The sequence below is a fragment of the Camelus dromedarius genome, chromosome 1, assembly GCF_036321535.1.
Source record: "Camelus dromedarius isolate mCamDro1 chromosome 1, mCamDro1.pat, whole genome shotgun sequence".
In the NCBI taxonomy this organism is placed as follows: Eukaryota; Metazoa; Chordata; class Mammalia; order Artiodactyla; family Camelidae; genus Camelus; species Camelus dromedarius.
Genome location: NC_087436.1, coordinates 82,482,496 through 82,540,432, shown reverse-complemented (window position 1 = coordinate 82,540,432; position 57,937 = coordinate 82,482,496). Strand labels below are relative to the sequence as shown.

At 35.9% G+C, this 57,937-nt stretch overlaps 1 protein-coding gene and 1 long non-coding RNA gene across 2 annotated transcripts; one reads left to right on the top strand and one right to left on the bottom strand.

Annotated features, from left to right (window-relative positions):
- Nucleotides 1-2,370: 2,370 nt before the first annotated feature.
- NUDT9 (nudix hydrolase 9) lies at nt 2,371-34,813 on the bottom strand. Its single transcript, XM_010983115.3, has 8 exons — nt 34,480-34,813; nt 25,987-26,226; nt 24,309-24,404; nt 21,368-21,454; nt 16,222-16,333; nt 13,200-13,346; nt 11,971-12,055; nt 2,371-8,239 (listed from the first exon to the last, which is right to left on the bottom strand). Exons 1-8 carry the CDS (start codon nt 34,584-34,586, stop codon nt 8,061-8,063), a joined length of 1,053 nt encoding a protein of 350 aa, XP_010981417.1. The 5' UTR covers nt 34,587-34,813; the 3' UTR covers nt 2,371-8,060.
- Nucleotides 34,814-34,881: 68 nt separating this feature from the next.
- LOC116147363 (uncharacterized) lies at nt 34,882-54,003 on the top strand. The gene is made up of 5 exons (XR_004130880.2): nt 34,882-35,767; nt 41,417-41,534; nt 44,855-44,925; nt 45,651-45,713; nt 51,102-54,003. It is a non-coding gene; the product is annotated as an uncharacterized LOC116147363 (long non-coding RNA).
- Nucleotides 54,004-57,937: the final 3,934 nt, after the last annotated feature.

Sequence of the window (57,937 nt, the reverse complement as noted above, 5' to 3'; positions counted from 1 at the left end):
CTTGGGGAAAGAAAGACTAGGGTAATGAGGCTGCAACACAGGTTGGGATATCTTAAATAAACAGTATTTAGGCAATGATGTTTTGAAAAGTTCATACACGGTTTAAAATAGCATTTTGTTTGACTCCTTGTCTATTACCTAAATATTTTTAAAATATAAGCACAATTTTGCATAATTTTGCTTTTATATCTAAATGTAACAAACATCTTCCCTTGGCTGATATTTAATTTCAAACTGTTTATTTTTTAACTTTAAGTAGGCTTTTGGAAATTGTCCCTAAAGTTATAGTCCTCAATGGAACACTCTTTCCCTTTTATGCTTTCATATGGCCTATTTGAATCTTAGACACTAAATTTCTAAGTTCTTACATTTAATGCAAAATCCTGGAGTCTTGGTTTATAATTAAAATTTAGGAATCACTATTAACATCTTATTTTTAAATTATGTAAATCTGTGTGGCAATACAATCACTAGTATTTGAAATGGAAGCTCTTCTTTCCACCAGATGGCAGAATAGTATTAAAAATCCAGGCAAAGAATGATTTACCGTACAGAAACTGATGGATTTGCAAGAACTATCAACACAAAAGACAGATTCCTAGGCTTTAGGTTTGATTAATTAAGCATAATACGCATACTTCTTGAAAGAAAAAATGATTTGAAATCTACTAAAATCTAATCTCTCCCATAGAAGGAGGACTCCCTGAGAGCATGCAATTGCTCAATAAATACTGGATGAATGGATGGATGGATGGATGGATGGATGGATGGACAAGTAAATGGATGAATAATTGAGAAAAAAAGCTAAAACAAAATGTGAACATCACATAATTCACTCTTTTTTCCTTTTTTGTAGATTCCAATTCCTCTTCCTTTTCCATTTCTTAATAATCCAAATCAGGTAATTATACTTTAAGTTTCTTTTATGAAAGTATTTAAAAGAATACAAAACAAAACCTTGAAAATTCTTTACATTTATTGGGAAAGGAACTTGACACCAAAAATAATGGCTATCATTCTCCTTTGGGGATCACTAGTGATTGATTATTTTGTCTTATTTGAGCCATTTAATGTATAAATCTCACATATCTTTGAAAACTGAACTACCTAAAACCTGAAACTTTCCTTGACCATGTGGATGGAACCCAGGAGACTAGCACAAAAAGAATTTGAAGTCAAATAATCTGAGGATGCAAGCTCTGTCATTTAATACTTGGGAGTAATCTCAAACTCCTTCATGCCTTACTTTCTCTTAAAATATAAAATAGTGAAAATGAATGATATATAAAGTCCATTACATCTCTAAAATTTTATGCTTACAGTGGGGGAAAATGCATTCTTACTGAAATGGATTCTGTCTCAGAAGCCTCTGAACTAGATTTAAGATTATGATCATGGTATAAAGGGATTATTTAAATTTTACTTTTGACAGGATCTTACTGAATGAAGGAAAATCACATAGGATGAGACTGACTCAGTCACAAGCAAAAAACAAATTATGTATAATATAGCATGTTAATTCCAAATTTTTTTATGTTACTTCTATTACAATTATAGGAAATGATATTATTAAAGCTTCTTTTCATAAAGAGGTGATCCCCAAATATAGTCTTTTTTCCAACCTCATAAATGTAAGTTTAACGATCATTCCAAGAAGTTCCTGCTACTTTTGGAGTCCACAAAAGAAAATGTGGACTACATGTTTCCAGAGATAGTAGGTTTGGGGCTGGGTGCGGGGACAGTACTATGGGGTAGAAGTACTTAAAATACTAGTGAATGTGAATCCTACTGACATAATTTTATAAATGCTTAGAATTCTAAAAAGCACGTTTTCATTAATCAAACTAATATAAAATGTATAACATAGAAAAGATAGATAAAATGCTGAATTATAACCCCTTGATTATTTGATTATGTTTCTTTATTCTAGGTCCTGACACTTGATGACCTTATAGCGGTAAATTCATCTGCCTTGTTAATCTATAAGTTTATAAAAAATATTACATTCAACACCCTATATATGATGAGCCAGTTCATCTTATCATCTATCTTTATTTGTCCAATTCATTTGGAAACAAAATAAAGTGTGGCTTTTAAATTCAAAGCCAAAAAACTATCTCAATGCATGCAAACAGATCTATATTCCTTTATTCAACTCATCCAAATTGACAAAACAGCCTCTTCTATCATAGATGAGGATGAAGGTGAAGAGTCACAGATTTAAGAGTGATAGAATAAATTGCTTTAGGAGAGATGAAATAGACTAGATTATTTCTTCACTAATGACTTATTAGCATGAATGCATAATACAATAAAGATTATCAATTCTAAATCCCAGCAGATAACTTTTTTTTACTGAACTGCACATAATTCAACTTTTTAATGAGGACCTTTATTGGTATGTTATTCAAAATCTTTGTTTATGAAAACATAGGAGAAATACTTAAATTACAAAAGAGAATACTAAAAAATTTCATTTCCCATACACTTTTCACACTTAAACATTTTCTGAAATCAACACATCTCACAGCAGATGCCTTTAACTTAGGATCTCCTTTTTCTTTAAGACGCATCACTAACTAAATGGTACACTTCACAGCTGACGGTATCTTAGAATTAGAGACATGCAGTATTTTGCAAAAATGTCAGAAAGTTAGGCCTCAATCAATGTGTGCCTGAGGTAAAAATTTTCAGGATTCTTTAATACAGATTATTTAAAGTCACTCATCTTGAAGAATATTTAAGTGTCCCAGAAACTTTAAGGTCAAATTAAATAAGAATCTAAGTCTTGAATTCAAATAGCTAGTGCTCTTCCCATAATCAACTCTGTTTAAACAGTATTATAGTCCATTTCCAAATGACAAATCATGAAAATTCTAGCATATTTCTAGAATTTATTATACATATATATATAAATATATGTTCTAAAAATGTTTAAGAACCTACCTTCAATAATTATTGATAATTACAAAATTAGCAAATCGACCTTTACATCAAAACATGGCTAAAAGAGCACTGATCTGTTGTGGGGAAGCCTAAATTATAAGCTCATCTTTAAAATTAAATTAGCTGTGTGACCTTGGGTAAATGTATGAATATACCCCCAAAGTCTCTTCCAGCGAAAATACTGACTCTTCAGACATCTAACTCATTCGAATTATCAAATCTGAACACTTCATACTGACTTACACTATTTTATGAGCTTTTAAAAAGTGCTGTTGGTTACAACCCATCCTGGAAAGGATCCTGACAGAATACTTATAGAACTGCCATTTCTTCATAGTCATGAGAACTTTTTTCTCCCAGTGATTGTAGCTAAGTCAAGGAGCAGGAAGAGGAATTCCGCATTGTTCTTGCCTAAGAACAAGCAGGATAGTGTTTAGCTTAGATATTCTTGCATCCATGCTGGGAGGGACAGCTCTACAAACAGATTTGCCTTTTTGACAGAGTGGTCAATTTCTTGAGCAAGCTGCCAGTCTCTTAAAACAGGACCACAGGGAGTTACACGGTAATACTTTCCCAATGAAATTGCTTGTGTAAGCAAACCCTGGAAGCAAAGTCATACTTGTCTTAAAATTTTGGTTCAAATATCATTCACACAGAAAATTTCACATAATTTAAGAAAGATAGCACTTTCATGGAGGTGTACACAGAGAGCTTCTTAACCAGTGACATCAATTGGGGGGTTGATTAGGTTTATTTATTTGTTTGTTTGTTTTTAGAGGTGATACTAGGGATTGAACCCAGGACTCTGTGTATGCTAAGCATGCACTCTATCATTTGAGCTATCCGCTCCCCCTCCACATCAATTTTCTATATTTCAGATATAATGAATACTGTTACAAGGTAGTTAAAAGAAAATATTTTTGTGAATTAGGGGAATTTGAATCCAGATATTGCATATTCACTTTAAAATCTTACACTGTGAAAATAAAACACTAAGCAGTAAAACGGAATTAAATTTTCAATAAAAACAAATTTTCATATAGAAAATACTTTAGCTTATATATGTACTAAGTTAAAAATAAGCTAAAAAGTAAACCCATTGATATCACTGATCATTGATTTTTCTTCTTTCACAGTTAATCATTTCTATTTTGAACCAACTTGGGGTAAGTCCATATTAATTTTTAAGCTATAAACTGCAAACCTACTTAATGGACAAAAGATAACTTTAATAATTTTTTTTATTTTTAGGGTTTCTTTGGGGTAAGACTTCTTTGCTATGATTATATTGATAAAAGCAAATGGCATTTAATCTTAGAAAAGGTAAGAATAATTCTTTTGAACCATAAAAACATATGGCAGAATGGAACCCAACTGATCTATCCAAATTAAAGCTCATGAGTTATAAACTCAGTTTCCTCCAAGATCTTTAGGTCAGAATTTCTGCAGGTCTAAAAGTGTATTCTTTCCATAATGCCCATAGCATCTGGCAAAATTTCAGTTTACAGAAATACATGCATTAGGTTAAGAAATTTCAAACAGTAAATTTTACCTCAAGCTTATTTTTGTCTTACAAATAATTCAGAGTAAACAGTAAGAAAAGCTTGCTGTGAAACTACCAAATCTAGAAACGTTCTGATCTCAAGGCAAGGGTACAAATCTCCTTAACATAAAAGCATCGGCTCACTTGATGGAAAGGCTACAAACCTTGAGACTTCTATTTTGATTCTCAGCCAAGTTTTCTTTCATTTAAAATATATACAAAAGAGAGAGAGACTGAAAAGGTATATTCCCTTTTTAAGTATCTGAATTAATGTCAATTAAAATTATATACAGTATGTATTTATTTTAATCTACCTTGAGAGACACTGATAAATCAAAATATTCTCAATTCCAATTTTGAGACAGAAACTGGATTTCACCCAAGTTTTCCTTCTGACAAATTTCATTGCCCTAAAGCGCTTATTAAGTGTCTCTTACCACTTCAAATGCTTTTAGGCCATCGGGGTGAAGCAGGAGAACTTAAGCTCTATGTTGCAGAAAAGACAGTTCAATGGTTCAGTTTATCAGCATTTAGGTATTACAGAACCACATTATTATCTACCTCCCAATACACATGACTACCAATACAAACACATAGGCATTGAATAACCATAATATGGGAGACATAAGATGGAGGCAAAGGAAAATTATGGCAAAAATATCTTCATGTAGTAACTATAATCTGTATTATTTATTTTGGCAGAAATAAATCTCTTACTACTGTGTCAGAAGTCATATACGGTTAGTAAAATCTCCAAATATCTTTTAAGCATTATTATACATTTTAAAATATTTTTTATCCTAAGAGTTAAATAGCCTCAGATTGTGCCCATGTTGGTAAGTTAATAATATGATTGAAGTAGGTGTAAACAAGACCAAATTGATTACAAGTGCTTTCTTCAAATGCTGTAAATTATAAATAAATCAATTTATTTATTATAATTTTACAGGTACTTTAGAAAATAATAGCAACTACCATAAATCCTTATACTGTAAAGCAGAGTAGCATTTAACTTCTAAAAGTGGTTAGAAATTTTAGGTGCCTTCTTTAGCTTCATTTAGCATCTTGTTTCTATTTGAATTTGAATGCTTTCAAATCTCAAGAATACCTGCTGGCAAGACAAACACTGATGGAGTTACTCATCCTTACATTAAGATATCAATTGTCTCTGGGCCAAAGTTTTGCAAACAGTTTCAACAATGCTAGTCAGATCAGATGTGGCCCTTAAATTTCAAGTCACAAACCATAAATGTATTACTATTTATGTCATATATAACATGAATACTGCTTAAGTAATACAGAATCTTCCAAACTACAAACTTAAAGTAACAAATCATAAAAGCTCCATAACTTTAGTAGGGAATACAATCGTCAGAGGAACCAGGCAGATCAGGATTCAAATCTCAGCTCTTTTGCTTATTGAATAAACCTTGGGGCAACCTTTCTAAAATATCATTTTCATCAGTGAAGTGAATATCACCTAACTTCATAGGATTGTTGTGAGGATTAAGTGATATAATGTAGATATTCAATAAATGGTAGCTATTATTATTTATTCTACTAAATATCTCTTAAAACCCAAAATATTCTTTATATCTAACATATTAAAAAGCAAATATGAAGGCAATATCACCTAGTGATAGAGAAGATATTCCTCCAGAAATGTCTTAAAATGAAATTTTAATCTGTTTTTTCTCTATTATAGATGGTGCTGGAAACTTAGAAGATTATCTACTTCTATCTATCTATAGGGTATAGGAGTTTTATCGCTTTGCATACTTTGTAAATGTTCCAATGAAAACTAGAAAATGCCACAAAAATTTATTATCTATAGACCATGTGCTTTAGTCATTCTTTAAATAAAATTTTAATAAAAATTAACATCTTTACTAATGTCAGTTTAGAAGTATCAAAACTAATAAAACATAAGGAAATGTCATGCTGTAGGCAACTGCTTAAACTTTGTCAAAAGCTTTTGTAAGCTGTTTCCATTTTAGAGAATTCTATTAAGTGCCAGGAAGAAGCAATTTCTTCCTGCCAAACAGTAAAACTAGAATCAGACTCTTACATGCTGGGAAAAGGTCATCCTACCCTTCACCCAATAAGCAGGTCATCCTTGTCAAGCACAAGTCTTTTATCATATACCCAACAACCAGGATTTTATGGATTTTAGAAAATTAATACCGAACATAAACCTTAATAACTCTTCCAGAGGGGTCTGAGGCAGTATCCTGAAATAAAATATTCTAATGTTTCTCCATAAAACTTATAGTCATACTAAGGGGAAAAAAGCCCCCTGTCAGTTCAGTTCAAGTTTACCACCAAAGGAATTCTGACACTAAATCGAAAAACAAAAACAAAACCTTAGACTGATTTACCTTAGCCCTTGTTCTGTTCTCTAGATACAAAGCAGGCCTAATACCTTTTACAAGTATCTGAAGAAAAGAAAACAACCACATCTCTATCCCTTAAACATCCTTTTCTTCAGATGCCCCATCTGTAGTCCAACTGGAACAAAGATGGAATTATGATAGTCCCTACCTCAGGTTGACAGGCGTTAGTATCATGGGACTTTTCCAATGGATATCTTGGCTAGAATGTGATACACATGTCCACTGAGACAAGGCAGTGCTATTGTCCTTCCTCTTCCCTGCTTCCAAGAACACCTGGAACACCAACTCTTTCCTTTCCTCTGGGAATTACAATGTTAACAGTGAGTCTCTCAAAACCCTATGTCAGTCCTTAATAATCCTTTTCTAACAAAAAACACTTTAACTTCAAAAGACCTCCCTCCGTTTCTGTCTGACTGCAGTTCCTTTCTGAAAGTATATTTTTAATTCATTTATGGCACATACAGTTATAGCAGAGTGAAGTACATATATCAATTTAAATTACTAATTTCCTGGACACATTTTTTATTCAGCATTTTTGGAAATGAGAACATAAGCTGGTTTACTGTTCTTGATCTGTATTGACTAAAAGAGTGACTGCAATTTCCTCATAAAACCGACTCTAAAGTCAAGAATAAATAAGGTTTCCATTTTTGAAATCAGTTTCAATAAGATCATTTAAAACGAGATGTGAAGCAAATAATTTAAAGATAAATCAGATTATACAACAGTGGTTGGTGCTGCTCTGAAAGAAGCTTGATATGGCAAGAACATTCTTCAGATCCAAGATCAATTGGAAAAAAAAAAAAACCAACTGACAAACAAGAACTACATGGAAAGTAGAAGTTATAGCTGAACAGAAATTTATCATTATTCAGATTCTGATTCTTTAAAGAGTATCAGTTGCTTAAATTTGGTTTAAGCCATGCTTAAACAGAATACAAACAAAATACAATTGTGTATAGTTCTTTGGACCGGGAAGCAGGAAATTCTGTGTTCTGTTTCACCATATTTACTAATTTTGTTCTGATGCAAAACCTTTTAAATGCAAATCATTTTGAAAGTGAATAAAGTGAATTTCCAAGTGACCTACCCTGCCCTTTTTACATGTGAGCTCTGTGATCTGCCTTCTTTTCAGCAATGCTCCTTTGCTGGCCTTTGGCTTTTCTGGAGCTGGAGAGCTATAACCCATGGCAGTCAGTTTCAGAGTCCTCACTCCAGTGCGCATCTCGTTTCTCTGCCACAAGTTTGATGAATTCAGAGTGACTAGCATAAAGCTTGAGTTTATCACTGATGTCCACCCATTTCACTTTTCCAGCATCATCTCCAGCTTCTAGAGTAAGGTTATCCATTATCTCACCTGCTTACCAAAGAGAAAACATCGTCAAGAAAAAGTAATTTATATATTCATTTCTTTTTCAGCAGAACTCTGTATCTTCAAGTATTCTCACTAAAAATAATCTTAAATCAACATTGTATTAGGTGGCCAAGTGAATTAAAAACTAGAATATTCCAAATTTCCTAAATGCCCAAATTTTAACCAAGTTTCTAAATTTTAAGTAGAGGAATCAGTAAGAAAGTTTTTCTCTTTATGAAGTAGAACTATTATCCTTAAAAGAAAAGAGTTCACATTAAATAACCATGAAACCTCATATCAAAATTTCAGAGGGATTAGAGACTTAAATTTTAAAAAATGAAAGAAAACAATTATTGATGACTCATTTTATAGTTTTAACGTAACTGGAGTTTTCTAAGCATGATACCAAATCAGAAACCATAAAATATGTATAGTTATATTTATAAGTACATATAAACACATTTTATTTAAAATATTTATCAGTATAATTATCAAAAATTAAAACAAATGCTCTCAATCACTGTTGGCAATGTAAATGGCATGTTTCTGTAGGACAATTTGATAATGTTTAATCACAAGTTTTTAAAAAGCAAATGTTCGGGGGTAAAGTATAGCTCAATGGCAGAGTGTGAACTTAGCATGCACGAGGTCCTGGGTTCAATTGCCAGTATCTTCATTAAAAAATAATAATAATAAGTAAATAAACCTAGTTACTCTCTCCCCAAAAGAAACTGCATTAAAAAAACAAACAAAATATTAAAAAACAAACAAGCAAAAAGCAAATGTTCTTTGATGAGCATTCATTCAACAAATATCAGAATCTCTTATGCACCAAACTCTGTACTAGGCACTAAGGATACAATAAACAATTCAGCACTTCCACTTCAAAGGATTTATCCTAAGGAAATAAAGACAAACCTATTGAAGTACTCAAAGCAATATTATTTATAATCAAAAAGAAAAATATGGATATAACCAAACTTTCCATCTAGAAGGCACAGATTAAATAAGACAGCTGTGCGGTGGACTCCCATTTAGTCATTAAAAGTGAAGCAGACCTATAAAAACTGACATAGAAAGATGTCCATAATATATTTTTAAGTGAAAATTCAAGTAACAAAATAGAATGTACAATGTGAGCCCATTTCTATTTTAAAAACAGCTATACAAAATTTGGAAGAAGCTAAATCAAGATGTTAACAGTGGTCTTTGGGAAATGAAATAACTGGTGCTTTAAAATTTTTCCGTTTTATGTCACCTATTTTCTAAATAATTCACTATAAACATACATATCCTTTATCTTTATAATGGTTATCTTAAAATAATAAAACAATACAGTTATTTCTTAAAAGAAAAGAATCTAATATTTTAGCCCATAGGTTTCTAAATCTCAATGCTAAAATGACAGCTCTTTGTGTATCCTCATTGCAACTACAACATCCAATTGACAATGGAGAACAAAAATTAAAAAGTAAACCTGAATCTAAAAGTTAAATTAAAATATCTGATTATCTAAATAACAATGTCCTCCAATAATATGCTCTTTATCGGCTCTAATAATGTCTGAAAAGCATCCTTCCCTCTGGTTACCTAATAAATTACCCAAAACAAAATTCTAAAAAGTTTAAAGTTTACAGTCTGACATGTAAAGAGCTTGGAAGTCATCACTCCTATCCTAACAAACATGAAAAATTTGAACAAACTGAAAATCAACAACTCTTCTTGGATCCATCAGAGAACTGAGGTCACAGGGCACAATGACACCCTGAAAACTGGAGAGAAAGGCCAATAATGAGAATCACAACTTACTGGAAACAGAAGCCCTCCACTGGAGTCAGCCAGTGGTAGAAATTTTTAAAAGGTAATTGACTACTTTTTGGAAATTGATCTGTGAACTAGATTGAGAGATAAAATCTCCTAGAGGCCCAATCTTGGGATGGGTGGATCACATTTTCATGAGTTTTACCTCCAGGTGAAGACTGGAGAAAAATTCCCACTTGCTTCCAACAGAGAAATGGAGAAGGTAACCATTCTGAAATACACCCAGAGCGTTCTGCACTTATGGAAAACTATTTCACCAAGTCCCAACCAGCCTGGGGGAAGGGAAATACCCAGCGCTAGCCTTCCGTCTCACCTAAGGAGTGTGAGGGTGGAAGGAGGAAACTGACAAGCAGATGTAAAGGTCACAGACCCGGGGGCACAGGCTCACTGAAAGACTAAGACTTAATCACTGGGTTCTCCTATGATTCTCCTCCCTCTACACCTCACCACTACATCAACAGGGTTTCCATAAAATAACAGGGGAATACAACTGAAAGAACTGCATGGCTCAGACCTTATTTAAGTAGTCTCTAGGGAAACCCAGAGATAACAGAAGAGAAGAAAACAAAAACAAAGCTGGAAATTTTAGCCTACGACACAGTCACGGCAAATAATAAGCACTGCCTAACTCCTAGTCAGGTAAAGATAAAACCTCACACTAAAGGTCTATTTGCCTCAGTCCCTTTTACTGTATACATCATGTTCATCTTTCAAAATAACTAAATTCATGCTAAAAGGCAAAAAGCACAGTCTGAAGAGACAAAGCAAGCATCAGAATCAGACTCAGATATGGTAGAGATCTGCAATTATCAGATCACAAATTTTTTTTTAAGTATAGAGAGAGAATGAAAGGGTGAAAACAGTGATTTGAACCACTACATAATCAACCTCTAAAGGATCATTGTTTTTCCAAAAGTAAATAGCTAACAAATTTATCATACTTAAATTGTAGAGGCCTGCTTCTAAATTGTATTTGCATACTTCTCCTTCTGAAATATTTCTTCTAAGTTCTCAATACCAGGATGAATTCTCCTAATACTTTGGCTGAAGTTTTTATATAGAAATAATGAACCTGGTGCTAGGAGTTTCCCCAAGTTCAACAAGAACATAAAAGTGACACATCTTCCAGCCCATTTTATAAAGAAAAAACTGAGTCCAAGAGAATAAGTGATTTACACAAATTTACACAACTAAGAAGCCATGGGTAGAACATTCAGTTTTCTAATATGGTACCCTCATTTCAATACAGATGAAACAAAATTTTAAAGTATCATCCAATTTAACAATAAAATGTTTCAAAAGAAGCCAGCCATTCAGTATATAAATTAAAGATCATAATTAATTTTTAAGATAGCAAATTCCCCCTCTTTTATAATAACAGATTTGATTCCCACTTACCCCCCTAAAATTTTTAAATCCGTAGACCAGAAAAAGCATTCACTTTAAAGTTTTTTCAATACTTGGTAAGTTTTTTGTTATTGTTTTGTATTTCAATAATGCATGCTTATTTCAAAATTATTTCAAACAGTAATACAGATATAAATCCCATTTCCTTTATCATAGCTATACTTCATCCTCAAATCTCCAATTGCTTTTGTTTTTGTTTTACATAGATTCATACTACATAAACAATTTGACAACTTTAAGACATATAATTTTAGTCTATAAATTCAAAATTAATTTTATATGCCACCAGTGGATTAAAGGAAATTAGTTACTGATAACACTTTTAAAGCTTTCTTCTACATATTCTTTTAATATCAATAATTTGGTTTCATATAAATATAATCCTACAGTCAGTAGCTGATTGACTTAAAATGCTAAAAAGTCCAGATTTAATTATGCCCTAGTAGGCTGCTTGACTGAAATTGATCCTCTAATTCAGTTGGCTTAATAAACATAAGTAAAATTACCTGTTTCATCATGGTAGTTCACAGCTTCTGTCTCTATCCATGCATTATCAGTGTTTCGAGGATCATCAACATACCCCTTATATATCTGTTTTTAAAAGGAGGCACAGAAAAAAAAAAAGTGTAGGGTGAAATAGGAAAAAATAGGAATGGGTAGAGCAGAGCATTTACCTTCAACAGAATCAGAAATATTCTGTTGCAAAACAATGCATATTTAATTAACGTTATTCAACTGTACACTTAAAAATGGTTAAGATGGCAAATTATACGTTATGTGTTTTTTACCAACACGCATAGAAAATGTAAATATCATAGAACCTTTAATGTAGCATCCCATATGCTTGTTTTAAATTCCAAGGGAACAATATTCTCATGAACATTCTGAGGCAGCTTTAAAATCCACAAAACCCTCAACACTTTGGACTCTAACTTCAGAATCTGAGAATAGTCATATTTGGGCCATAAAATTTTTATAAAGACTCTATAATTTAAGTATTTTTCTGTTTTAATAATCCTGTGATTATAGTTTTAGATACACAAAGATAGATTCTTCTAGTTAAATAAAGATCTATAAGGAACGTTAGTAAAGACTAGTATTTCAGCTATTAATACATGAAAAGATTTGGATCTAGCCATCTAACACAAATGTGACCCAAAACCTAAACAACATAGATAAATAATTAAGAAATCCTAATTCTAGAAAGAAAACAAAGCAATTCAAAAGAAAATGTATCCTTTTCCTCATTATTCGTGCACATATACCTTGTAAAGTGATTTCTTAAATCACAAAGGGTGTACAGACAAAATAGACATGAGACTTAAATGGTTAGGAACCAGAAAAACTCTAAATAATGTAATTTAAAATGTAAATGTCCTCTCAAAAAAGCTGAATTCATGCATTTTTTTAAAAAAAAGAAAAGGTTTTCTGTTAGATGAGTGAGCTCAGTGGTACATTAGCTCACATTCAGTCTAAGGAAAAACTAAGAGGAAAAAAATACATTATACTAAGTGATGCAACCAACCTAAAGTTGGGCTATAAAAATTTAAATAGACATCTATTTACAGTGAAGATCTACTATAATGTAATTTATTCTTATGAATATGTATGTATTTCAAATACACAAGTATTTCACTTTATTCAAAAAATGATCTACCAGATTTCCAGGTGAACTTTTAAGTAGTTTTCATTAATCCACAGGACTAAATCCTTCTTAGGAACCACCATTTCTTACCACTAGATGTTCCTGGCTGAAGAGTTTATGCAATTGTTCCTCTAATTCTCTCTTTTCGGCACTGGATTTCTGTAAGGAGTTGAGAGCTTCCTCACCAAATTCTCTTTTCAGTGTGGCACTAATCTTCTCTCCTGGATCCACCATCCCCTAAGAGACATTTTTGTAAACAAACAAAAAGTAGTAAGCTCTAATTCAATCAATAAATATTTACTGAGTGATGTAGTGGACATATATTGCTCTATCTGTTCATAATCATCTGTGTTCTTCTCTAAATCATTTGTTTCTAGTAGAAGCAGTCTAGAAGGGTATCTCATATGTTCAACCACAGTAACTGGTCCAAGGTTAGCCTATGGTAAACTGAGCCAATCAGACTCCTTTCCTGGTATTTTTCAAACTCAAGCCATGGAAGGAAAGGCTGGAGGCAAGAAAGACTATAGCAAGCTGATACTTTCCCCATTGGCTATTCAATTCCAGCCCTACTGACCTCAAAGTTCCTGGAATGTGCCAGACATACCTCAGTCTTAAGGTATCTGCCCTGCTATTACTTCTGTCCAGGATGCTTTCCCCAGATAGCCAATGGTACACTCATTCACCTCCTTCAGATCTTTACTCAAACGTCACCTTTTCAGGGAAACTTCCTCTAACCACCCGATCTAAAATTGCAAACTCTCAAACACTTCCCAGTCCCCTTCCTTACTTTATATTTTTCTTAATACTTACCACCTTCTAACATACAGTAACTTATTTATCTTATATAATTTATTTATCTTATATTATTTATCTTATGTCTCCCCCACTGGAGTGTGAGCACCAAGAAGACAGGGATGTTTATGTTGCCCTGTTGTATCCCCAATGCCTAAAATATTAGCTGACAAAAGACAGATACTCAAAATATATATTGATTAGATGAATGACTCACAAAATGATACTAATGACAACAGTTCCCTGATCAGAATTACAAATGACAATAAAAAGATAAGATCTTATGATGATGTCATTATTGTATTCCGCACTCAGCATGAGTGAAATTTGACTATTTGGCTCCTAATAATTAGCTTAAGCTTTTATCAGTCAGCTGTAATCTTTATTTTCATTCCATTTTTATCCTACAAAGAAAAGCCATCCTTGGGGATAGCAATATGTGTATAAAGAGTCATCTTCTTATCAAACTATCTCCATTTCACAATATGGCATAAAATATAAAACCCTCTACTGAACATACACACATTTTTAACAGCCACTTGAAATATACTATTGACATGGACTCAATAAAAGCATATTCTTCCTGACATTATGGAAATTTAAAAACTATAAGAAATAGTAAGTAATAAAAGTTATCTTTTTATTATGTCTAAAGTTATCAGAATTCAACCAAAAAATACTAAAAATCTTTTCTTGGGCTTGGAATAGGGGTTGGGTTCTGAGACAGGACCCAACATTAATAAATATCTAATACACCAGGTGCTTTGTGCACTCCCTCTAATAATCCTATGAAATAGATATGATTATCTTTAAAGTGAAGGACTGAACTCCATATCACTCAGCTCAAAGTAGAAAGGCCAGAACACAAGCGTAGGTCTAACTCCAAAGTCCATGTTCTTTCCCAAGGGTTTTAGAATTAGACTCAGATTCTAACAGCTTTGTTGTATTATCCTACATTTGTTTTGTTTTTTTCCCAAATGCAAGAACTTTTTTTCCTTTTTTTCCTCCTTTTTATTGAGTATGATTGATTTACAATGTTGTGTTAGTCTCTGGTGTACAGTATAGTGATTCAGCTATATATATTATACATATTCTTTTTCAATATAGGTTGTTACAAATTACTGAATTTAGTTCCCTGTTCTATATTCAATAGGACCTTGTTTATCTATCCTATATATAGTAGTTTGTATCTGCTAATCCCAAACTCCCAATTTCTCCCTCTCCTGTTTCCCCTTTGGTAACCATAAATTTGTTTTCTCTGTCTGAGTCTCTGTGTTTTGTAAGTAAGTTCATTTGTATTATTATTTTTTTTTTTAGATTCCACATATAAGTGATGCCATATGATATTCTTTCTCTGACTTACTTCACTTAGTAGGATAATCTCTAGGTCCATCCATGTTGCTGCAACTGGCATTATTTCATTCTTTTCTATGGTTGAGTAATATATTCCATCATATATTATATATATATAGAGAGAGAGAGAGAGAAAGAAATACATATATAGATCTCTCTCTATATATATATCTCACAACTTCTTTATGCAGTCATCTGTCAGCGGACATTTAGGTTGCTTCCATGTCTTGGCTATTGTAAATAGTGCTGCTATGAACACTGGGGTGCACATATCTGTTCGAATTGGAGTTTCCTCCAGACACGTGCCCAGGAGTGAGATTGCTGGATCATATGGTTAATTCCGCTTTCAGTTTTTCAAAAGGTCTGCATACTATTTTCCATAATGGCTACAACAAACTACATTAACACCAATAGTGTAGGAGGGTTCCCTTTTCTCCACACCACCTCCAGCATTTATCAACTGTGGACTTTTTAATTATGGCCATTCTGATCGGTGTGAGGCGATACCTCATTGTAGTTGTGATTTGCATTTCTCTGATAATTAGTGATCTTGAGCATCTTTTCATGTGCCTATTGGCCATCTGTATGTCTTCACTGGAGAAATGTCTGTTTAGGTCTTCTGCCCATTTTTTGATTAGGTTGTTTATTTTTTTGTTATTGTGTTGTATGAGCTGTTTGTATATTCTGGAAGTTAAGCCCTTGTCAGCTGCATCATTTGCAAATATTTCCTCCCAGCCTGTAGGTTGTCTTTTTGTTTTGTTTATGGTTTCCTTTACTCTGCAAAAGCCTACATTTGTCATTGACAGTGACACTTCATTGCAGTGATGAATGACAAAAGAATTACTAACTGAAGTAGGGAGGAATGGAGAATAAATGGAGTAGAAAAGATCCATAAACAGTAACATTATAGTAAGAAAAACAATTAAAAAGAACTTAAAACATAATTTGACTTAACTTTAATGCTTACCCCTGGGAGTGCCCATTCTCCACAGTCTTTCCTTTTTATTGCAACAAACTGTAAGATGTTTTTCCCAGAAATAGGATTGGTGATTTTATTTCCACTTCTATCCCTTTTCCACCTATAAATAGTAACGTAAGATCATAACTGATTTAGAACAAAGACCAAGGATCTATCTCAAGCTTGAGACAAAATTACAAAGATGCATTTTTTTAATAACAGAGCATACATATATTTACCACAAATCAGCTAGTTTTATTTTTAAAAATTGTTTTGTATTAAAAATATTCTTTATTTGTCACTGTTACAAACCAAGACAAATGTCCACTTTTCATAAAGTATTTTATAGTCTCCATATAAAAATTCAAGATATAAATAATTTTTACTACTTAAAGTACTATTGAAAAATTTTAAAGCAGAACAGAACTTAAAAGAAAGGTCATAAAAGTTTTTTTTTTAATCCAAGGATCCTTTTTAAGCATTATAAGCAGAGAAAAAGATCTGTAATATTTGCTTTTAACAGTTCATCCTATGTTTTCAGAAAAGCAGATTATATAATACAGGTTCATTTGGTCTCAAAAGGAGTGCTTCTCAATCTTTATCCCCTCTTTTGATAAAAGAAATTTTACTCTATCCTTTAATTTTACATTTCAAATTGAATTGCGTATTTTTAAAAGCATCAATGTAATGTTAATTTCACAATGTGCCTTTTCTAACCACAGCCTCCTTCCCAAAGATGTTGCTAAATCTCCCCTTCTTCCCTACACACCCACCACATCTGCCTCCTCCTGCCCAATTTTACAAATAATTCTAATAGGCCCTCAGGCAAAGATAAAGATTTTGAACTTCTAACACTAAACCAAATAAGAAAGCCTATGATCGAATCATTACTCTGCATGAGACTCAATAAAATATACTAGCTCAGAAATGAGTGTCCAAATTTCTTTATATTGTGGCTGAAGACTATGTCTGACCCATAACTCCCCCAAAAGAGCTCAGAGTCTACAGTGGAGCTAGACATGTAAATGAATAAACTGCAAAACAGAGTGACAGTTTGATAAATACAGTAAGTAGAAATGAAAGAATAATTAGTATAAGAAGACAACATCTGTTTTTAAGAATGCCAGAGAGAGGAAACAGTTATAAAATAAAATAATGTGTTCAAGAAACTAAAAGTACATTGGGGTGCGGCAATATAAGCACCAGTAAGGGAAAGATGAAAGATGAGGCTGGAGAAGTAAGCAAAGAATTCACCAAATTCATCTGCTTAGAGAGCCAGAGAATAATTTTAAGCAGGGTAAAGCCATAAATAATTTGTATTTTAGGACGCTCTCTCACTCTGACAAAAGTCTTGAAGTTGGTGTGGAGGGAAGCAAGACTGGAGGCAAGAAAACCAGCTAGGAGACTGTTACCATGATCCAGGTACAAGACGATGAGGACAGCAGGACTGAAGGCAGAGACAGTAAGAATGGAGAGAGGACAGATTTTACCTCTACTTTAAAAAAAAATTTTTTGTGTCAAAATAGTAAGAACACTGACATCTAATCTCTTTTTTTATTGACGTATACTTGTTTTACAATGTTGTGTTAGTTTCAGTTGTACAGCAAAATGATTATTTTTATATATATATTCTTCTTCAGATTCCTTTCCATTATAGGTTATTACAAGATATTGAGTATAGTTCCCTGTGCTATACAGTAGGTCCTCCTTGGTTATCTCTTTTATATATAGTAGTATGTATATGTTGATCGCAAACTCCTAATTTACCCCTCCCCCACTTTTATTTTTTAAAAGTCATTTATATAGCACTCATTATGGACCTAATATTGTTGTGCTTTAATGTATTTACCCACTTAAGCCTCAAAACCACCCTATAAAGTAGCTGTATTATTGTCTTTATTTTACAGATGTGGAAAATGAGACACAAAGAAGTAGCTAACTTGCCAAAGGTTGCAGAGCAAAAAAGTTGTATAAATCAACATTTGAAGCCAGGCAATCCAGTTCCAGAATCTGCGCTCTAAGTCACCATACTATTTCACTTAAATCAAACAAACAGAATGCTTATACTAAGTATGTAAGAGGAGGGGTAAGGCGGCAAATGATGGTTCTGTTCACTCACAGATATTTACTGGCACCTACCATACCTCATATGCAAGGAGATGGGAAAACAAAAACACAGAGCCCCTGCTGTTCAGCCAGCCAGCCTAAGAAGAGAAGCAAAATAGAGAGACATGCTGCTGGGCAAGATGGCATGACCAGACAGATGATGAACAGCTTGGGTATTATGTTTACAGTCTCAGATGTTATCCTGAAGGGATTCATTTAAAGATTTTAAAGCAGAGCAGCTTCATGTTAAAATTTTATCAGTATCAAATGCATTACCACCAAATTTAAAACAAAATTTCTTGATATAACAGAAATAATGTATCATTTTCATTAGTAAACCTCATTAACATTTACTAAATATTAATGATACTCCTATGTACTACCGGTATTCCTACCCCATTTCTGATGGTCCATACCCTCCCATCTTTAACCAAAACTGGAAAGAAAATGATATTGCCATTATCTTTTGACCTGAGTTTATTCACAATAATATATTAACACTTTCCATCTCATTCTGACTTTAAAGGACTTAAAGGAACTTGAGGTAACTTCCCATTGTAAATGGGAAATCTCTAGGAGAGGTACCTGGGAATCTAAAAATTTAACATTGTCCCTGGAGATTCTGAACTAGAAAGTCTGTGAAATTCTGCACTGTACAAAGCTATTTTGCATTATGAAGTACTTGAAAGAAAAGGGGATAAAACCCTTGCTTAAACAGTGCCTGTGTGATTTTTATGATTACTCAGTAGTGAAATACTGGTATAAAAAAGCACACACAATAGCCCTGATTCATATTTCAGATCTACAAGATCTAGGCAAATCAATTAACCTCAGTAAGTTTCCATTTTCAAATCTATAAAATAGACATGTTAATACCTACTCTGAGGAGTTTTTATGAGAAACAAATATAAAAACTATTCATAGCACCTAGCAGAGTTTCTGGGGTAAAGCCATATTTTTAACAGTTCATCTAATCTTGTTGATTCTTCAACATCCTTCATTCTTCTCTTCCTTTCCTTTCTACTGCCACTCATGTATTTGCAGGACTCATCAGTTAACATACGTATTACTGAGATAGCAAAGAACATCAACCTGAGAGTATAGCGGAAAGCTAGACTCTGCCACTTTCATAGCCTTAGACCATCTCTAAGCCTTCAGTTCTCTCATTTGTATAATAACAAAATTAAGGTAAAAAGTCTACCATTTCAAAACAACTTGACATACAATCACCATGTTTACTCCCAGCTGCTATTTGATCCACCACTGATAAAGACAAGCTAATTAGAGGCTAACTTTCAAGTCTCTGGCCTCCCTTTTCTGCTTCTTGTTCCTAGCATTCCTGCTTCAACTGTTTCATACCTTCCTGTTTTTAGACAGCCTCACCAAAACTGGAAAGAAACTGAATCTATCATTAATATTTACTTATACTATTTTAATTACATTCATTAATAAGAATATATTAACTCTTTTCATCTCATTTAAACCACAAAGTTTCTGAAGGAATTCTAGATGGGTAGAAGCAGGTTGGCAGGTAGGTAGGTAGGCAGGTAAATGTGTGGGTAGGTGGGTGGAAGGAAGAATGAATGGATGGAGGGAAGATAAAACTGGGGCGGGGTGTGGCGTAAAGATCCCTTTTGGCAGGAGAAATGAAAGGGAAAAAGAACACAATGAGGAGAGTATTGGTGCCTCTTCCAGTAACTTGACAACAAGCTGCTTTTCCTAGATTTAAACTATGAAATCATTATTATATCCCAGATTAGAGAAAAACAAAGTCTCCTGGAAGAAAGGAAGGCCCTCAAAATATCAAAACTAAAAAAGTAAGACTATTGAGGGTATATGCATTATTTAAAGAAGAAAAATGGCAATTACATGTGAGAAGGTAGGTGGTCAGTGAAAAAAAACCCTAAAAATAAAAAATAAATAAAAGGATGACAGAGATGATGGAATATTCCAAATGTGTTGGGAATATGATTAAGATGGAGATGGCTAAATCCATGTAAACATGGATTCACCTACCTCCTTTATTATGATTCATGCTGACCAAGAAACCTTCTGAATATGATTTGGCTTACCAGACAGATCTGCCTCAGAAGAGAATGCCTTTCCCCTGTTCTGGAAACTTCAATGGCTACACTTCATAGCCTTTAACTCTGGCATTTAATATTCTCCACAATAAACTGTATAAAAATTAATTTTAAGTTTAATTTATCATCCACTATTCTCTTACAAGAATCTCCTGTTTCAACCAAGCTGGTCTTTTCACTATCCCTCAATACTCAAACAGATATTACTACCAGCCTTGTTCCGAGGCCTCCTCCTGTCCCCCTATCCAAGCTCCAGTCTACCTCCTTCAAAATGCGTTTCTTGGGTACTCCAGTTTACCATCATTATGTCCTAATCCAATCTTCTAATTCTCTGAGGCATCCTGTGTCAGCCATATTACTTTGACACGTTTTCTTATTTCACATTTTCCATCTTTTAAATGAAACCACAGTTCCTCAATGACAAGGAGCTGAAACTTAGGATTGTTATACTTTTTCATATGCACCAAAGCACTTACTCAATTTTGAGAACAAACAGATCCTTAATAAGTATTTAGTGAATTTAGATAATGCCTAACTTATACAACATAAAACTATAGTTTTACACTTACATCATTATCATTATAATTTTACATAAAATTCCTTTAAAATAAAGGTTTCGTATGTGCATGAGTGCATAATTATATATACACACACATATATACACGCACATACAGTCAGCTCTCTGTATCTGCAGACGTGGAATCCATAGATAAGGAGGGCCGAGGGACTTGAGCATCTGTATTTTGGTATCTACTTGGGGCAAAGGGGGTTGTCCTGAAATCAGTCCTGCAGGATACCAAGGGATGACTGTATATACAAACACATATATACATACATACACCTCTGTGTGTGTGTGTGTGTGTGTGTGTGTGTGTGTGTGTGTGTGTAATATAGACGTAAAAACTGGGCTACAGCCTGTATTTTTTCACTTAGCTCTTTGCTATGGAAATGTTTTTAGTTCTTACCTGGTTATAATTGGATCTGCAGCATGATTGGGGCCCCATCGCCCCAAAAGCCCACGGCCAATCAGTCCTGTCCGTCCTGCAGGGTTTCTGGGGAGGGAAAAAACATAAAATCAATTAAATGTGTTCATCTTTTTTAACCCAATCTGATATGGCCCAAAACAAGGCAGTAAGAGCAGTAAGAGGGAAACAGTATCTCCACAAAAATCCAGTAGCACTATCACACATCTGGCACTGAAAGTACATATTTCCTTATAGTGTTATTTAACTTTTCCTTTGTGCATCCCTTAAGCTTTGGGCTTGATCCAGGAGGGGGGAATCTCACTTCGAAAGTTGTTCTACAATGTAAGAATTGGCTTCAGTTTTCACCTACACTTCAAAATTCAAACTAGAACTTTACTGGACTCTTAACTCTGGAGGATAAAATGTTCTGCACCTAATCATCATCTATCTCTACAACAGTAGTGCTTAATTACTCAGGATACCCACACTTGTCTTCACTTTCTCATCACCTTCACTTCCTGCTCCACTCTCCTTCAACCTGTCCCATCCAAATGGTTTTTGTTACATTTTAAAGCCCATTTTTTCTCAGCAGGTTCTAGATTTTTATTATCAATAATAAATATTTTGTAGCATACAGTGAGGTAGAAGTATCCAATATTTCAAGATTTGAAATATACCAAAATTCAATTTTTAAAGAAAACAATTATGTAAAAATGTCAACAAATTATTTTACCTAATGCCACAACCCAACATTAAAACATCTGTCAGATAAACAAAACAACAGTCATGCCTAAGTATTTTCTTCCAGTCAATACCCCTTGAATGTTCACCTTTCACTATGTACCAGTAAAATGCCCTAATCTGCAATCTTATCTATTTAATATTATATCTTTTGTCCTCCCACTATGTGAAATAAATAACTTGTCAAATTTTCCCTTTCAGCTATCTCTATTTATTCTAGTCTTCTCTGTAACTTATTAAAGTCAAATGAATTTTTATACTGTTTCGTTCTAGACTTAGAAATATTCCAGCAAGATTTGCAAATAAAGACAGAAAGACAAGACACCTGGCCAGGTGACGATAATTCTACCTTTCAAATTCAGGAGGAGAGGCAGGGTGGCCAGCAACTATGTTTTATCCCATGTAACCATAGACCCCCAAACACAAATGATCAAAGCCAGTATTAAGAGAGAGAATGTTTTTTTTAGATGACCAAGCCTATAACTTATAAACTGGAAGCTGCAGAAAAGACATACAGACTATCCTATAGCCTGAGAAGCAGAGAAAACTGTTCACAGAAAAAGAAAAACAAAGGCAGCACGTAAGGAAAAGCAGGCATGAGCCAAAGAGATGGTCCTGATGGATTTTCAATTCCACTCTTTCCTAAAGTTACCTGCACATCTGCTTTGGGCTCTTTGAGAAGATCCCGCAGCCCCAGAGTAAAGTTCACTCTTTGCTCAGGCAAGCCTGAGTTGGTTTCCATTGGTCAGAGTCTTGACTGAAACAACAGGCTACCCTGCCTTTATCTTTTTATATATGTATGTATCTTTTAATATATTTCACCCAGAAAAGAATCTACGGAATGAGTCAAATGCAAGGAGAGCTTGATTTGAAAAGATTCAATAACACAGAAAGGTGAGTAAGTTACGAACACAGAATTTAGCAAAACTGAAAGTCCAGATTGGGGTGAGAGGAATACTATTATTTCCTCACCCTAGAGGGACTAAGAATATAAATTGCTGCATTTTTACAAGGTGATAAGCATGATTACAAATCTGCGATCCTTTTTTTTGTTTTATTTTAGACATGCTAATTTTTACATTTCTTCCTAACTTTTATAATGTCTTCTTAAGTAAAATGGAAAATTTTGGCATTGTGTAGAAAAATCATTTTTAAAAATACAACAAGAAACTTGATATTAAATTGTTGGGTTATTTTAATTTTCACTCTTACGTATTTGGATAAATTCTTACTCTAAAGTATTATCTCATTTTATAAATAACTACTGAAATACAATTTTCAATCCTTTCTCTGTTAATTTATTCAATTACAGCTGACCCTTGAACAGCATTCCCATATAAACTTATGGTCAGTCGGTCCTCTGAACACTCTGTTCCTCTGCTGGGTCCACACAGTTTAAGCCAGTGTTGTTCAAGGGTCAACTGTAATTATTTCTGCCTTCAAGGTGAAGTTACAAGAAGATGCATTTAAATCCTGCTTCCACCACTTACTGTATGCAAAGTGCTTACATTTTCCCTCCTTATCTGGAAATAGAACTAAAACTATCTATCCACAGGGTTATCGTGATGATTTAATTAGAGCACGTATATAAATTCTTTTGTACAATGGCACATACAAGCACTCAATAAATGTTAATTATATTGATGAAATAAAATTTATATTTTAAGGCAGGACAAGAAAATTTAAACATAAAATTCTCTGTCTGTCTGGGCCTCCTCCCTTCCTTCCTAACATGCAGGGTGCATCTGTATTACACATTAACCAGAGCTCCTCAAAGACAGGAGTGCTGCTCGACCATAAAGATCAATTTTTTTCCTTTCTTCTGACACTAGCAATTTAACTTCTTAAAAGAATGGCATTCTTTCCCAACTCTGATGGGAGTCATGGTGATTTGATGCTTGCTTTGTACATGTGTACTTGGACTATGTATCTTTGGCAGACTTTATGTAAAATATCAGTATGTCAGTTTGATGCACGATCCTTTGTCTCAAAAACGTATATGACTGTGTCTTCAACTTATACCATGTGGAACAGTTCTCAGACCTTTCTGAGAGTCTGTCTCCCAGGTCGTAATCCTCAGTTTGGCTCAAATAAAATTCCTTTTTTCTTCTTAACTTGATTGTTAATTGAATTTTTGTTGACAATATCTTCTACCTTTTGAAGACCCATTATTGCAAGATGTTCCATTCCCAGTACCTACCTAGGTCTTCCATTTTGAATCTCATACAGGCCATTCTGGCTTTTTCTCTCAATATGCCCATCCTTTTCATTAAACTTGGGAGAAAAGTTGCTTTCACTGTAATGAGAATACCAATGCAAAATAAGAAATAATGATCCAACATTACCACTAGCTTAATAATGGCAGTCAGTTATTTACAATGAGCAGTATTTTTGAAACTAAATTTTTAGTTACAAATTTAGTTTTTAATTACAAATCCATCTTACTTCTTCAAAACAGTTTCTGAAAAAAAACCTGTTAAACCAAAACACCTTACAATATAAGGATATATATTATAACCCTTCTGGGAAGGACTAATGGCAAACAAACTGGAGTTTCTCCCACATACTAAAAAAAAGTTTACATTAATATTAGTAAAGAGGAATTGTCTATGGTCACAATGTGGCAATTACTAGTTCCTATGTAGTTCCAAAAATAAGATTCCTTCTGATATATTGATGTTTCTACAGTCTCAAAATGATTTTAATTTCTTCAAATGTACACTGATAAAATTATCAAAGTAAACCCACAAAACAGTGAATTCATCCCACAAACTTTATAATAACTATCATGTAGATTAAAATAGATGTAATATGCTGGAAATGTTCTAATTCTTGATCTGGATGGTAGCTACCGAAATATAAAATCCAAGTACTACCACAAAGTTACAAACACATCTTTGGATAAAGTAAGAAAACTGTTCGTAAAAATCAAGTTATAGCAGTAAGTCCGTGGTAAAGTTTAACAACCTAATGAACTAATACTGGATCTACCCAATTAGCAATATTTTTTACTTAACTGACTAACTAATACCTTAAGAGAACTATCATTTACAATAAGTTTACCCACTAAATCAAACTTATAAAACAGTTCCAAAACTAGGTAGCAGTTAAGAGCATGAATTCTGGAGTCAGACTGAGTTCAAGTCCAAGCTATACCATCTACTAGCTCCGTTACCACAAGCAAAGGGTAAATCTTTCCATGCCTCCATTTTCGTATGTGTTTTCTCTATAAAGCAGAAATAACAACCTTGTCTGCCTATCAGAACAGTAGTAAGAGTAAAATAAAATAATTTTTATAAAACATTTAATAGAGTGCCTAGGTCATAGTTGGTACATTTTAAAACTCTACCATGATATTAAAAGGAACATAAACATAAAATGTGAATCAAAGCAGCAGTTCTATGAATTTAGTCAAAGCATTTTTGTTTGAGTTTTTTGTTTTCCTCTTTCTCTCTCTCCTTTACCTATCCCTTTTCTATTCTTTCACATTGGTCTAATTTTATCATCATTTGGTAATCTGAAAAAAAAGCCTGAAAATTATTTTCACTACTTCAAGTACAAGTCTAGCTATGTTGGAAAAGAACCACAAAAGGTGTTACTGATAATCCAAATAGAACACATGAAAACAGATACCACCACTTGCCATTTCACAAAACAAAAAACTCCACAGCAAAACAGATTTACCTATTTGGAAGGATCATCATAAAACCTCCAATAGAATAAACAAACATGAATTCAACCAAATGTAGAAACTGAATTATAATAAACTCAAGCACTAGATAAAAATGATTTTCAGCTTTCAATTGGTCATTTACAAATACAAGCATTACCTTCTCTAAAAGTCTTAACACCCAGCTGACACTGGCTAATTTGCTCACCTGATCTCAGGATCTGCCCACCTAGGTCCAGCCAACACAGAGACTGCAGTATATTCCACAGGATTATAGTCTTGCCACTCAACCAGCCAGCCTACTTTCTCATTAGGAACCTGGCTGCGTTGAACTTTTGAACCTGGGTAAGGAGATGTCCGAGCTTTGTTGTGAGAATTCTCTTTGGAACCATTAGAACCAGACATGATGTTGGAATTAAGATGAAACCCACAGGATAAAAATGAGTTTCTGGGAGGAAAAAAAGAAAAATGTTTAATATAAATATTAACTATTAATTAAAGAACTTAATTCAAAGGCCTCAAAACATACTTTTCAATTTCAAAGACTTAAAATCAGAAAATTCAAATTTGATGCATATTAGTATAAAAGTCCAACATCTGTGAGAGATTATTTTTAAATACGAAAGCTTTAAAAATATTGCTGAATCTTATTAATTGGAAGCTACTTACTGAATTTATTATAGTTGAGAAAAAGGGACAGAAGTTCACTTTTATTGGCACAAATGTTGGGGAAAAAAGTTTATTATAAAACTTTAACCATTAAAAACAAATGTAAAGGAACACTAAGTCTATATGAAGGAATCCATTTTTAAAAACAGTTTGGCCTAAGTACACAAAGTAATGTAATATTACTTGAAGTCAGACTGTGATAACATGTAAATTATAAGCTTTAAAGTAAAATACGAGGTATAGAGCGGAAATAACTGGATAGCATATACAAAAAAGCAAAAACAAAAAACTCAACCTTTACCTCATAGCATACACAAAAACTTTTCAGGTCTCCTTTTCCTAAAAACTTAAATACCTTCTCATTATTCTTAAAGATTAAAATTCCTAACAACCCTAAATTAGGACATCTAAAGGAGAAAAGAGAATTCTGAGAACATAGTAGACTGATGACAGCCCCCTTTCCCTGCACTCACAATAACAATTTGCCCTTCCTGAGACAAATGGTTGATGGGACAAACACCAACTTGATGGGATGGTGAAATAAGTCAAATTTATGTGCCTCCTGATGTTATACACCGAGAAGTACACAAGTGATCATTCCTGAGGTATTCCTTACAAGAACATATAACCAGAGTTTACACATGAGGAAATACAGGACAGACCCACATTAAGGGATATCTTACAGAATAGAGGTCTGTACTCTTTAAATGGATAAGGTCATGAAACATAAAGTTAGAGGAACTCTTTCAGATAGAGGCATGAAAATTAAGTGCAATCAGTGATCCTGGATTGGCTACTGAACCATTTATTTAAAAAAAAGGGGGGTGGCAAATGATGAAATGTGAATAGGGTTGTATCTTTTAAAAGTTAACAGAAAATTACTTACTCCCAACAAAGAAAAGTTTAGGAGCCGATGCTTTCACTGGTGAGCTCTATTTAACAGTTAAAGAATTAACACCAATTCTCCTCAAACACTTCCAAAAAACTGAAGAGGATGGAATACTTCCCAATTCTTTCTAAGAAGCCACCATTATTATTACCTTGCTACCAAAGCTAGACAAAGATGCTACCAGAAAACTAAAGACCAATATCCCTGATGAATATCAATGCAAAAATCCTCAATAAAATATAGCAAATAGAATTCAACAGCATATTAAAAGGATTATACAACATGATCAAGTGGGATTTATTCCTGAAATGCAAGAACAGTTCAACATACAAAAATGAAATAATGTAATACACTACATTAACAGAATGAAGGGAAAAAAGCATTTGATCATCTCAGTTGATGCAGAAAAAGGTTTGCCAAAATTCAACACCACTCTCATGCTCTGGGACCCAGGGCAGAAGCAATATTTTGAAAAGAGCCCACTTGCTCATCTTGGAGAGCCTCTTGGAGAGGCAGAAGGCAAGAAGGACTCACCCTGGGGACACAGTCACTGGTGACAGTCTTTTTGACAGCTCTTTCTGCCACAAAAACACCGGTGCTTGCAAGTGCCTTTTTGGAATCCTTCCTCCAGCTTATTAGCATCTGGACCTGGACCCACCCAGAAGCCTGTCAGTAAAAATACTGGGATGCCATAGGCCAAGCAGCTAGCTCGGTGGGGACACAGCCCTACCCATCAGTAGGCGAGCAGCCTGAAGATGCCCTAAACCCACAACTAGCCTGGGACCAGCCCTGCCCACCAGAGGGTCCAGAACTCAGCCTTGCACACCAGTGGGTGGGCACCAGCCCTAGGATCCCCTGGGCCCCAGCTCCGCCCACCAGCAGGTTGACAGTAGATCAGGGACCCCAGCCCCACAACCATCCAACCCAGAACCCATCTCTACCCACCAGTGGGCCAGCACTAGCTCCAGGATCCCCCAGGGCTCTGCAACCAGCTGCCATGCAACTTGGCTCTGCCTGACCAGTTTTCATTAAAGGTAAGTCTTGGTGTTGTACATTCTACTGGTTTGGACAACTGTATAATGGCATGCACCCATCATTACAGCATCATACAGAGTAGTTTCACTATACTAAAAATCTCCTGAGCACCACTAGTTCATCCCTACCTGCCCCACCACCACCACCAACCTCTGGCAGCCACGAACAGTTTTAATGTCTCCATCATTTTGCCTTTTCCAAAATGTGTGACTGATTTTACTGAAATCAGTAGATTCATTCATTATTTTCAGGTTATAATGGCTTTTGCTTGCTTACACTGCCACAGTTTTGGAAATCCAAATCATGAATACTCAAAATAATATCTTCCTTACCCACCCTAGGCCCATACTCAATAAAAATGAATAGATTTAGAACACATGTATTTATCAAAAGTAGCAAATATATTTCAGGTACCTGTGTGTAAAAAAAACAAAATTTTGCATATGGAGCCCTAGTCTCTATCTGAATTCTATTTTAAAGTTAGCATTATTTTTCATAGTTTGAGAGTAGGGTAAGAAAAAAGTCAAAGGTATTAATGAGGCAGGAGGGTATAGCTCAGTGCTTGTGTGCTTACTTAGCACGCACGAGGTCCTGGGTTCAATCCCCTGTACCTCTGTAAAAATAAAAAATAATAATAAACCTAATTACCACCCCCACAAAAAAAAAAAAAAAAACTAAAAAAAAAAAGGTATTAATGAGATGCCCAACAGGAAACACTTATCCTGTTCCATTCTACCCCAACCAAATACCAAAATTATTTTTTAAGTCTGAGGCTCTTTGATTTCTGATTTAGCAATAATAAGCATGCGGAATTTCACAAATCTGCTATCCATCTGACAAAAGAAACTTACACACTTGATGATTTACTTTCCCAAATTTAATTTTGCAAGAAAACAGCAAAAATTCAGACTATGTATTTTTATCACACTGAGAAGTGCTAATATTGCTGTTCATATCTGCTATTTAAATGTGATATATCAAAAGGAATCAGAACAAAAATATATGTAATATACAGCCTAGGTTATTTTATGGCATTACTAAATATATTTAGTCAAGCAAGTGGGAACTAAGTAGCTGATAAAATTCATTTTAGAAAGCAAAAACCAGTTTCTAAAAGTCAAACTTAAAGAAACACAATACTGACATGGTGTTTTGAAATAAAACATATTTGCAATAATACTAACAGCCATAATAGCTAAATGTATATATTAGTGTATGCTGTGTGCAAGGCACTGCTCTTGTGCTGTAACATATTAATTCATTTGATCCTTGCAACTCTAAGTTTAGTTACTATGATCCCTACTTTGGAAATAAGACCACTAAGGCTGAGAGAGGCTAAATAAGTTTACCACGGTCACACAACTGACAGCCGAATCAGGATCCAGTCCTAGGCAAACTGGGTCCATATTTCAGGCTCTTAAGATTATGCTATACTATCCTAACTTCATTTTTAGCTCACACATATGTTTACATGTATTTACAGAAATAAAACATATACCATTCTCCACACATGTTGCTGACAGATTCTGTTGGAAAATATGGAAACACTCATTACATTTTTATATACTAACCATTTTTTTTCTAGAAAATAGTCATTCACAACTTTCTAGTCAAATCACAAGCCAACTGCAAAACTGTGACTTTCTAGTTTTGCACAAATTATCAAAGTGTGGTAAAATTTCTTTTTTTTTTAAATTGAAGAATAATCAGTTTACAATGCGTCAATTATTTCTGGTGTATAGAGTGTTTTAGTCATACATATACATACATATATTCATTTTCATATTTTTTTATTATAGGTTATAAGATACTGAATATAGTTCTCTGTGCAAGAAACTTGTTTATCTATTTTATATATACTAGTTAATATTAGCAAATCTTGAGCTCCCAGTTTATCCCTTCTCACCTCCTTTCCCGGACCCTGTAACCATAATACATTTACTATGTCTGGGAGTTTGTTTCTGTTTTGTAGGTAAGTTCATTAGTGTCTTCTTTTTTCTCTTTTTAGAGTCCATATAGGAGTGATGTCATATGGTATTTTTCTTTCTCTTTCTGGCTTACTTCACTTAGGATGATGATCTCCAGGTCCATCCATGTTGCTGCAAATAGCATTATTCTTTTTTTATGGCTGAGTAGTACTCCATTGTATAAATATACCACAGCTTCTTTATCCAGTCATCTGTTGATGGACATTTAGGTTGTTTCCATGATGTGGCTATTGTAAATAATGCTGTTATGAACATTACGGTGCATGTATCTTTTCGAATTAGAGTTCCCTCTGGATATACGCCCAGGAGTGGAACTGCCAGATCATGTGATAAGTCTGTTTTTAGTTTTTTGAGGAATCTCCATACTGTTTTCCATAATGGCTGCACCAAACTGCATTCCCACCAACAGTGTAGGAGGGCTCTCTTTTCTAAGTGTGGTAAAATTCTTGATGATAAATTTCTTCTGTCTTTTCCAGGATGCTTTGTAATATAATATACCAGACACTCAACACAGACTTGTTGGCTTAACTTTTGGCTTTTTCTTTCATATCAGTAAGCAGTCACTGGTTTTAGATATATCCCACTTCACGTAGGGTCCCCAGCATTCTAAAAATGAAGAATAACTGCTAAGCAGTATTCCATTGTTCTAGTGGTATCTATCAAAAATAGCACTAGTGACTTCAGAGAGTTTAGATGTTTATTCCTTCCCTTCCCAATTTCACTGAAAAGAGATAAAGATGTATAAAAGGCAACAAAATCCACAGCAGAAGAGAGAATAGCATACCACTAGTGAAGGAGATTTTAACCAATTTCAGGAAGATAAAAAGTAGATGGAATCATATTGACCTACAAACCAAAGTAGAACACATTATATTTGAGAATACACACAAAAAGGTGAAGGAGAGATGCCCTTCCTACAAGAGGAGATTTCAAGCTTGAAATAAGTGGGCCCAAATGTTAAGTAGGCAGTGTAACAGTAACCACGGAAATCAGTCCTCCTCCCTCCCTATCCTTCAAACGAGAAGCCAGCGTTAGCTGTCTGCCCCTAGGATAAAAACCAAAATTTAAAGAAAATGAAGACTAGAACCTCTATTGGGAATGTTGGTATTGAAGAACACAGTAGAAACTTAGGCTTAATATCTCTACAATTCACAATGAGGAGGTAACAGTCAACACAGCTATGCCCAACAGAGAAGTTGCTCCAGTGTAAAGCCTGGAAGGAAAGGGGAAGAGGGACATTCCCAGTCTGTCCACCTGGTACCAGCTCACACACCCCCAAGTGAAACCTTCTAGTCTAGGTGCACTGGCAGAAGGAGCCAATATTCAAGTAGTCCTCCAATTTAGAGAAAATAATACCTACATTAATCAAAATATAAATAACAGGCATTTACCAGATGTTTGGAAAAAAAGGAAAAAGGACCAAAAAGGAACAGAACCACTGACCCAAAATAGTCAATTCAAAAAGTAAAAGATAATTTTTTATTCTAATTATCATTTTCATAGATTCAAAAGACATTTTATAGCCATAAAATAAGAAAACACTGCTATAAAAGAGAGCAATTCGGGAAAAAATGTTCTGTCAATATATATGTAAGTTGAGGGGAGGTATACCTCAGTTGTAGAGTGTATGCTTAGCATGCACAAGGTCCTGGGTTCAATCCCCAGTATCATTAAAAATGTGTGTGTGTGTGTAAGTTAAAAAACATAATAAAATCAATCCCTGGGAATTTACCATCCAACCTAAGAACTTTGCATTCTTGATCACATCTTGTGATAAAAAAAAAAAAAGACAACAGATAACAAGTGTTGGAGAGGATGTGGAGAAAAGGGAACTCCATGTACTGTTGGTGGGAATGTAAGTTGGTACAGACACTATGGAAAACAAAAAATTAAGAGAACTACCATTCAATCCAGCAACTCCACTCCTGGGTATTTATCCGAAGAAAACAGTAACACTAATTCCAAAAGATATATGCAGCCCTATGTTCACTGCAGCATTATTTACAATAGCCATGATATGGAAGCAACCTAAGTGCCCATTCATAGGTGAATGAATAAAGATATGGTATATATATACAATGGAATATTACTCAGCCATAAAAAGAATGAAATCTTACCATTTGCAACAACATGGATGGACCTAGAGGGAATTATGCTAAGTAGAATATATCAGACAGAGAAAGACAAACATTCTATGATTTCATTTATATGTGGAATCTAAACAAATGAACAAACATACTAAACAGAAACAGAGTCATAGATACAGAGAACAAATAGGTATTCACCAAAGGGGTGGGGGGTAGGTGGGAGGAGAGAAATAGATGAGGGAGCTGGAGCTACAAACTTAGTTACAAAAGGAGGGTATACCTCACTGGTGAAGAGTGTGCCTAGCATGCACAAGATCCTAAGTTCAATCCCCAGTACCTCCATTAAAAAAAAAAAAAAACTAATTACTTACTGCCCTACCCCCAAAAAAGAGAAAAAACTTTCAGTTACAAACTAAATGGGTCACATGTGTGAAATGTACAGTGTGGAGAATATAGAGATGAATTAAAATTATCAAAACCCCCAAATACTTTAATCCAGTTTTGGTTAAAATTCAAAGGAAACTATAAGTGACCAGTTGTGATGGAAATCTTTGAGGGATAGAGGCTGTCAACGTAACTGCTTTTGTGAACGCCTCTATGATTATATATTATGTATTATCTTTATATGGTGACAGAGCAACTAGAGTTCTTTATCATGGTGGTCATTTTGAAATGTATAGAAATATCAAATCATTATGGTGTGTACCAAGAACTAACAAAGTGTTGCAGATCCTTCATACTTCAAAAACAAACTCATAGAAAAAGAGAACAGATTCATGGTTACCAGAGAGGCAGGGGTTGGGGAGGGAAAACTAAATGAAGATGGCCAAAAGGTACAAACTTCCAGTTAGAAGATAAATAAGTACTAGGGATATAATATATTACACAATAAATATAATTATCACTGCTGTATGTTACATATGAAAGTTGTTAAGAGAGTAAATCCTAAGAGTTCTCATCGTAAGGGAAAAATTTTTGTTCTGTATCTTTAATTTTGTATCTGTATGAGATGAAGGCTGTTCACTAAACTTACTGCGGTAATCATTTCATGATGTATATAAGTCAAATTATTATGCTGTACACCTTCCACTCAAGCAGTGCTGTATGTCAACTATATCTCAGTAAAACTGAATAAATAAGAAAAAGTTACTGTCAAATACAGAAGAGATGACCTATGGACTGCACAGGACTGAAGTCTGAATTGGTAGTCTGGAAGATAAATTTGAGGACAATCTCTAAGAACATCGTACAAAAAGACAAACCAATAGAAAATGAGAGAAAAAGAGAAACAGAGGCTTTTTCCAGAAGGTCCAGGGGGAAAAAGGACAGGACAAGAGAAAAATGGGAGGGGGGGGGGAAATAGAAGAAAATGTCCTTGCGTCTAAAGTAAACATGACATACCAAGCAAAAAGCACTAAAAAAAACCCACTCCTAGAAGCAGCCTCTTAATATTTATTACTCTGTGCCTAGAGTGGTACCTAGGACACTGTGGTTACAAACCTGAAGGAGAGAGGAATAAAAGGAGGCTGTGTAAGATACTGTAAATCCCTAAATTTATACAAGGCAAATTTAAAAAGGTAAATAATAAATATATTATCTACACAGAAATGTGTAAGTACAGGAGAGGAATGACGGCTTATATTTTTAATTTTACACCATTTATACTGTTCACATCTTTAAACTTCGTGCGTGTACTAATTTTAATAATAATGTTTTAAGTATTAAACAAAAGAAAATAAATGGCAAGGGACAACACCACAACCAAACAAGAGCTATTTAAACCCTCTGGGGGCAATAATGTTGTGTGTTAGTGAGTCATGGAGGATGGCAAATTTCAATACCATAAGAAAAGTCACTACCACTTGCTTCTCTTAAAAGGCAGATAAAACATTTTAGAGCCTTTTAAAAACGTATACATGGCTGTAAAAATCCGGGAAGCAGGCAAAGCCTACTGAATCCACCGGACCAGAAACTGGTTCCCACCCGCAACCCAAGGAGTTGGGAGGAGCCGCCAGCACTGGAAGAGAAAATACCTGCACGCCGGGATGCTGCAACTGCCCGAGGACTTGACAGTCACAGAGGCCAAGGCCACAGAGAAAGACACGGTGGCTAAAGTCGTTCCCAGGACGCGTCCGGCCATCAGCGTGGGAACGAGCGCTCTTAGTTTGGGCCGCAGCCTCCGCCCGCGTCACAGCCCCGCGCCCCAGCCCGGGTGTCCAGCGAGCGCTGGGACCGGCTCGCCCTCCCGCTCCGGAGAGGGAGTAGCTATATCTATCTTATCAACACAGAGACCAAAAGCTCTCTCAAAATAACAGAACACCTCTACCCTCACGCTCCCAGCGCTGGCGTCCGCCGTCAGGGGAAACAGCCACGCGGGCCGTGACGTCCCCGGTGCGTGACGGCACTTTACGGCCGTGTCGCAAAGCGAAGACGGTGCCGGCTCCGTAGCGCTTGCATTCCTCGTTTTCCTAGTCTGGCTGAGGCGCATTTGGGACGAGGTGGAGGTGTGGGGGGAGGCTGTGGTACCGAGAAAGCGGAAAAGAAAGGAGGAAGTGAAAGGAGACGAAGAAAATTAGAAGGGAGAAGAAAGCAAGGGGTCAGAGAGAAGTGTGTTGTCCTGGTTTTTTCGGCAGAAAAGATATTACAGGCCCTGACGTAGTGAACCACGCGCGTCCTAGTCATATCTGAATAATAAGTGGTTACAGGAAAAGGAGGTAGGGAGGAGACTTACAGTCCTCGTATCTGGGGATGCAGTGAGTGAAGTTCGACGGGTGTGGCTCTGGCAAACCCGCACATAGCCTGGAGGAGGAACAGGGCCACACACGAGATAACTCAAGAGGCAAAAATTAGTCACACTGCCAAACTGAAAGTTGGAAATCAAGATTATCCAAAACAGTTTGTAATCTGGGTTTCATCTTTGATACTATCTTATTAATATCTTCGAAAATTTAACTTTTAGTACACAATCCATTGTTTCAGAGGTGTGGTATACAGACATTGTAAAACTTTTGACCATTTGAAAAGCCAGATTTACCAAACTTTTAACAACTGTGCTGAAGACGTAGAGCTCTTGGCATCTAAACGTCTGCACTAAGAGACTTGACCAAACTCTTGTCAGCGAACATTCAATTAACTACTAAGTTAAGAAGAAAAAAAGGAATTTTATTGGAGCCAAACTGAAGATTTTAACCTGGGAAGCAGATTCTCAGAAAGCTTCGTTAGAAGACGAAGGCTCAGTCATACGTATTTGAGTCAAAGGATCATACAGCAAAATGACATACTGAAATTTCACATGAAGTTCACCAGAGATACATAGTCCAGGTAAGCTTCTGCAAGGCCATTGAGTCAATATGGACCCCTCCTCCCAACATACACACACAAAGTGGGAAGGAACATATTCTTTTAAGAAGTTACATTGTTAGCGTCAGAATAAAGGGAACAAATTGATCTTTAAGATTGAGCAGGCACTCCCATCTTTGAGAAGTTCTGGTTAAGTGTAATGCAGAGGCACGCTGCACATTAGGGAGGGAGACCCAAACAAACAATTTTATGTTTAATTTTTTTCTTGTGCCTTAAAATATAAATTTTATTTCATTGCTCTGATATGGCTTCTAACAGCTTAAAGCCTTGTCCCTAGGATAATCCCAGTGCCCCTATCCCCACCTCTATAAAATACCTGCCTAGAAGAGCTCAACGCTGCCAGAATTTACTGTTTGTTCCAGGCAAAACCAGGATAGGCAGACAGATCCGAGACCCCTTTCCTGGAGCAGTTTCTTTAGAAAGCTTGCAAATATAAATCCTTTCTCTGCCCTTTGTGATATAAATCTACCACTCAGAACTGTTTCCTTAAGGCCCTGAGAGCCCCTGTCTTTAAAATGCAAATATTCAGGAAGATAACTGTGCTACCTCCACATCCTTGGCAGAGGATAAGGACCTAACCTCAGTGGGTGCCTTTCTTCAGCTTGCACTACTGCCTCCTGTCATAAAGATAGGAGAAGTTTGTTTCTCCTCTGACAGATGTCAATTAACAGACCAGATGGCCTAGTCACATGGTTCACCCACCCACCCCCTTACCACCCCTTAGTGCCTTTCCCTTAGCACACTTCAGCCTTTGAAAAGTTTCCAGTCTTCTCTTTCAGGGAAGTGGATTCAGTTCATAGTGTAGTGTTTATTGAATAAAATATGTCCTTACCACTGTAAGTAATATCCAGCTTTGTTTATCTTTAATAATTTATCCAGTTAGCAAAGTACTATTATTAAAATATGCTTGCCTTTTAAAAAATAAAAGGACTTGGCTTCCTGTAATCTTATAAACTTCACTTTCAATGTTGGTAACAGCTATTAACCTCTGTTTAAACTGGCATTAAAAAACAAAATTCAACTGAGTAAATTTGAAAATAATTGGCTTTATTAAATAATTCATGAACCAGGCAGCATCCTATCTAATAAATAGAAAGGAGCTCTAAGGAGCTGTACAAATGGAAGGTTTTTAAAGTCAGGAAGGAGTGGGACAAGGAAGTGAAAAAGAAAAGAAAGGATTATTTCAGGCACAGTCACCTTTCTTTGGGAAAAAGGGAGGAATTAATCATGCTGATTACTGCACTAATGTTGATCAGGAAATTCCAGACTGATAGGTTTAAAATCACAATTCCAGGAGAGGCTGAAACTGCAATTAAGTATTGAGTTTTGGTTTGTTTATGTGGGACTTAACATAAGTGACTTTGTTTTGAATTTGTTCCTTTTTTAACACTGGAAATGTATTGGGCAGGCTCTATTAAAAAGATTCAGCTCAAATTAGTTCAACTGACAAATTAGTCTTTAGGGAGAAGAAGAGTAAGGCAGTGAGTCACAAAACCTCTGATCAAAGAACGGGAGAAACAGAAAGAAGTTCACATAGGAAGTTCTTCAAGCCCTAGTCTTCCGACTCTACATTCCTTAAAGGAAAGTCGGAGTTGACTTAGTTTAAAGAACTAAGCAAACAACTATGCAAACACATAACTATGCAAACAAAACCAACTCCCTGGCACTGAGACTGCACCACAGTTAGCGCAGACAGCGGGGTCTCCTATGTTCCTCTCTTCAGGGACATGCATTCCGCAGTCTGCAAGACTGTAGTGTGTGTGTGCTGCAGCCCACTTGGGCAGAACTGAAATGCCATCTTGAATATTTACTATTTTATATTACTGGCCAACTACCCACATCCTAAATTAAATGGGTGTCCTCAGGGCTTTTGTTTTCTACTGTATATTTTTATTTAGAAGCCAGATACCAACATTTAAGTGCTTCTTATAATAGTTGGTGAGACAGGCACAAGAGACTGAGAAATAAATATTTTAAACAGGAAAACCGTGTACATAATTACTGAAATTGATAAGTATGCTAAAAACAAGAATGATTAAGAATTCCAACTATCTCCCCCTTTTTCCATTCATTTTGTATATAACAAATGTTAACTGATTACTTACTATTTACCAAGCACTGCCCTAGATGCCAGGAATACAACTGTGAAAGTCAGGGAGGAAAATTTTTTCTTCTACCCTTTTAGGGTTTTTGGTCTAATTTATTAATTAAGACGGATTAACAGGAGAAAAACAAATTCGATTTCATACACACAGGAGCCCACATGTCACACAGACATGAGAGGGTCAAAGACAATCAGGCAATTAAAGCTAATAGGCCATTCTTAGCTAAGGAGAAGAAGGTAGGCATCTGGATCTTCAAAGGGAAGGAAGACAATTCATAGGAAAATGGGAAGAGCACATGTTTGATAAACAGTTTGTCATGCCACATGCAGAGACAATGGGATACAGCAAGGAATTTGAACAAACAGGTCCACTGAACTCCCCCCAGCTCACACTCTTTATAGTTATCTCTGGTAATACCTCTTTCTGGACCAAGCCCTCTATCTGAATTCTTTTAGGCAGTTAAGGGGGTGGTAAAAAAGCTCTTCCTGAGTCTTTTGATCCTCAGTTGTCTTCACCTCAAAATAATTCATGTGCGAAAGTGGCACATTTAAGGGAGACTCATTCTGAACCCCTTAATGAACAAAATGGACAAGGCCATGCTTTCATGAAGCTTACTTTCTAGAGGAAGGGAATCAACCATAAGTAAGTAAACAAACTGGGGATTACAGTGCAATGAAGGAAATAGACAACTTGCTGTGGAAAAGAATAATTGAAGCAGATATGGCTTCTTTAGATTACAAGAGAGGGGTATCCAAGAAGGCTTTTCTGAGGAGGGTGCATTTTGAAATATACCTAAGACTTGTGAAGTTGCCAGCCACTTGAGAAGTTGGGGAAAGAGCATTCCAGACAGAGAGGACTGTAAGTGCAAAAATCTTTGAGACAGGAAAGAGCTTGGCCATAATCAAGAAAGAGAAATGTCAACGTGCTAAAGCACACTAGTAAGCCAGGGAAATCATGATCTGCAATGAAGCCAGAGAGGTGGGCCAGTATGGTTGACATAGCTCTCTGTATCCCAATATCCATTTACCCACTCTCCCTTCTTCGATGTTATGTAGAAATGTGTCCAGTTAAAAATTTTTTTCACCAAGATCCCTGCAGTTAAAAGGGCCATTTGACCCTTCCTGGAAAATGAGATGAATGTGCAGCCTGCTGTGTAGGTCTTCTGGGAAGGCTATTATTCTCCTGGTGAAAAAAGACTCGCTCATTTGGCAGGAATTATTAACTGTTTGCTATTTCCCCTCCCTCCTTTATTCTGCTTGAAAGGAGGACAATTTCTAAAGAAGGAGTAGCCATCCTGATACCATAATAACAAAAACCACACATGAGGATGGCAGAATAGGGAGTAAGAAGGACCCTGAGTCTTTTATGACTTCCTCAAGTAGTAGCACCCATCCTGGATATCTTGCTTCTGGGCTAATGAGAAAAATAAACCCTTATTTGGCTAAGCTACTATGGTTGTGAAAATCTGGACATAAGAGCCAACTCATATAAGGTTTTATAGGCTATGGTAAGGAATTAGGACTTTACCCCAAGTGCAATGGAAAGCCACTAATACTCCACCCAACTTTATTCCTCACGACATAAAGAAGTATGATAAGAGTTGGAACTAGATAAACAGAAACACTAGGGTGGAGGTTGGAGTGGGAAGCCAGGTTACTGGATTCTTAATACCTGACTCCACTACCATCATACCATCTCCACATACCATCTTCTTTCCCATAAAACACTGGATCAGAAGTAGCCTGCTACCCTCTTTTCTCTTCCCTTATGGCAAGGATTTTCTTCGTATTTTCTGTATTCTTTCAATCAGAAGAAACTTCCCACCCACCAGTTCTGTTTCTTAGTAAATTAATGCATGCTGAAGGAAGTTTTAAAGCCCTTTTTCACTTGACGAAGTCTGGCTTTCAAGGTTAATCCTGCATTAGCGACTCAGAAATCCTATTTGACAGTCACTTCTTTGTTCCATTTCGTATCTATTCTTCCCTCTGAAATAATAAAACCATTATGTCACCATTAGGTGCTGGGGTTTGAATCTAGGACGTTATGCATGCCAAGTACATGTTCTACCACTGAGCTAAACCCCCCACCCTGAGAATTTGACAGGTAGATTTGGTCAAGTCTGGGAAAGCTCCACTTTTAAGAAGTAACACTTGAAATGAGATCTGAGGGAAGAATAGGAGTCAATCAAAAAATGAAGACAAAGAAAAAACCGTATGCAGTCCTGCTGGCAGTATGTCCTACTGGCAGGGTGTCTGGTACATGTAAGTGATCAGTAAATCAAGATCTCTTTCTCCTCTCCTCTCCCTTCCTTAGGGAATCTACTAGTGTAGTTACAGTGCTATTCAGAGAGATACAGAACTACTACAGTGGGACCCCTTCACAGGTCCCCCTAGAATCTTCCTGAGCAACACAGTATGCAATAGTCCATGGAAAAAAATGTCCTCATGGGTTTCAGTTCATCTGTAGCTGAACAATAAATAAATCTGTGGTATAGCTTGCATCAGCAAGGCAGGAACCAATAATCAAATGTAGTCTATTGTACAAAGAGCCAGGCATGTTCTCAGTGCAATCAGTGTTCCAGGATGGGACTGGACATGATCAAAGATGTTCAAAAAGCCCAACAAACCATCCTCTAACAGAACTTTTATTAATAAGGAGAACTTGTTGACTCTTGGGGTTATTTAATTAAATAAGAAAGTAGTTCAAGGACAATCTTTGCAAATGTTACTATGTGTTACACCAAAGAGATTTCAAAGAATGGTCTTTTGCAGTTGAAAATAAGTATTTTCCAGTTTTTGTAGATATTCTGTTAGAGTTGCTACATGGAATAGACAAAGTTAGCTTATTTAACAGCTAGTTGAAAAACAAGCATTTTGTTTCCACATTTTAAGTTAGTAATTTTGTCCTTTTTAGGAGTTCCATAAGGTTCCATAAATAAGCTTTCATCAATAGTTATAGCTAGAGAAAAAACCTAGGAACAAAGGTTTCCATCAAATCAAGGCTACTGCATACAGCAGCAGTGCTGCGATGAGCAGTATAAGAACATACCTCCATTAAGTGTGAACTCTCATCCCCATCGTTCCACCTTTCATTTCTCCTATTAGAGGATATGTGCTTTCCATTTCATAATTGTTTGAGTAGGGTGTCTTCTATATTGAAGGCAGTATCTTATTTGTTTGTTTTTAAGGGTTAACATTAATTTATTATCAGAGAGGGGGAAATTTCCCTCTCTACCTTTCTTGAGCTCTTGTGGCTAGACACAAGACAGATTAAAGAAGGAGAAAAAGAAACAAATTTTAATTCATGTGCATGAAGTTTGCACAGAAATGAGCCTAAGAAGTGGCCAAAGCAAACAGCTTTTATATTTTTTAGACAAAGAAACAAATTTGTGAGTAATTGACAGGAGAAAGAAACTTAGGTTCTGGGTGCCTTATTAGTGAAGAATCCAAAAGGAGTTTGGGCTTGGGGTAGCGAATTAAAGAAGTAACAAGGTTTTTTTTTATAGCTTCTCAGCCCGGGTTCCCTATCTCTGGTGATAAGAGTGGCCTTCTACCTCAAGATATGGCAAGTACAACTTTCATATGAGAGATTTATTTCCTGCTTTCATGGAGACAAAAAGAAGGGTCAGTGTTCTTCTTGCATTGATTGCTTCTTAAGTAACTTTAATTCAAAATAATCAGTATGCCATTGATGTACATTTTGGGATAGCCAGCCCTGGATCCCAACATTATCAAAAAAGACAGATCACTTTCACCTAAAGGTAACAGGGATAGAGAAGAAAAGGTCAACACAAAATACTGGTATGAATGTAAAATGGCACAACTGCTTAGAGTGGGCCCTTAAGCAGTCATGGGTATGCACATAAGAAAGCCGCAGTCCTAAATACAGTAGCATTCCTGAAGGATGTTCCTTCTGGTGCAGAAAAGTGATTTGAATATAGCTGACTATTCCATATTTACCTATAGCTTGCTAAAGGAATTTGCAAACTGCTATCCCTTTGATTCAGACACTTGACCTGTATCACTGGGCAAATACTAATTAAAAGAGCAAGTTATAAATTAAAAGAAGCTTGATTTTCTCTGTTGAAGAGAAACCCCGGCCCCACCAACCTTTCAGAATCTTTGTGTACTTTTCAAATGTAAATCTCTTTAATGATCAAGTTTCTTACCAGTCTCAACACACATTTCATATTAGTCAAATCTTTGGTAGTCCCGTGATCCCCAACAACTGGAATAGTCATTGAGATTATGTGCAGAGCATTTAAAGCATGTCAGAAAGCTGGAATTCCCTTTGTAGCTTTGTGGTTAAGATTGCCAGGAAATTTAATGGCCAAAGCAGAGCATTAATGTCCAAAGAGGGAATAAGTTAAAAGTGCCATACTAGAAAATGGAAAAATCAAACTCCAGACATTGAGTTTAAGAACTAGGAATATATAAAGAACATGGCAGTGTTCCTAAGGCAGGATGGGGAAACTCTAGGCCACATTCTTCCCCTGAGCCCAAATCAGTCCCATATGGATGTTTTCTACCAATCTGGATAAGGGCCCCAGCATCCTTCCCTCTAGAAGAAATGCCAGGTAAGATTCTCCATTCATGCCAGCAAGTTTTTCTTGTCCTGATTAAAGGTAGGCTGAAGCAGGGACTAGGATTCATTCATTAGGCCCAGGAACCTGGCCATTTGTCCCCCTCCCTTCTCACTCCAGGAGATTTTGTTAGGGGACATGGAATTCACAAGCACCCTCCTGTTTACATATGCTGGCCTTTTGGGGGAAATAGACAAATCACTACTAGTCACTCTGAGGAATACGCCTTCAAGTAATTCATGGGTATATAATTTTTTTTTGTCTTATTGTGCTTGCAACACCTTTAAATTTTACCATTAAATACTGAGCATAAGTATGTATTGGTCTTATGTCTGCAGATTTTTGAAATGTAAAGATAAATGAACAAATGGCTTAAAGGATGTGACACAGTAAACACCAATTGTCAAATCTAGGTGGTGATAAAATTCTAGGTAAAGGTTATACTTTGTACCCTCTACCACTAAGAAAGAGAGACAGTTCATCCTGGCCTCTTTGAGCTTTGCAGGTGACATATACATAAGTACAACAGTTGAGAACACCCTTTTGACACATTTATTGGTGACCTCAGAATGTTGCCAGTTTTGAGAGTCGTCAGAATAACAAGTACTCTACGTCAGGTCCAGGCTGTGCTGCAAGCTTTCCTGCTTCTTGGTCCATATGTCCCTGCAGATCCCCTGGGCAGGATTTAGCCGTGGTGGATAAAGAAGCTGTGTATGACTTCACAGAGCAAAACCCGAAGGGCTCTGGAGCAGGGCTGTGCCTTCCATGACAAAGAGCTCCTTGTTGTTTGAAAATCAGCTCCTGGCATGTCACTTGGCCCTTGTAAATACCAAGTACCTGACCATGGACAATCCAGTGACTAGGTGACCCAAGGTGGATGTGTTAACCCTACTCATACCATTAAAATAGCATTTAATATACTCAAGGCACAACTTTAAAATGATTTTCCAAATTCTGCAGGATTAGTAAATCTTTAGTTTGTTCTTTGTCTCTTCTTATATGTTTGTCCCAAAGAGATATAATTTATGTCCACTGTTCATATTATTCTCAAAGAAATTGGATTCTGTGTTTAGTTTCTCTGGAAGACATAGTTGTGTCGATGAGAGAGGGATATAAATGTGAGCAAGGAAGTGAGCAGAGACCACATCATGCAGAAGTTTCCTGAATAGAGCAAGGAGTTGAGATTGTATTCTAAGTGCAATGTGAAGCCTCCAGTGAATTAATCAGGAGATGACAGGATTTGATCTTCATTTTTAAAATATCACTCTGGCTACTGTAAAGAAGAGTTGAGAAATAGAGTAGTAGGTGAAGAGGGATATGATGAGGCAGCATTTGTTATTAAGATAGGAGATAGAGTGTGTTTGTATGCCAATGAGAATGATTCAGCACAGTGCTGAATATGCCACTGTAGCATAAAATTTTTTTTAATCTGAAGGCGCTTGACAATATGGGCTTTTAAACTCCCTTATCTACTTGGAATCAAGAACCTCCCCAAAACTCAGTTATCATAAATCCTCTCCACAGGAGTGTTTGGAGTTTTCCAACCTGGAAAGATTGTCATAGAGCTTACAACTATCACATCTCCTATCTATTCTCTTAAGGGCCAATTAATCTTTCCTAAAAGTCATTTGTTTTCCCAAAAATGCCCTTCTCTCCCTCCCCTTTGCCTATTAAAATAGTATACCAGCCCCCAATTCTAATCACCTCCTTGAGTCACATTTTTCTGTGAACTCTTATGCATACATGAATAAACATTTCTTTTCTCTTGCCAGTCTCATATTTGTCTGTTTATTTGCAGAACCCCATTCACTAAACATAAGAGAGTAGAAAAAAGGTTTTTCCTCTCCAACAGGTAGAAAATGATTCAATAAGAATGTTACAGAGATGAGCCCTAGGGCTCTGGAGGACTTGCCTTCCAGAACAGAGAACTATTTGCCTTGAAGAGGGAATAATTGCAAAAGTGAAGTTCTTCCAAATGCTGGAAGTGCAGGAAGAGCAGTAGGGGATGGGATCCAGTGCCCAGTGGGGAAGTAGGAGCAGGAACATTTCACTCATAGAAACAGAAGAAGAAGCAGTGAACCTGGTATCAAGTGCAGAGAGTTGATTGATTTGGTAGTTGGACGATGAGGACATTTCTTGGGATTGCTACTATTTTTGTCAACTGAGACAACTTTATCAGTTGACAGTGAGGATAGGAAAGGGAGTAAAAGCAGTTTGAAGAGAGAGGACATGTGACACAGCCTCTTTCAGAGAGTGGGAAAGGAAACATCATAGGAAATTTCATCTCAGTATTTAATACCCATCTGAAGTTTGTGTCCTCAAATTCAGTCTGCACAGTTGAGTTTGTTTATTTGTTTTCAGGAATGCTCGGCTTCTTGGTGGAAGCACAGAAAAGAAGAAAATGTCTTAACAAGGGGTTAAATCTTCATCAGGTGAGTCCAACGGAGGGCATGAGACTCAGGAGGATGATTACAATGAAGGGTCATGGAATCTAAGCTGAGTAAGGAGAGGAGGGAGGAACTGAGTTGGGTAATCAGTGATTGAAAGGGGAAGAGTCAGCTGATTGAAGGACGCCAGTCAAGTAGTTGCTGTAGTAAGAGCATTCAAGTGGGTCAGTTAGCAGGAGAGGGATGGCAGTAAGAATGTGGGAAGCTACAAGCTAAGGTTGGGATGCGTTGTAGTTACTGGGGATATCAAGGCCATAAATACAACCCTGAGAAAGGAAGGTAAGGAGAATTGAGTGAAAGATCTGCCTATCATTTTTCAGCCATATTCTAGCCTCTTCTCTGCACTTTGGTCTCTGATGTATAACTACTTTTACCATTGTACAATTGTGGTAGATTTGACAGTTCTCAGAGAATTTAGTGTCAAGGTTTATGAAAGAGCAATGAATTCTCAAACGTCATCACCAGCAGGTAGATTTATGGCACAGTAAATAGACTTTTAATTCACACAGGAAAAATCATAAGACAATGGGTTCTGGCAGCTTTGTAAAGTTCCACGTAAAATCAAGGGAATAAACCAATTTGTGGCTTGGAACGCTACAGACAATAAAGGTGACAAAAATGGAATAGTGTTGAGTGCTTTTGCTTATGAGGAAGTAAACTCAATTGGGGGAAAGAGGACCTGAATTAAGCAAATTCCCTCTAATTTCTAGGGTTACAAGTCAAGGACAAATAACCCTGCACATTCTTCTATTTAGTCCCTCATCTCTGCACAGGTGAGTATTTTTATGTGAAATGAATCAAGTTATAATAAATACCCACAGTAGCCTGAAGAGGAAAATAAGTTATAGTAAAACAAAGGTGGAGATTATACAAAAGATTCTGAATCTCTTTTTCTTAGTACAAGGTTTACTTGAGTTACTGAATAATAGAAAACAGTAAACAAATTACATGGAAACAGTGCTAAGTTCCAGTGCAGTGTGTAAACATCAATCTCTTTCAAATCCCAGATTAAAAATTGAATAGTTTTGAGACAGGAGGAAAGGCGGCATGGCACAACCTTTAAAAGAATGACATAGCAATTGAGGATAGGACATAAACTGGTAAGAACCAACTTGGCCCAAGATGGCAGAAGATTCAACTTCCAGGGTAACTTGAGCTTCATTATAGGCTCATTGTAATACATCAGCATGCTAAATGATAAACCCACAGGTTCCATGACAGTTCCCAAGCTAACCAAAATAGGCCAAAAAGTGGGTGGGGGCCCAATTCCTGGAAATCCCCTTCTCCCCCAAAACAGTTGAAATAATCCTCCTACTCATTAACATATGAAATTATACAGCCCATAAAAACTAACCACCCCATGTTCTGGCACCAGCTCTCTTGCCTTCTGAGACCGTTTGCATTCTGTATCTCCCTGAGTAAATCTACTTTCATTTTACCATGACTCACTTTTGTATTCTTTCCTGCATAAGACAGGAACCTGTTTTCCGACAACAGTTTGAACATTACATGTACTGAATTTCTTAGATAAGATCAGGTTCAAATTCTAGTCTCACTTATGAGGCAGGAAAAAGCTTCACAGACCTAGACCTACTAGTTTAACGTATAACCGATTTAACATCTTTATAATTCCATTCTTATACTTTCCCCAGAGCACATACTTTGATGATTTCATTATAGAATGTTTTCTTACTGGTCATTGGATTTATAGATGATAGTTTTCTAAAACTTTCCACTACTGTGGCTGAATTATACTTAGTAATGATTAACTTTTGTACCTATTTGACCCTCTTTTCTTTGAGTCAATCAATGCAGTCTTATCACCTTTAAAACACAGGCACTGAATTAGGTTTACTATTCTAGGTACATGTAAATGTATTATATTTTTAAAGAATTTAGGTAATTTTGGTTATCTTTCAAGATATTGCTAAAATGTTATTCATTGCCCCATTACTAAGAAATACATTTTAATGTCATTCTTTAATAATTTACACTATAAAAAAAATTACAATGAAAAAGCTGAAGACTAAAAGAAAGACATGATCCCTCAGCTTTAGGTGTGATTAGAAAATAAGGAGATGAGTTTTAAACAAACCTACCAGAAAGTATATGCTTCTTTTAAACAGTTTCCCCGGAAGGAGACACACTGTATACATTAGAGTTATTTTGTTATTTGAGCATACCACAAATAAGGAAACTTCTGAGACCCTGTGGCTTGGATACGTGATTCTCGATTGAGGGTTAAAATGGACCAGAGGGCGAAACAGAGGCCTTGCTAAGGAGGGATGGCCAGGATCTTTACAACAATGTGTAATTTGGGGGGGGGACATATTAAACATTAATATTAATAATATTAATTATTTATTAATTATCAAAGATATATTTAAACATTAATAAATTAGAATTTTTCGTTCAGTTATTTCAAAATAACATTAAAGGAAAGCATAAAGTTAACAAATTATTTTTTAAGTCAAAATAACCCCAAGCTAAAAAAAAAAAGCTTAGAAACAAATATCCAGTTATTCGTCCTAGGCATAATGGTCAATAAGTGCAGGGTCAGAAAACACAGATCAGTCTGCCTTTAAACACTGTATGTATTTCACTCAAACATGCCAGGCACATCCCACTTCAGGGCCTTTGCACTTACAGATATGTATTAGCTTGCAGTGTAAAATGTATTTCTTTCTGTGGATCCTGATATGAAGTACTTTAAAGACACTACACTACATCAAGCTGCTTCCATTTCTCCACTTTCTCTTACCTGAGGCCTCTTAAATTCAGGAACAGAAGTAAGTTTATTATATTTCTATATAATGAAATTAACCTTTTGATAAACTAGTAGTAGTTTTTTAAGCCTGATGACTTTGTCTTTCCATTTTCTTTTCTAGTTTATATATTATTGTGGCTTTATTTGGCATATCATGCATTTTAGAGTTTATGCAAAAATATGAAAGAAAAATAAGTTGTCAGTGATATTTTCTTTGCAGCCTTTAAGAAGAAGATAAAGAGTTTTAGATATACTGAGCATGTGATTGTGAGAGAACTTAAGGTATAAATGTATAACAGGAAATTGGATAAAAGGTATAAAGGTTAGTAGATAGAGCAAGGCCAGAGCAGTACATCTATGAGTCACTCTGCTATAGACTAAATGTGTGCTCCCCAAATTCTTATGTTGAAACCCAATTCCCAGTGTGATGGTATTTGGAGGTGGGGCCTTTGGGAGCTGATTAGATCTTGAGACCAGAGCCCTCATGAATGGGATTAGTGCCCTTATAAAAGAGACCCCAGAGAGATCCTTCTGCTCTGTAAGGACACAGCAAAAATATGGCTGTCTATGAACCAGGAAGTGGACTTTCACCAGATACTGCATCTGTTGGCTCCTTAATCTTGGACTTCCCAGCTTCCAAAACTGTGAGAAATAAATGTCTATAACAATAGACACCTAGTCTATGGTATTTTTGTTATAGCAGCCTTAATGAACTAAGACAGAGAATTGGTTCTGGGAGTGAGATACTGCTATAACACATACCCAAAAATGTGGGAAATGGCTTTGGAGCTGAGTAGAAGCTGAAAGGATTTTGAGGTGCATGCTATAAAAAGCCTATATTACCATGAATGAATCATTAAATGTAATTCTGGTAAGGGTCCAGAAAGTAAAGAGGAACACTATAGAGAAAGCTTCAATATTCTTAAGAATACCCAAGTAATCCTGACCAGATGTTGGTAGAAGTATGGATGCTAAAGGCCATTCTGATGAGAGCTCACATGGAAATAAAGAACATATTCTTGGAAACAGGAGGAAAGACAGTTCTTGTTATAAAGTAGCAAAGAGCTTGGCTGAATTGTGTTCATGTTCTAATGTTTCGTGAAAAGTAGAATTTGCAAGCAAAGAAATTGGATATTTAGCTGAAGCTATTTCTAAGCAAAGTGTTGAAGGAACAACTTGGTTCTTCGTGACCACTTTAGTACAATGAGAAAAGTTTTCACATAATGAGATATAGGGAAGTCATTCTGGCTTACACGTAAGTTAACCTGAATTTTATGCTAACTAAAATAGCCTGTTTATGGCCTATCGAATATACACTGTACATCTGCTTTAATTATTAAAGAAAAGAACATATTGACCAGAAATAAAGAATATCCATGTTAAAAATAAAGATTAATGCCTCCCTTCCTGGGATGCCAATGTTGCCAAAAGCAAGCTAGTGTGCCTGCTGCACAAATGAGGCCAAATGAACCAAAACGTCAGTTTGGAGCAGAGAAAGGTTTATTGCAGGGCCAAGCAAGATGGCTCATGCTCAAAAAATCCAACTCCCCAATGGTTTTGGGGGGAAAGTTTTTATAGGCAAAGTCTGGGGTGAGGGCTGCAGGGTGTGTGACTTTCTTCTGATTCGTTGGTGGTAAGGTAACAGGTTGGTGTTCCAGGAATCTTGTGCTCAGCCTGAAGTTGCCATCCTCCACCTGGGTGGGGGCCTTAGTTCCAGTAGAAGAACTCAGAGATAGGCATCAGATTGTTATGTAAATCCCTTGAGGAGGAACCAGGACCCTGCCCCATTGCTGCACTATTGTTTCTTGACTGCTCCTCATTTGTTTCTGCATTTTCTTACTTTCCTGATTAGCAACTGTTTGAATGGAACTCTGGAGAGGTCTAAGAGGCTGAAGCCTTTTTCCTCCAAATTAGAAATGGACAACACAGACTTTTGTACCCAGGAGGGCCCCACAGGGTCCTGCTCAGTTTCACCAATGCTGGTACTTCTTCAATAATAATACTTCCTTCCCAGGTGCAAAGGCCATACTGACTCACTGTATACATGCTGATGTGTTTTTTTGAAACCTTGGAAGAATGTATTCCCGACTCGTTTGATTTTCTTTGTTCTGAAAAAATATAAAACTGTGCTGTAAAACATGCTTCTTTGAAGCAGTTCCTCATAGTTGTCTGAAAGGCTGTCCTCAAGGCTACAGTTATCAATTTGGCTCAGTTTTCTATTATAGCTTATTACATTACAACTTATTTCTTGATTATTTTCATCAACAAGTAAAATGGAAAAAGAGAGAAATGATTTACATGTGGAATTGCTTATCAAAAAGGAAGCAAAACATTAAGATTTGGAAAATTCTCAGCCTATCTATATTTTAAAAAATGAGAAAGCAAGGTTAGGAAAGAACCCTAAGTGTATGCCTGAGAGATTGTTTGCTAAGAAGATCAGTTTGGATCAGCCATCTCACTAGCAGCTATTCTCCAAGACAACAGAAGAATGACCTTGAGGGCAACTCAGAGATAATTAGGGCTGCCCCAACCCTCAGAGGCCCAGAGCACAAAGGCTCTGGAGGCAGAGAAGTTCCAGAAGAGGGGCCTCTTGCACCTACAGACACTGGGAGTGCCTTGCCCAGCACTGCCTTGCACTTCAGGTTCCATTCCCTGTACTTTGATTCCACGTACCTTGGCCACTCCAGATATGGCTCCAGTTGACCTCCCTGCTGTGCAGGACAGGGTGGCTGCCCCTCCAAAGAGCACAAGTATCTTTGGCAGCATCAGGGCAGCACTGTCTCTATCTGCACACAGAATATAAAGGCCCCGGAGAATGACCGCCTACACCTAGATTTCAAAGGACAGGGCCACCACAGGTAATCCCCATTAGGGCAATGTCAGTGGAGCCCAGGTAGGGTGCTCCGTTGACTGCAGGCCTGCAGAGCCACCTGCCCCTGAGCTCAACTTGGAATGAGGTACAGGCAAGACTGCAGCCCCAGTTGTCATGGGATTCAGCAGGCCAATACATGGGTAGTAAAAGAACTTACCAAACACAAAGGATGAAAATAGAAAAGGAGTATATTAGGTATACTGTCATAGACAAGTGGGCCACACAGACAAGAGGTGCCTGTGTGTGCTTCAAGTGTCAGTTGCTGAGGTCTTTATAAGGGAGGGTTACATCAGGTACCAAGGGGTCACAGGATGTGTGATCAGTTCGTGCACAAGTGTCTAATGGGTTGATAAGGAAGGGACGGGGTTGTAAAAGGGTAAGACTGCATGACTCTGGTATGGGGCTGTGGCTGGTTCTGGTGGTCACGCTTCTGGGTGTTGTATAGGTGATCATTATCTGGATAGTTAGTTCAGCTATGGCAGGAATGTACTAGCAAATGAATGTTTATTGTTACTTTTAAAGGGCAGCAGCCAGACACCTGAGGGACCTTGGAGTTGAGGGGGCTTGGAGTAGGAACCTGCCAGCTGCCTGTGGACCCCACACCAGTGGGCTTGGAAGACAGAGCATCCAGCCAAAGACTATTCTTGAACCTTAGGGCTTAATGTTTTAATGTTTGATTCATTAGGTTTTGGACTTACCTGGGACCTGTTCTTTCTTCTTTTCTATTTCTCCCTTTTGGAATGGGAATGTCTATCCTATGCTTGTCCCACCATTGTATTCTAGAAGTTCATAGCATATTAGCTTCACAGGCTCACAGCTGGAGAGCAATTTTCCTCAGGCTGAATCATACCTTGAGTCTCACCCATATCTGATTTAGATGATATATAAATGAGTCTTTGGATTTTAGACTTTAGAGTTCATGCTGAAATGAGTTAAGACTTTTAGGGCTCTTGGGATGTGATGAAGGTGTTTTGCATGTGAGAAGGACATGAATTTTCAAGGGCCAGAAGTGGAATGCTATAGGCTGAATATGTCTTCTGAAAATTCATATGTTGAAATCCTAACCCTCAAGGTGATGGTATATAGAGAGGAGGTGATTAAGTCCTGAGAGGGGAGCCCTCATGAATGGCATCCTTGTAAAAGAGGTCCTAGAGCGCTCCCTTACCCCTTCTGCCATGTGAGGATACAAAAGAACAAGGCCATTTATAATCCAGCAAGCAAGACCTCTTCCAACACAGAGTCTGCTGATGTCTTGGTCTTAGACTTACCAGCCTCCAGAATTGTGAAAAATAAATTTCTATTGTTTATAAGCTACCCAGTCTATGGTATTCTAGTATAGCAACCTAAAAGGGCTAGCACACTCACAGAAAGCTAGAAAATGAAGTTATGGGCTTAGGTAAAATGTCTAGAGAAGACAGTGCTTGACACATTCTTCAGACTTCATATTCAATATCACATCCTCTGGGCACCCTAAATAAAGGAGGTATCCCTCCCATATTTCTATTATTCTCTGTCAAAGCACCCCTTTGATGCTTTCATAGAATTTTTATAAGTTTATAATTATATATTCATATGGCTTATTACTTCATTTTCTACCTTCCTCACTAGGGTGTAGAGATTCACAAGGACAGATAGTAAATGGCTTTATTCAAAATTATAACAATAATAATGATAGAAGACTCATAAGTGTTCTGTGTATATTAATAGATCTCTCCTCACAGCAATTCTAAAAGTTAAATTTTATTCTTATCAGTACTTTATAGTTGAAGGAAATAAGGTACAGAGAGGTTGAGAAACTTGTCCAAGGTCACAAAACTAGGAACAATGGAGCCAAGATTCAAATTTTGGAAATTTGGCTCCAAAATCAGTGCTCTTAACTTCTGTTGTCATGTCACACTGCCCCTCTAAACTGGGACCTATCGTAATCATTGCCAGAAGGGGAGGTGTGTAATAATGTGCTACAGGAATGGATGAAGGATTCAACCATGTTATCCTACTATTTAAAATGTATCAATAGTCCTCATCTCTACTTGGGTAATATCATATTCTAGTCTATAGCATAGAAAGTACTGCAAGACTTGGCCTCAATCTACCTCTTCAGTCTCATCTCCCATTTCTTCCCCTTAGAATCTTACACAGTTCTCAGAGTATTCCATGTCATACCATCTTGTACTTGTGTACCCTGTGCCATCAGCTGTGAATGCTGTCCCTTCTCTTCCTATATATTAGTGTTGTGAACTCCTACTTCAGTTTGCCTGTGAAGCATTCACCAACCTGCATAGGGAGCGATGACTATTCCTTTCTTTGAGCCTCCATTGACCCTAGTCTTTATCTGTCATAATAATTTTCACAGTGTTCAGCATTCAACATTTTGCATGTGTGTTTCACCCATTGCATTGTTTGCTTCTTCCAAATATTAATGTTTCTACATTTGCCGCTTTGCACAGCTAGTGGCACAGAATCTCAATAAATGTTTGCTGAATTGAACTAAAATGGAAGCAAAAGAGGATTCCATGAAGGAGTTAGAAATGAAGAAGGAAGTCTTTAGACAAAGAATTACGGGCCTAACACAGAGAATATGCCCAAAAATATCAGTCATGTTGGTTTGAAATAGCCTAGTACATTATCCAAAAGGAAAGAAATAAAACATTTGGATAAAAAAAATTTTCGCTAATAGTGTCAATAGATTCATGGGCAGTACAATAAATGAGAATTAGCTTCCTTTTTTGTTTGTTTATTTGTTTGTTTGTTTGTTTTTGAGAAAATAAAGAACTTTATTGCAAGGTTGACCAGCAAGGAGACAGGAGGAAAAGCTCTCAAATCTGTCTCCTCAATCCAGAGTTGGGGTAAAATTTAAGGAGTTGGGGAATTTCAAACCCAGAGGCTGATTGGCTAGTCTTGAATCAGTCCATATAAGCTACTCGTGATACTGGAAGCCAGATTTTCCTTATTGAAGGGCTTCTTGCTCAGCTTCATGAAAAGGTCCAGTGGCAACATCTGACAAAATCTAACACCTCTTTACAAAAAAAAATCCAACAAACTAGGAATAGAAGGGAAGTTCCTCAACTTTATAAAGAGCATCTATGAAAAACCCACAGCTAACATCATTCTTATTGATAAAAGACTGAATATTTTCCCCCCTAAGATCAGAAATAAGACATCTCTGTTCTTGTTCTTCACTCATCACTTCTAGTCACCTCTAGTCAACATTGTATTGGACAGGTTCTCTCCAGGGAAATTAAGCAAGAAAAAGAAAAAAAAAAAAAAGGCAACCAGTTGGGAAAGGAAGAAGTATAAGTATTTTTACTTGCAAATGACATGGTCTTATATATAGAAAATCCTAATAAATCCACTAAACATCTGTGAGAATGAGTTAACAAGTTCAGCAAGGTTGGAGGATACGAGGTCAATGTACAAAAATCAATTCTATTTCAATACACCATCAATAGTGATCTGAAAATAAAATTTAGAAAATAATTCCATTTGCGATATCATCAAAAAGAATAAAATAATCAGGAATAAATTTAATAAAAGAAGTGCAAGACTTATACTCCGAAAACTAAAACATGGCTGAAAAAATTAGATAAGATCTAAATAAATGGAAAGCTATTTCATGCATCAGAAGACTTAATATCATTAAGATGACAATACTCTCAAATTGATCTACAGATTCAACACAATCCCTATTTTAAATTCCAGTTGCCTTTTTTCTAGAAATAGAAAAGTAAATGCAAAAATTCATATGGAAATGCAAGTGACCCAGAATAACCAAAAAATTTTGAAAAAGAACAAAGTTAGAAGACTCACTCACACTTGTTGATTTCAAGACTAACTATAAACCTACAGTAATAATTACAGTGTGGTACTGACATCAGAATAGATATATAGAATAGATCGGTTGAATAGAATTGGGAGTCCAAATATAAACCTATACATGTATGGTCAATAAGTTTTGACAAGGTTATAATGACAATTCAATGACAAAAGTATAGTCTTTTCAACAAATGATGCTGGAACTGGATATCCACATATAAAAGAATGAATTTGGACCCCTACCTCATAACACATAAAAATTAATTCAGAATGGATCAACAAGATAAATGTAAGAGCTATAACCATATAACTGTTAGAAGAAAACACAAGCATAAATCTTTGTGCCTGTGTTGGAATAGGCAACTATTTTTAGATTTAACACAAAAAGCAGAAACATCAAAATAAAAAAAAAATACTTCACCAAAATTAAAAACTTTTATTCATCAAAGGACACTATCAAGCAAATGAAAAGACAACTGGGAGAAAATATTTACAAATCATATATTGGATAAAGGTCTAATATTCAGAATATATAAAAACCCTGACAGCTCAACAACTAAAAGACAAGTAACCCAGTTTTAAAATGGACAACGGACTTGAATCAACATTTCTCAAAGAAAATATGCAAATAGCCAACAAGCACATGAAGATATGCTCAACATCATTAGTTATGAGGGAAATGCAAATCAAAACCACAATGAGTTACCACATCACACCTACTAGGATGAATTTTTTAATGGAAAATAAGTATTGGTGAGGATGTGGAGAAATTAGAATCCCCATATGTTGCTGTTGGGGATGTAGAAATAGAGCAGCCATTACAGAAAACAGTTTGGAAGTTCCTCAAAAAGTTAAACATAGAGTTATCTTATGACCCACAATTCCACTCTTAGATATATACTAAAGTGAATCAAAACACACCTTTGCACAAAAAGTTGTACACAGATGTTCATAACAGCATTATTCATAATAGCCAAAAAGTGGAAACAACCGAAATTTCTATTAACTGATGACTAGATAAACCATATGTGACATATCCATACAATGAACTATTATTTGGTAATAAAAAGAAATGAGGTATTGATACATGCCACCATGCATGAAACTTGAAAACATTATGCTAAGATGCCAGTTACAAAAGACCATATATTGTATAATTCCACTCATATGAAATGTGCAGAATAGGTAAACCTATAGAGACAGAAAAGTAGTTGAATGGTTGTCTAAGGCTGGGGGAGAGGGGTGGGAGGGGTTGGGGAATGATTGCTAAGGGGTGCAAGATTTCTTTGGGGGTTGATGAAAATGTTCTAAAATTGATAGTCATGGCTGTACAACTCTGAAAATGTACTAAAAATGATTGAGTTGTATACTTTACATGGGTGAAATTTATGGTATGTGAATTATATCTCAATAAAGCTGTTAATTTTTTAAAAGTCATGGGTATTAATCCCAGCCCCAAAACTTGTCAGCATCACCTTGGCAAGTTGTTTAACCTCCCTGAAACTGTCTTCCTTTGTAAATTGTTAAGTTTTATTTTCCTTCTCATTTATTCAATATTTATACATAAGATCCCTCTCAAAAGAGAACTAAAAAGTCAAAGATATATGATAAGCTACACCTTCAACCTAAAACTCTTATTGGTAAATGATCATGTGGTTCCTGTCAAATTCTGAAGTATTTGAGTTAATTCAAATTTGACTACAGCAGTGGCTTTCAAAATTTTTTGCCTGAGACTCTTGGTCACATTTGCACAGCTTACCGTGTACCACGCCGTATTCTGAGCATTTAATAAATATTATTTAATCTTCACAATAATCACAGTAAGATAGCTGCTATTATCTGTTTTGTTTTGTTTGTTTGTTTGTTTGTTTGTTTGTTTACAAATGAGAACATTGAAACCAAATAATTGTATCACGTTCCCAAGGTCATAGATAATAAGTAAGTAGTTGAGCCAGGATTCAACTTCGGACAATCTGGCTCCAGAGTCTAGTGTCTTAACACTTTGCTCCGTTGCCTCTCAAGTATCCAGAACAGGTACACCCACCACACACACACACATACATACCCCTCCACCCCATCCACCTACCTACAGAGAACTGAAGTAAAAGTTTCACCAGAATACGTACCCAGAGGAATACCCTGTGGTATTTTCTATAAATATTCTTTATATAATATTTTGAATGAGTTTAGCAGTCTTAAGCAAAACAGAACTCACTATTTGAAAATGAAGATTCTTCTAACGTGGACAAACAATTCTTTCTTTTCCTAGTTGGATTTCGGAGCAGGATTGAAATGCCCTGCCCCAGTAGCTGCTTAGACATAACTCAAATCCAACCTTCTAGTAAGACATGCCTAACACTGAAATCAATCTTTCTCTCCCCTATACCCCCACGGCAAGTTTTTGTTTCAGTTTCTATTAAAATATTTGCTTTATTGTTTTCCCGAGGGTAACTTACTGGTCTGCCCTCTCTTAGATTGCAGGTTCCTAAGAGATGTCTTTTCCTCTACTTCATATCCCTCATCGGGCCTTGCACATAGAATGCGTAGTAACATTTTTTGAACTGAATTAAATAAAATTGATAGTAATCCCTTAATAGCATTATATTAGGAAAAATAAAGACACTAAAAGAGTATCTTGAGGGAATAAAAAGAAGGAAGGATTCCTTTCAAGCTTTCCACAGTAAAATAAAACAATTTCTTTGATTCCTTTGGGGGATAGCCCATTTCCTCTTTTATAGCTAAGTTTTAATTTTTATGTTTAAATTAGAAAGTAATGTGAAAATTAAGTTAAAGTTTAAAAACTAAATAAAATTCTTTGTTTTTCAATAAAAGAATTACCAATTTAATTACCTAAGATTTCTAAATGAATAATTTAATAAATAAACCAATTTAATTACCTAAGATTTCTAAATGAACCTTCACCCACTTTCAAGTAGGGTAGTTTGTACATTTTGATGTTGCAGTACAGTTTGTAATAAGGAACTTTGCTTTATTTACCATAGCTTGCAAAATAAGGAAATGTGGTATAAAGTATATTATTAGAGAAAATTAACTATGGAAAGATTAATTGAGTCTTTGTTCAATTCTAAATAGAAAAAATGAGGACATTTGAATTCAGTTTCCTTAAATAATTAAAAAATGTTCCAAGAAAAACTAGGGATATTAGCACAGAATAACTTTCTCAGCACAACTTTATGCAGTGTTTGCCACCTTCAGATTTTCCTTGTAGGTGAGTGCCTAAAGCCATTCAATTATTTTTTCCCAGAGTTTACATAGCATTTACAATGCACCATTGTTCTAAACACTTTATAAATGCTAACTCTTTTATCCACTTGACAATCCTATAACATAGCTTCTAATACTTTATAGATTAAAAAAAACTGAGGCAGATTAAAAGACTTGTCCAAATTCATACAACTAGAGAGTGACAGAGCTGGAATTCCAACCTAACTTCAGAGTTTTTGCTCTAACACTATGCTGCCTCAGACTTCATAAAGGCCAATGATAAGTAGATTTGAGATGACAGCAATTCTTCTGGTCCAGTC

Bases quoted from the DNA above. Each gene is read 5' to 3' on its own strand.
- NUDT9 (XM_010983115.3), bottom strand. From the start codon at position 34,586: ATGGCCGGACGCGTCCTGGGAACGACTTTAGCCACCGTGTCTTTCTCT. The intron at 16,334-21,367 runs GTAAGAACTAAA...TACTATTTATAG, and splicing joins GCAGATCCAATTATAACCAG to GTGGAAAAGGGATAGAAGTG. The intron at 13,347-16,221 runs GTAAGCATTAAA...AATGTCTCTTAG, and splicing joins GAGAATGGGCACTCCCAGGG to GGGATGGTGGATCCAGGAGA.